Genomic DNA, 60,948 nt, shown 5'->3' with positions numbered 1-60,948 from the left:
GGGGCTGCACGGGAGCGAAGTGAAGCAAGGCAGCAGTGATTCAGCGGGACACGCAGCCGGCCCCGTGCCTGGGCGAGCCGGGGCAGGACGGGCACCGGCACGTCCCTCCCGGGGGCGGGCAGCCCCGGGGGCAGCTCCGAGCCGCCACGGCCGGGCGGGGGTCGCGCAGACCCCGGTCCCGGGCAGGCGTCGGCAGCGCCCGCGCAGCGCCGAGCACCGGGCGGCGGAGCGGCGGGGATAGGGATGGAGCAGGAGGAGGAGGAGGACGAAGGGCAGGAGGTGGGGCTGGAAGTGAAACCGATTGGGGGGGGCGGGGCGGGCTCGTCATGTGAACGGCCGCATGCTCGGGCAGAAGTGGGTCACGGCGCGGCGGAGGGGCAGGTGCCAGAGCCGCCCGGTGCCGCCCGGTGCTTCCCGGTGCCGCCCGGTGCCTCCCGGTGCCGCCGCTCCCCGCCGCGCCCCGCGCCGCTCCGGACCCCCGCGCCGCCCCATGCGCCCCCCGGCGCCCTGACCGCGGCGGACACGATGCGAGGTGGGTCCGGGGGGCTGGGGGCTGCGGGGGACAGCGGCAGAACTTGGTCCCGGTGGGGATCGGGGAGACCCGCACCAGCCTGGCGGAGGGGGACGGGGAGGACCCGACGCCAGCCCGGCCGGGGATACGGGGGAACCCCGCCGGTGGGGGACGGGGTGACTCGGTGTCAGCCCGGACAGTGACAAGGGGGAACCCGCATCAACTTTGCTGGAGGGGCGCGAGGGGAGCCGTATGAGCCCCGCGGAAGGGATGGGAAGGACCCCGCAGCAGCCCCACTGGGGACACGGGGGGACCCGCATCAGCCTCGCTGGAACGGGACAAGGGGGGACCCGCACAAGCCCCGCCGAGGGGGACAAGGGGGGAACCCGCACCAGCCCCGCCGGGGCCGCTCTGCCTCCTCCAGCTCCCCCTTCGTTAGGAATAAAATTCTTGTTTATTTTGCTTTGCTTTCCGACGCCGGCTTAGACGCACTCTTAAGCTTTTCCCCGCACTAAACCCCTTAATCTCCTCTTCAATATGTTGCTCCCACCAGGGCTGGATTTATTGTAGTTTTTCCCCCCTTTTTCCCCTCCCCACGGCGTGGGGGGCAGTTTGGGAGGCTTCTGCAGGAACGGGCAAGGGATCAGGTGCAATTTTGGGTGCCCCTTTTCCAGGGTAGGGGTGAGTTGTGCCAGCACCTGCCTGGTTTTACCCATTACCAAAGGCAATTCCTACTTTTCACCCCTCTGCTTTGCCTAGCAGGCGGTGGGGAGGAGGAGGATGGAGGGAGGAAGGCTCCAGCAGGACAATCCAGCGGGGCCTGGTGATGGTGACGCAGTGGTGGCCGGACTCAGCTCTGTTCCCAGCGTGCTGGGCTGGGATTTTCATCCTCCTTTAAATCATTTTTCCATCATGCCCTGCCTTCCCCGAGCCCTTTGCCCTGCCAGGACTCCCTCGTGCCCCTCCGTAGGTGTGTTTTGGGGGTGCAGGTCTTTAGGCTCATTTTGGGGTGTGGGTACCAGGACGTTCATCCCGAGCTCCTCAAATCCTGTTTCCTCCCCGCTCCGCGGGTGCTGCGGCTCTGCCCTCGCCGCACTCTTGTGTAACGGTGGGGCCGGGTGGGTGAGGAGGGCGAGGCGAGCCCCCCACATCCCCTTCCTGCCCCTCGACATCCTGGGTTTTCACCTTTATTAGGACGGAGGGAAGCATTAACGCCTGCCTAATTGCGATCACGCCTGGCTCTTACGTAGCACTTGCACAGCCAGCACCGGTTTAATTAGCAACTGGGCGAACTTTTCCTTTTTAAAAAATATTTTTCCTTTCCCCGCATGAATTGCTGGTGTTGACCCTAATTTGGGGCCGAGCCCTCCTGATATCCCACAGTTCCCCCCAGTCGGGCGTTTTTCCCGCAGTCCCGCGTCCTCATCCCTCTCGAAGCCCAAATGCCGCATGGCGACGCCAAATTGATTCAATCTCCATTTTCCTTCCCAAAACCGCCACCGCTCTGCCCCATTTCCCCGGGGGCCACAGCAGCTCCTCGCTCCTGTCCTTCCCTGCGCCGCGGCTGCGCCGGGGCCGGGGAAGAGGCTTTGCCTTGTATAATCCTATACGATTTCCAGCCCTCCTGCTCACTTGTTTTGCAAGCAGCGTGGCGAGGAGCGTGCGGTGGCTCGGCAGCCTTTGCGACTTGTCCTAGTGACCTAGATCTGTCATTGGAAAAATCAGAGAGGGCGGAGGAGGAGCTTCCCTGCCCGTTTCGGCGGCGTGCACACGCTGGCGCGGCCGAGGGCGGCCGGCACCCACCGGCCCTCCCGCACGACGGCCGCGCCCGGCCCCGGTACCGGAGCGCGGGGATGGCCGTGCCCGCCGCTCCCCAAAAAAACAGCCTGGAGGAGAAAGCTGTCCGCTGGCTTTATAGGGTCCTGAGAAGTCCAGACGGGATTTGGGATCCCCCACGCTGATAACCGCAGGGAGAGTCAGCACCAGGAGGGGAGAGCAGCGGTGGGGGCCGGCGGTCCCTGTCCCCAGCCCAGCGTCCCTGTCCCTGCTGCCTGTCACGTTTAACTTTGAACTCGCGGCGGCTATTTAAAGAGCTGCTAATGTCTAAATCAGCCCGGTTTATCGGATGTGGTGAGCAGAGCTGCTCTCCTGCCTTTTTTTAGCCCCAGGGAGATAATTCCCCCCGGTTTAGCAGCAGTGCCGGAGGGGTTCTCCCACCGCAGCCCGGTTTGTCCCCACCCCGGGCTGCAGGTCCCCCTCCCCGCTGCCTCACCTTTGCCACCCTTCTGCAGCAGGCAAAGTGCAAAGGGCTGCGTCCTGCGCCGGCGGGGCTGGCCTTGGCACGGTGCTGCGTGGCACGGGAGCTGCTGAACCGGAGCTGCTGAACCGGAGCGGCCCGGGCAGGAGCCCGGCGGCCCCGGGGGAGCCACATCGCCCACCCGGCGCTGCGACTTCCCCGTTGGGGGCACACACTGCACCACGGGACAGGGAAGAACAGCGCTTTGCTGGGGACTGGGGAGAATGCAAAACCTCAGTTCGCGTGCCTGCAAGGGAAGGTGGCCAGGGGTTGCCCCAGGGCAGGGTGAGAACAACTGAGCGCTGTTCTGGCCCAAAGTTTCCAGGAAATCTTTGCTAATCACTTAGGAAAGCAGTTCCCCCTCCAGAATCCCAGCCCGGCACGGGCCATGGTTGTGTCATCTAAATTTTCCCTACTGCCCACTTGGCCTCGGTGTCCCTGTGCCTGGAGCCGGGGCTGAGAACACCCAGCACGGGCCTGGCTTGTTTGGGGTTCCCCGGGGGCATGGATGGGGATGGGATTTTTTGGCAGCCACGGCTGAAGTGCCGGGGTGCTGGGAGAGCCCGAGGCACTGCAGCACTGGAGGCTGTTTAATAGCAAAGCCAAGAGCAGATATAAAGGGGTGATAACTCCCTTTATTTCCTTGTTTATTCCTGCCCCAACAGCAAAACTGTGGATGGTGGCTGTGGGGAAGCGCAGTCACTCCTGGGGCTGGAGGTTGCTGCAGGGGATAAAGGTGCAGAGCTGGGGTTTAGTGCAGGAATGGGAAATGGGATGATGTTTTGGGTCCCTGCGTGTCCCTGTGGGTCCCTGTGCAGCCTGGACTCATCCTCCTCTCCCTGCTCTGGCTGCACCGGGGGGATGCTGAGTCCCCCTGGCAGGGGAGAGGGGGTGGAGGTGAAGCACTGGAGCACCCCGGTGCCCTGGCTGGGGCTGGGGGATCCGGGGGGCTGCAGGGCTGCTGCCAATTACCAGGGGTGCCCATCCTGCAGCATCGGTGGAGCCTGGCAGAGCAATGGGGCACGGAGCTGCTCTCCCAGCAGGTTCACTGGCTAATGAGCCAGGGCACTGGGGAAGCACCGGGGGGTATTTGGGGCAGGGATGGCCCCAGAGGCACGGAGCCACCTCTGAAATACTCAGAGCTGGGGTGCTGCCCCACTACCTCCAGCAGAGACACCATGGCCTCATGTGGCCCCCAGGGGAGGAAGGGGTGGCCATATTCTGTCCCTGTGGGATGACAGCTGTGCAGGCTCACCCTGGGGGACTGGCAGGGATCTGCCAGTGCACCCCAAAACAAACCCCTCCCAGGAGTCCTCACGTCGCAGCCAGAGGCACCCAGTTATGCTGATGGGGAGGGGGAAGCAGCTCCAAAAATTCTCCATCAGCAGTGGGGTCACAACACACCCCAAGGTTAATGGGCTGCTGAGGGTTTTGGGGTGATTCCCTCAAAGCAGTGAGATCATACGGCCGAGGGGAGGGACAGGAGGAGGAGGAGGAGGATGGGGCCACCATCCTCCCTGCGCCGCAGAGGGAGGGTCCGGCCCCCTGTGGCTGTGTCCTGCCTTGTTTTGTTTTGGGGTGCAAGAGATGCCCGCCCTTGGGGCGGAGGCGATGGAGGGGAGGGTGTGCCGGCCGATTCCTGCTCCGGGGAGGGAGGTTCTGGCTCTGCCGAAACCACCGGAGCCTCCAGCACGGGCTGGGGTGAGCGGTGCTGGGCTGGAGGGGACACACACAGCCAGGTCTGGGGGGGGACAGGCGACCTGGGCGCTGTGCAGGGACACACCTGTATCCCTCACCTGGAGCTGCAGCTCAGGGTGACAAATGGGTGCCCCCAGCTGGACGTATCACCCCAAAATCGCCGCTCCCGGTGGCGGGAGGTCGGGGTGCCGCCCTGAGCGCCAGCCCGGCCCGGGAGCGGCCGCGGGGCCGGAAGGGTTAACGGCCGTGGTTACACAAGCGCGCGTGGCCACGGGCAGAAAGTGTGTCAGTGGGACAGGACGGCTCCGAGCGCGGGCAGCGCAGCCGCCGCTCCGGGGCCATCGCCCCGCCACGGCCGGGGCCCGTGGCCGCACCGGGCCACAGGGCCACTTACATAAGGGCCGGCCGGTGGCAGCGGGCCGGGAGTTGGGCAAGAAGTGTTTACAGTGGGAGGAGAGCAAATACCACCGCCGGGACATTTTAATTGCCGGCTGGAGATCATTATTACTTTTTTTTTTTTTAACCCTTTCGTTGTTTCTTTTATCCTGATCTCTGTTTTAGCCCCATCGGCCCCGGGGTGGAGGTTCCCTGCTGCCTCCCCCAGAGGGGAAGAGGTTCACCCCCTCCTAAATGTCCCCCTCTGTTTGCAGTGTGGCCGATGGTGGCACGGTTGGAGGAGATGCTCAATTCTCTGGTGGGGAAACTGAGGCACAGGGGTGGGTGGTTGTGGTGGAGGAATATCCGGGATTTGGGGTCTACTGACATGTTTTCCTTGATCACAGTGAGATTTGGGGGATGTCAGAGCTGCTGTAGCCACTGCACCCCCACCCACATTCCTTCCTGTACCCCAAATCGTGGGGATTTGCCCCAGGAGTGTGTGGGGGGGTCGCAGGGGAGATGGGGGGACGGTCGGGCCGCCTCGGGGGTCCATGGCTGCGGCACGAGGGGACACTGATGGAGCCGACTCGGTGATTCAGCCGGGTTTACAATCAGAGCAGCAATTAACCGTGCCGGGCTGTAATTGCCATCGCCAGGTTACGGCCGTATCTCCACGTCAGTTATTTGGGGCGAGCGTCTTCGAGCGGGTCAGGTGCCAGTGGCGGGCACGGCCGGCTAATTAGCAGGATGATAATTAGAGCCCCAAAAGGCGGCGGGCACACGGCGGGTGGTCAGGGCTTGTCCTTGGCCAGGACAGCACCGTCTCCATCACCCTCAGCTCCAGCCCGGGGGCTCTGGGGGGGCGGGATTTGGCCCCCGGCATTACACGAATCCTTTGGGATCGTTGGGGTTTTTGGGCTGGCGTCGCTGGGCTGTGCCGGGGGGTGCTGGCGGTCCCGGGCCGCGCTCAGCCCCGGTGTTTGCCGGTGCCGGTAATTCCGGGTACCGGAGTATCGGCCGCGGGCGTGAGGGCGCGGCGGGCGCGATGCATCACCCGCGCTGCCGGCGGCTGCAATTAACGTTGCATAACGAGCCGACGCCGCTTCCTGCCGGGGGTGGCACCCCTTCCCTGTGCCCCCCGCCATGCCACCACCTCGGTGCCATCCCGGGACGGGGTTCGGGGCAGGGTGGTGGGGAGGGGAGCGGTCCCTGCGGTCCGGCAGCCTGGGGGAAGAGGGCAGCGGGATCCAGGGAATTGGGGGTGTCTTGGTCATCGGAGCTGGGTGGTGATTTGGGGCCCTCCTGGTGCCTCCATGCCCCTGCGAAAGGGGTGGTGCTGGGGCTGCGGTGTTGGTGCAGCTGCGGGGGATGTGAGGATGCCCTGGACATCCCTGCCCTGCCCACCGCGGGGAAACCAGCTCTGCTCTCCCAGGCTCAGAACCACGGCAGAGGCGTAGGCAGAGGATGTGGGGAGGGGCAGGGATGGGATGCGACTCCCTCGAGTCGGGGGACAAGACACAGCCCTGGGAGAAGCCCAGCTCAGCAGTCTGGGGGAGGAGGGGTAAGCCCCAAAACCACCTGGTGCATGTGGGGCATTAGGTTAATCAGTGAGCCAAAGGATTCAGGAGGGATCTGTTCCTCCACTTACACCTGGATTGGGAGTGAGTCCTTCCCCAGGGCTGCCGAGAGCAAACCTGCCCCAGGGGATACTGTGGTGGCATCGCCGGGGGGGTACCAATAGCATCCCTGGGGGTACCAATAGCATCCCTGGGATATTGAGCATCCCTGGGTGTACCGATGGCTCCCCTGAGGGACAGAGAGCATCCCTAGGAGGGACCAAGGCCATCCTGGGGGACTGAGCATCCCTGGGGGACCAATGGCATCCCTGGGGGACCAATGGCACCTCAGCTGCCCCTCTGCCCAGTGAGGCTTCAGTGCCCCATCCCAGCCTCCCAGAGGCAGCAAGGGACGCCAGGACCTCACCAGGTGCTGGGACACAGGTGGCACTGGCCGAGCACTGGGATTGTCATTCACAGAGGTGGCCCTGCAGAACACATCTCTCCACCAGAGCCGCCGATGGCTCCCAGGGGAGAGGAGAGGCAGAAGGGAATTACCCGAGCGGGGATTTGCACAGGCCCAGGGGATTGGAAATAACCATAATCTGGCCGTGGGGGTTATTTTGGCGCGGCGGTGGCTGCCCAGCACCCTCGAGAGCGCCGCCAGGCTGAGCCCGGCCGGGGCTGCGGGGGCTGGGGCGGGGATTAGAGGGTGCAGAGATGCCGGGAGGCACGTACGAGCCCCGGGGGTGCCGTGCATCCCCCCCCCGCGCGGGTCGGGAGGGCAGAGCCAGCCCAGATCTGGGGCAGCTGGAAAATGAGGAGGACGAAGCCTATTAGCAGCTCAGTGCCAGCGAAGCAGAAGCGGGGAGGGAAGCGGATTTGTGGGGGGAAGGGGGCCGGGACCTTGAGCTGGGGATGGCTATATCGGTCCTGGGTTTCAAAGGAGCTGCTGGGGGGTGCGGGGGGGCCCAGACCCTCTGCTTGGGCCAGACATCCAGCAGCAGAACATCTGCAGCTGCAGGGATGGGGATGGTCCCTGGGCCGAGGCTGTCCCTGTCCTGGTGCACACATCAGTTGAAAAATAAGGGGAGTGATTCCAAAACAGGGTCCAGGACAGGCTGGGGCAGAAATGTTTCGTGCTCTCCCAGATCCAAGGGCTTTCCTACCCTGGCTCTTGCTGCCGGGGAAGGGGGATACCCCATGCCCTGTGTGAACCTTTTAGGGACCTCTCTGAGGTGCAAGAATCCTTGTGGCATCTGTGGGAAGGGCTGAGCTGTCGCTGGGTCCAGCTCTCGTGCCTCAGTTTCCCCAGGTGCTGAGCCAGCCCGCGGCTGTCGTGGCCGGGGGCCACCTCCCTCCTCCCTCTCAGCAGTGACCATCATTAACCCCCGCGGTTTCCCCTCTTTCCCCACCCACCGCAGCCCAAATCGAGGTGATCCCGTGCAAGATCTGCGGAGACAAATCCTCAGGGATCCACTACGGTGTCATCACCTGCGAAGGCTGCAAGGTGAGCACGGGGGGCCGGCTGCGGTCGGGGGGCGGCCCTGGCTTCCAGCCGGGCGCTTTCCCAACTCCTCCCGTCCCATCCCGGGCAGGGTTTCTTTCGGAGGAGCCAGCAGAACAATGCCAGCTACTCCTGCTCCCGGCAGAGGAACTGCCTGATCGACCGCACCAACCGCAACCGCTGCCAGCACTGCCGCCTGCAGAAATGCCTGGCACTGGGCATGTCCCGCGACGGTGAGTGGTGCCCGGGGTCCCCAGGGGCCACCTGCTCCTCCTCGGAGCGAGTCAGGCACTCAGGATGAAGCTGCTCCCCCCAGGGCCAGCGCGGTGCGAGGAGGGTTTGGGGAGCAAGAAATGCTTTTGTGTTTTCCGCGGGAAAATCGAAACTGGTTCTGTTTGGTTTGACCCAGGGTTGGTCTGGGACGGGGGAGGGGGGTGCATCCAGTGGGGTCCCAGCCCCGCTGGGGGCTCAGAGACCCCCAGACCAGGCTGTCCCCCGGGAGCCAGGGCGTTGGGCTGTCGTGGCTTTGCCCAGGGGGCGAAGCTGCCCTGACACCGCCTCTCCCCCGGGGCAGCGGTGAAGTTCGGCCGCATGTCCAAGAAGCAGCGGGACAGCCTGTACGCCGAGGTGCAGAAGCACCAGCAGAGCCAGGAGCAGAGCGGCGGCGCCAAGGACGAGCCCGAGCCCCTGAGCCGCGTCTACACCACGAGCGTCAGCAGTGGCCTCTCGGACCTGGACGACATCTCCACGCTGTCCGACGGGCTCCTCTTCGACTTCCCCCTGACCCCCGATGGCAGCAGCACCTACTACAACCTGGACCTGCTGGCCTCGGCGCAGCCCTCGCCCGACCAGTCCAGCCTGGACGTGGCTGATGCCACACTCATCAAGCAGGAGTCCATCTACGAGCTGATGCTGGAGCCGGCGCTGCTGGCACACGGGGCGCTGGAGGGGGCCCAGCTGCCCCCTGACATCTCTGTCCTGGAGATCGGTGAGCACCGGTGCAGTGCAGGGCAAGCGAGGGGGGTGTGTGGCCCCGAGGATGGTGCCTGAGGTCACCCCAGCACCTTGCAGGACACCCCCAGCCTCTGGGGACACACACTCAGTCTAGGGGAGGGTGTCTCTGCCCGTGGCAGGGGGTTGGAATGAGATTTAAGATGAATAAATGGATGGAATTTAACTTTCCAACCCAAACCATTCTGGGATTCTGGGACTCAAAGATAGTGAGGCCAGCCTCAGCTCTTGGAGCAGCCCCAAGGCTCCCTGATGGAGCTCAGCACACCCAAGGTCATGTGGCACATCCCTGCTTGCTTCAGGCTCAGCCCCTGCTGCCCCATCTGTCCTCACACCCCCGTGACACAGCGTGAGAGCCCCATCACCCCTCCAGCCCTCAGCCCCTGCAGCCCCAGAGGTGAGGACAGGGTTGGGGTCCCCAGGTCTCACCGACTGCTGTCCCCACCCTGCAGACCGGGTGGCCCAGAACGTGGTGAAGTCGCACCTGGAGACGTGCCAGTACACAACGGAGGAGCTCAAGCGCCTGGCGTGGAGCCTCTACTCCCCTGAGGAGGTCCGTGCCCTGCAGAGCAAGGTGAGTGCCACTGGCACAGCCCCCTGGCACAGCCAGTGTCCCCTGGCTATGCTGGGTGAGGAGGGTCTGTCAGTGCTTTGGGAGCTGCCCAGATTGGGAATTTGCTGTCAAAGCTCACACCCCAGGTGTCCTAATGCCACCATCCCCCATGGATGGCACAGCACTGGGGACTCATCCCTTCCCTGTGGGTCACAGAGCTGGGGTGCTGGAGTGCCAGCACAGCCTGAGTGTCCCCTGTGGATGGCACGGCACTGGGGGCTCATCCCTGCCCTGGGGGTGACAGAGCTGGGGTGCGGGAGGGCCAGCACAGCCTGAGTGTCCCCTGTGGATGGCACGGCACTGGGGGCTCATCCCTGCCCTGGGGGTGACAGAGCTGGGGTGCGGGAGGGCCAGCACAGCCTGAGTGTCCCCTGTGGATGGCACGGCACTGGGGGCTCATCCCTGCCCTGGGGGTGACAGAGCTGGGGTGCGGGAGGGCCAGCACAGCCTGAGTGTCCCCTGTGGATGGCACGGCACTGGGGGCTCATCCCTGCCCTGGGGGTGACAGAGCTGGGGTGCGGGAGGGCCAGCACAGCCTGAGTGTCCCCTGTGGATGGCACAGCACTGGGGACTCAGAATTGCCCTGGGGGGGTCACAGAACTGGGGTGCGGGAGTGCCAGCACAGCCAGAGTGTCCCCTTTGTCCCCTGTGGATGGCATGGCACTGGGTTCTCATCAATGCCCTGTGGGTCACAGAGCTGTGGTGCGGTAGTTCCTGCACAGCCTGAGTGTTCCCTGTGGATGGCACAGCCCTGGGGACTCAGAATTGCCCAGGGGGGGTCACAGAGCTGTGGTGCGGTAGTTCCTGCACAGCCTGAGTGTTCCCTGTGGATGGCACAGCCCTGGGGACTCAGAATTGCCCAGGGGGGGTCACAGAGCTGTGGTGCGGTAGTTCCTGCACAGCCTGAGTGTTCCCTGTGGATGGCACAGCCCTGGGGACTCAGAATTGCCCAGGGGGGGTCACAGAGCTGTGGTGCGGTAGTTCCTGCACAGCCTGAGTGTTCCCTGTGGATGGCACAGCCCTGGGGACTCAGAATTGCCCAGGGGGGGTCACAGAGCTGTGGTGCGGTAGTTCCTGCACAGCCTGAGTGTTCCCTGTGGATGGCACAGCCCTGGGGACTCAGAATTGCCCAGGGGGGGTCACAGAGCTGTGGTGCGGTAGTTCCTGCACAGCCTGAGTGTTCCCTGTGGATGGCACAGCCCTGGGGACTCAGAATTGCCCAGGGGGGGTCACAGAGCTGTGGTGCGGTAGTTCCTGCACAGCCTGAGTGTTCCCTGTGGATGGCACAGCCCTGGGGACTCAGAATTGCCCAGGGGGGGTCACAGAGCTGTGGTGCGGTAGTTCCTGCACAGCCTGAGTGTTCCCTGTGGATGGCACAGCCCTGGGGACTCAGAATTGCCCAGGGGGGGTCACAGAGCTGTGGTGCGGTAGTTCCTGCACAGCCTGAGTGTTCCCTGTGGATGGCACAGCCCTGGGGACTCAGAATTGCCCAGGGGGGGTCACAGAGCTGTGGGGCGGGAGTGCCAGCACAGCCTGAGGGTCCCCTGTGGATGGCATGGCACTAGGTTCTCATCAATGCCCTGTGGGTCACAGAGCTGGGGTGCTGGGGTGCCAGCACAGCCTGAGTGTCCCCGCTGTGGCACAGAGCTGCGAGGCCATGTGGCAGCAGTGCTCGCTGCAGATCTCCAACGCCATCCAGTACGTGGTGGAGTTCGCCAAGCGCATCGACGGCTTCATGGAGCTCTGCCAGAACGACCAGATCATCCTCCTGAAAGCCGGTAAGGGGGGGAGCCCCACCGCCCCCCTTGCGTCCCTGACACCCCCCTTCGCGTCCCCACTGTCCCCCTCCCACCCCCAACACCTCTCCTGAGCGGCAGCCGTGGGGCCAGAGGCAAATCCCATCTTTTCTCTTGGCTGGTGCTTTCCTTGTGGGGTCCCCTCCCGGCTGCCCCAGTTCTCCCAGTGCTGGGGGAGCAGGTGCTGGGCTGGAAGGAGCTGAAGGTCACGTCTAAGGGTGATGGTGAAGGGGGGGCACGTGGGGAGTGGCTGCCTTGGGTAGAGGCTTCATCCAAATGTCACCCAGAAACTGGGATGGAAACGAGAACAGAAGGTTTTCCTCTGGGAGAAGGGGTGCCAAACTCAAACAGGAGCAGGGAGGATTGAGAGAGAAGGATTGGCCTCTTCTCCCAGCAAGAGACTGGGAAGAGGAGGATGATGGCAGCACACACCCACGTCCCCCACCCTTCCATCTGCCCAAGCTGGCAATGCCGTGCCCAGGCCAGGGAGCTGAATGTGCAAAATCCCCAAAACACTGGGAATACCTCATAGTTTCTAATCTGTCAGAGCTGGGGAGCTGAGATTAGCACCCAGCCCTGGGGACACGTGCCAGCGTCCCAGCGGGATGCTGTACCCCAAAGCCAGAGCTGGCTGTGCCTGATGCGCTGGAGTTTAACTCATTCTTTCATTTCTTCCTTCCATTTTCTTTTTATTTATTTTGTTTTTACCCTTTCCTCTCTCTCGGTGCTCCACCACGACCTCGGTCTCTTTGTGCCTGGCTGCGAATGACTGGATAATATTTCCCTTTGGTGAAATATTGTGGTCACAATTGGACACCTAAAAAAACCCAACCAATCCCAAAAACCCAATCTGGATTTGTTGAAATACCCATTCTTCTCTTGGGAATGAACAATCTGGACCTCAAACGTGCACTGGGGGCTTTCCTCTTTCTTACATTTGGTCCTGGGGTGATGGAAACCCCCCTGACCTTCCCCACCCTGCCCTGCCCTGCCCTCGTCTGCGCTCTCTCTGCCTACATCAGGTTGCCTCGAGGTGCTCCTGATCCGCATGATCCGCGCCTTCAACCCCTTGAACAACACCATCCTCTTCGAGGGCAAGTTCGGTGGGATGCAGATGTTCAAATCTCTCGGTAAGGGCTCGAGCTGGCCCTCCCTTGGGGCTCTCCTCCCTTCTCCTCCCTTCTCCTCCCTTCTCCTCCCTTCTCCTCCCTTCTCCTCCCTTCTCCTCCCTTCTCCTCCTCCTCCTCCCCCTATCCTCTGTTTTCCCTCTCCCTCCCTGTCCCTGTCCCTGTCTGGAACCCAGTCAAGGCTGGAATTTGCCAGGTGAGTGTACAGGACCCCCCTCCATCCATCTCCTCTCCCAAAACCTTTCCAAGCCCCAGGTGCCACTGGGCTCTGCTGGTGGGTGGGCAGAGCGGTGACAGTGACAGTGACGTGTCCCTGCTGTCCCCTGCTCAGGCTGTGACGACCTCATCGGTGCCGTCTTCGAGCTGGGGAGGACCCTGTGCCGCCTGCAGCTGTCGGACGAGGAGCTCGCCCTCTTCACTGCTGCTGTCCTGCTCTCCCCAGGTACTGGGGGGCCCCACGTCTGGGGGTGTCCTGTGGGGAGAGCTGACCCCATAAAAACCTTCCTTGGTGGTTGATTTCAGTTATTCCTGGGAAAGGAACTTGGGGGAAAAATGCATCTAAAGGTGGACAAAATGCATCTGTCAAATTTCCTTGGCGAGAAGAGGAACAGTGTCACCCAGGGTGGGGTGGGGAGCAGAGAGAGGAGCCAAGTAACCCCAAAACCATCCTGGAGAGCAGGAAGGGTTAAAAAAGCCAGGGGCAACTCCCCTGTGCTTAGGAGAGACCCTGTGGTGGCTCTGCCCCTGTGGTGACTGGTCCTGCGGTTGTGGGAACTGGATTAGCCTCTAATAGTGACAGCATTCTAATAGTTATCTTCTAATTGTGATAGAATTATAACATATATATTGTCTCACCCTTACATAGGACTAAAAATAAAATAAAAGTTCTTAAAGCCCTCTCTGTTGCCCCATCTGTAAGTCAGAAAAGAACCTAATCCAGCAAGGGGTGACTCTGTCCTTCCTCTCCCGCAGACCGCCCATGGCTGACCGAGTCCAAGAAGGTGCAAAAGCTCCAGGACAAGATCTACGTGGCCCTGCAGCACGAGATCCAGAAGAAACACTCCGCTGAGGACAAGCTCTCGAAGGTAGTGGCACAGGAAACCCGGGCAGGGCTGCAGGTTGTGTCTGAGCTGCAGGTTGTGTCTGAGCTGGGGGACAGGGCTGTGCCAGAACTCACGAACCACACGGGCATTTTGCAGAGAGAGACCCCAAACCTGTCAGAGAAGGAGAGGAATTTTTACTTCCAAGGGCTGTGAATCCCCACTGTGGTGCAGGCAGAGGCAGCACTGTGCTGCTGAACCTGGCAGTACATCAGGAAGTGGGTTTTTTTAGGTAAAAGGAGCCATTTTGGGAATGCTTTGACCTGTACAGAGCTGGGGTTAGGAGGAGACCCCCGTGGAAAGAGGTGGGTTTGGGGATGAGGCCAGGTTGCTGCCAGGCTGGTGGCAGTCTGGGCACTCTGCTGATGTCCCAGTGATCCCCAAACCCACCCCCTGTGCCCAGGGAAGGGGGAACAGCAGTGCACGGGACACCAGGTGATCCCCAGACCCCCCTGCTTGTCCCCAGGAGAAGGGGAACAGCAGCATCAGGGCCACCACAGCCAGCATCCCCGTGGTCACCAGCTCCTTCTCTCCCTGCAGATGGTTTCCAAGCTGCCCTTGATGAAGACCATTTGCAACCTGCACTTGGACAAGCTGGAATTTTTCCGTCTCCTGCACCCGGAGACTGCCATGAACTTCCCCCCCCTCTATAAGGAGGTTTTCAACTCGGAGCTTCAGTACAGCGACCCCCGGGAGAGCTAAGGCCAGGAGCCGGCGGCCCCCTTCGAGTTCCCCAAACTTTGGAGACAAACTGCACTTCAGAGGTTTGGGGCAATTTATTTAAATCAAATAATCAAAGGCAAGAGAACCCCGGGGGGGCTGCAGCGCCTCCCTGGCCCCGTCTCCTCGCTGTGGATTGCAATAGCTCTTGAATGTAAAGCACCTTGAAGGAAAAAGCAAATGGACTTTGCCATACCAGTGAAATGAATGTGAAATCTCTGCTTGGGAGAGGAGATGCTCCTGGCAGTGGTGAGGGACCGGCTGCTCCCGGTGACACGGGAGGAGGGAGTGCCCTTCCCACTGTCCCGGCTGCACTCTCCGCCTCCCATTTTTATTGCTTTGTTTTTTAATTATTATTTTTATTTTATTGTGGTTTTTTAACCCGAACATCAGGCATGGGATAAAGAAGGGGCGATACTGACTCGGCTGGGTCGGGTTGGGGCTGCAGCTGAGGAGAGGGAAGGGACAGAGCCTTTGCTTTATTTCGTCTCCCACGGGTGCAGCGGAACCCCGGGAGCTTGGCCAAGAAAGGCCTGCCTGTGGCTGGTGGGAGATTCAGCACAGGATTTTCCTGTGGGGGAAGCTGGTTTGAGGGAAAAGATGCCCAGTGTAGCAGGGCAAAAATTGTGCAGGGTCTCCATGCCCTGCATCACAGCATTTTCCCAAATTCCCAGCCAGTTCCTTGTCCAGCTGGATGACCACCTGGCTTAGTGGAGCTGGTTCAGCAGGTTCGCCTTTCTCGTGCCACCTCTGTGCATCCCAAAAGCTTTTGCAGGCCTGTGGGACTTCAGCCAGAGCCCAAATCCTGGCCATCCCACCCCAGAGGCACCCGTGGCCACTGGAGGGGCCCAGGGCTGTCCCTGTCCCCGTGGTGGCCACAGCAGTGGTGGCTCTCTGGGTGCTGCTGCTGTGTGTAGTTCTCTTATCAATCCCATTCAAACTGCCCCATGGTTCAGCACCCAGAGCAGGGTTTGTGACCTTTTCTCCACCCAGCCCACAGCTGGTCCCATTCCCAGGTTCCCCTTTCCCACACCACACACAGGAACCCAGATGTGGCTGCAGGTTGAGTTGGACCCAGGCTTTCCCCTCAATGAGCTCCATAGAACTATTTTGGGAGTTGCTCTTGAGTTAGCAGGATTTAGGAGCTTTTTATGGGGAGAAACTGCCTGTTGGAGCCAAGGCGAAGTGAAAGGTCCTTATTCCCTTAAGGAGTAAGGCTGGTTGGAAGGAATGTGGTGTTAGGGACCTGCTGCTCCTCTTGGGAGGCTCAAAGGGCGATGAAGGAAGGATTGGTGGGATGATGCTGTTCCAGGCCACGGCAGCAGGGGATGCTTGAGAGACTCTGTGGCTCTGCAGATGGATTTTTCCATCCCTGCTCCTGCTCCCATTGCAGCAAATGCCAAAAACCTACAAGGGAAAAACCTGCTACGAGGCAGCCCCAGTTTCTGCTGACAAAGGGCTAAAATCCCAAACCCCTTTCCTGCTTTGTGCTGATTCCTCGTGCACCCAACCCCATCCTCGGGCAGCTCGGACCATCCCCGAGCAGGAGCCAAAACCTTTGGATCCATAACTGCACCCTTCAAACTAAACAAGCAGCTTTCCTAGCAACATGAAGGATATTCCTGCTTTTGTTAAAAGACCTCCTAGGGAAGACCATGGACCAACCTTGATGAGGGAAGACTCCCCAGGAAGCTGATGGGATTTCTGCTCCGCTCCAAGGCAGAGGGAATTTGGGACCGCATTCCTCCCCGGCAGCTGCCATGCGCAGCCCTGAGCTCCCTGGCTTTGCTGACCACATCCCAACTGCTTCTGGGAGTAGATTGGAGCCTGCCAGCCTCGGTCCCCTCTCTGCTGGAGCCAGGTCTCTGGGAAAAGGCTGCCGGCCCTCCCACGGCCCCACGCCACGTCCAGTGCCAATGCGTCGCTGTCCAGCGCAGCGTCCACGGCGTGGGGATGTGCCCGGCTCCTCTCCTGCCCTCTCCAAAGCTTGGACAGAAGAGAGAAGTCAGTGCTGCCTTTTACGTCCAGAGGGTTGTGCCTTTTTTTTTTTTTTTTGGAAGCATCATTTCCGACAGCACCGTTCGCTTCCCGGGAAAAGCGGCCCCAGAAGGTGACTGCGCTCGGAGGGAACAGCCCGTGGGGGTTTGGGAACGTTTGGGGAAAAACAGAAATTAAAAAAAAAAAAAAAAGCACACACCCTTCTTTTTGCCCTCAGTATTTGTCAGCCAACCCAACACACACCAATGGTCAACGCCACCGACTTCATTTCATCCGGCAAAGAACCCAGGAAAGCACCTTAATTTGGGAACATCACAGCGTCCAGCCCGTGGGGAGATTCTGGATTATTCTGAGCAATAAGAGCCCCCCCGTGGGAACCTAGGGAAGACTGGAAGTATTAAACACGTGTAACTCGACCTGCCAAACTGCAGGAACCTGCACTTTTCAGTTCTCTTTAGAGGAACCGACTTGATTCGATGATTTTTTGGGAGGGGATAAAGTGATTGGGTGTCGATTCAGTGATTCCTGGCCTGGGACGGGTGCCACGCATGGAAAGGGATGGCAAGGGGTGGAAAGGGATGGCAAGGGATGGCAGCCCCTGCTCGGGGCTCGCCAGGGCTGTGCCAAGGTTCCTCACCCCTGCTGGGCCACCCAGAGCTCGCAGGGAAAGGGCGAACGACAAAGCCTGGGCAGAAATGCCCGAAAAAGGGAGATTTCCCTCTCCCCTGTGGCCAGTGGGGAGGGGGCCCGGGAGCCCCGAGCCCCCCGTGGCTCTGGTGCTCTGGAGACGTTCCCATCCCAGCACGGGATGTTCCTTTCCAACAGCCCTGGGCAGCCATGGCTCCTTTCCAGACCAGATTAATTTAGTGTTTGTTTGTCTGCTCTGGCAGTTTAGCTGAGTGTCCATTTCCACCCACAGAACCCTCACACTGTGTATAAAGATGGATCAAAAATATATATAATATATATTCTTGTGAATGTTGGTGGAAAAGAGAAAAATATATAAAGTTTCAGTCGGCTTTATGTTATTTTTTATCTCTATGAATGAAAGGAAGAAATGGAAAACCTTTTATTTCCATTGACCACCCCTCCACACACACCTACCTGTAGATACCAACAGGTTTTATGGAAATGTTTTACTTTTTAGATTTAGGAAAATGCTTCTGTTCTCATTGAATGTTCTGTCTTGTAAGATTGTAATTTCTATTTTTTTAAAGAAAAGAAAATAACTAAATAAAATTTCCTCTTTCAGACCAGTCAGCTTAGGAAGGGAGGGCAGGGGAGGGAGAAACGTTTATTTAAGGACAAAAACTGTTGTTGGAATTTTTCATAACATTAAATAAAAAGTAATATAATGTATGGATGACAACCTTTTTACTGAGGTGTGTTCTGTGGGTACATAGATGTATATTGCACAAAATTTACAGGAACAAAAATAAATTATGTTTCACAAGGTAAAAAAAAAAAAAATATATATATATATATATAATGTTGGAAATAGTGATTTTAAATTTTAGCAAAGAATGAGAGTGGAAGTGAATCCCTCAAAGTGATGGAAAAAAGCTTTAATTTCTTCCATGGGTTAAAGACTGAGCTGTACCAGAATCCCAGAATTATTTGGGTTGGAAGGGACCCCAAAGCCCACCCAGTGCCACCCCTGCCATGGAAGGGACACTTCCCACTGTCCCAGATCACTCCAAGCCCTGTCCAGCCTGGCCTTGGGCACTGCCAGGGATCCAGGGGCAGCCACAGCTGCTCTGGGCACCCTGTGCCAGGGCCTGCCCACCCTCACAGGGAACAATTCCTGCCCAGCATCCCATCCATCCTGTTCAGGATTTGGACATAAGGGCAGATTTCAGGCACGGGGAGGTGTTCCTGCTTCTCTTAGTGCACAGCACGGTAAGCCAGGAGGAGGCTGGATCCGTGCCCTGTGGGTGTGTTTGCTCTGGAGCCCCTGGCAGCTCCTCCCAGCCCCTGTGCACCCTCCAGCCTGGGCACTCCAAGGAGGAGCAGAGGTCTGGGGAGGTTCTTCCTCAGGGAACGCTGCTCAAGCAGCCCTCGAGCTGAGGGACAGGGACTGCACCTGGCAGTACCGGGGACACATTTTGGGACAGGAGAGAGGAGACAGGTCTGGAGGGATGGTGCATCTGTGGGGAGGACTCAGGGACAGCCAAGGAGCATTTGGGAGTCATTTTCAAACAGTTCCCAGACCTAGAAAGGAAAGAACACAGCAGATATACCAGGGCATTATATATACATGGATGTTCTTGGATGTCCTGGATTTAACAAGGATGCCAGGCACTAATCTCTGCTCTGGGACAGGGACGGGAGGCCAGGAAGGGCTGGAGCTGTGCCAGGGCTTGGCATGGAGCTCAGGGAAAGGTTCTTGCCCCCGAGGGTGCTGGCACTGCCCAGGCTGCCCAGGGAATGGTCCCGGCCCCAAGGCTGCCAGAGCTGCAGGAGCGTTTGGGCAGTGCTGCCAGGGGTGCTCAGGGTGGGGATATTGGGGTGTTTGTGCGGGGACAGGGGCTGGGCTGAGCATCCCTGAGGGTCCCTCCCAGCTCAGGATATTCCAGGACTCTTTGAATCTCTGCTCTGGGTGCACACAGGTCAAAGGGATCACTGGGTGTGAAGCCACATCCTCGCTTCCTTCTGCTTCCCCTGTGAGCCTCACCTGGGTGGCCATTCCCAGGTCAGGGCTGTGTCCCCCTGCACACAGCTGGGCTGCCCAGGAGCTGTGGGGCACAGGGAAACAACAAAAAGGGATCCTTGGAGCAGCAGGGTCAGGCAATGCCAGCTCCCACTGCTGCCCTCGGCCATCCCAGGGGACAACACAGCTCCTCCTCCTCCTCCTCCTTCCCACCCATCTGGGGTTCAGATATTGCGGGATAGACCCTGGGCAAAGCAGGGCACAGCTTGTGGAGATGTTGGGAAAGGCCATCACCCACTTTGGGGTTCCTGGGGTGTCCAGGGAACCGCTGTGTTCCATGTGGGAGCTCCAGACCCTTGGCTTGCTGCACACTGACATTTTGGCTTTCATTAAAAAAAAAATATTTGTTTTTATATTATTTTAAAATTATTTTATTATGTTTTTTGTTATATTTAAAAATTCCCCCCCCCCCCCAAAAAAAAAAAAAAAAAAAAAAAAAAAAAAAAAAAAGTTCAGGGAAAATGGCTGCAGGGGAGAAGCTGGGAATTCTGCAGCCCGGGCTCAGGAGGGACAGGATCCCACGGAACAGGGACAGGAGTTTGGGGTGGCCGGGCGCTGTCCCCAGTAGCGCTCCCTGTTTCACTGGTCCTGCAGCACTGGATTTACTGGGGCCGAGTGACCTCTGCTGGTTCACACCCAAAATCTGCCCTGCGTGGCGAGGATCCGGAGGGATTCCAGGGCAGCTCGGCGTGCTTTGGAGAGAGTTTCGGGCAGGTTTTCACAGAGGTCTCAGCATTTCTCAGCAAGGAGGGATGAGCCTGACACTGCTGGAGCTGGCAGGGACAGAAAGCACGGCCCCAGCGCTTGGAAATGGCTTTGAAAGGCCAGCTGGGGTTTTATACACCCGAATTAATAGGATTTGCAGAGCTGAGACCTTGCAGAGGGATCCCTGCTATATTAAGGAGTCTAATGTGGTGAAAATAAGGACTTAAGGAGCTCTAGAAGTGCTCAGGCTGGAAAGGACCAGAAAAAAAAAATTAAAGAAACAAAATAAAATTCCTCTTTTAGACCAGGCAGCTTAGGAAGGGAGGGCAGGGGGAGGAAGAAATACTAATTTAAGGACAAAACTGTTGTTGGAAATTTTCATTACATTAAATATAAAGTAACGTAATGTATGGGTGACAACCTTTTTACTGAGGTGTGTTCTGTGGGTACATAGATGTATATTGCACAAAATACACAGGAACAAAAATAAAGTCTGTTTTATGAAGTAAAAAAAGTTAAAAAAAAAAAGTAAAGTAAAAAATCCCCACAAACAACTAATAATGTTGGAAAGAGTGATTTTAAATTTTAGCAGAGTGAGACTGAAAATGAATCCATCAAGATTTTGAATTGGAAAAACTTTAATTTCTTCTGTGCTCTCAGGACCGAGCTGTACCAGAATCACAGAGCGGTTCGGGTGGGAAGGGACCCCAAAGCCCATCCAGTGCCACCCCTGCCAGGGCAGGGACACCTCCCACTGTCCCAGGCTGCTCCAAGCCCTGTCCAGCCTGGCCTTGGGCACTGCCAGGGATCCAGGGGCAGCCACAGCTGCTCTGGGCACCCTGTGCCAGGGCCTGCCCACCCTGCCAGGGAACAATTCCTGCCCAAGATCCCATCCAGCCCTGCCCTCTGGCAGTGGCAGCCATTCCCTGTGTCCTGTCCCTCCCGGCCATGTCCCGGCACCCTCCAGGGAACAATTCCTGCCCAAGATCCCATCCAGCCCTGCCCTCTGGCAGTGGCAGCCATTCCCTGTGTCCTGTCCCTGCAGGCCTTGTCCCCAGTCCCTCTGCAGCTCTCCTGGAGCCCCTTCAGGCCCTGCAAGGGACTCTGAGCTCCCCTGCAGCCCTCTCTCTGCCCGGTGAACGTTCCCGCTCTCCCGGCCATGTCCCGGCACCCCCAGCAGCTCCCCCCGGCGGGCGCGGTCCCGGTACCTCAGACAATTCTGTCCCTCCCGCCTGCCGTCCCGCGCCACCGCCCCTCCCCTCCGCCCAGTCCCTCACATGATAGCGGTGGGTGCGCGCCGCGAGGCACTCTGGGAATTGTAGTTCACGGCGCGGGGCGCGCAGCGGCGGCCGTGACTGGCGGGACTCTGTTTCCCGGCGCGCCCCGCGGCGACCCCGGGGGGAGCGGGACCGGGCGCTCGCTGAGGTGGGCGCGGGGGGATCGGGCCGGCCAGTCTGAGCAGGTGACAAGGGGTGGAACAGGCTGGTGTCCTAAGCACGGGTGTTTCTGTGCTTTCTGCCTTCTTGAGCCATCTGAGCTTCTGTTCCTGAGCAGACACGCTTCACTTCTGGACGTGGTTGTACCAAAATCAATATTTGTCTGCTGTGGGTTTTGCATAGGCAAATTAAAGCTCCTGCCCACCTGCTGAGGCAGCACAGGGCTGTGTAAACAGGCTGGGGGAGCCCTGAGGGGAATTGCTCCCACATCTGCTGTGTCCCTACCTCCAGGATGGGGGGGACATGGGGCAGCAGAAGCCCCTGTATAGCCAGAAGTCCCCATGAGCCTCCTGGAATAATGTGGGAGGGGGATAACCCTTGTAACTTCACTGTCCCCTGCTCCTTTTCTCAGGGCACTGCTGCCATACTGGTTGTGGGTGGCTTTTGGTGTTATTTTTTGGCTGGTTGTGTCACTGCAGGGACAGTGTCCCACCCGTGAGGGCTGGTGGTGCATCAGGGGGAGGAAGCACTGCCAAAGCCAGGCTGTGTCAGCTCTGGGTTTGTAGTGCTGAGCTGATTGTTTTGGAGTGGCTGCTGCTGCCTTGGGCTCTCTGGGAAGTTCCTGGTAAGAGCTGGGCATCTGGAAGAGGCTCAAACCCAGCCTTTTGTCTTGAAACCAGTGCAGAGCCACCACTTTCTCTTTAAATTCAGCTGGAGAGATCATGAGAAGGATGTTTGCCTGTGTTGGGAGCAGCAGAGGCTGAGATGATTCTCTGCTTAGCTGGGTGATTTCAAACCCAGATCTCTGGGATCCCTGCAGGGGTCTCATTCCTTTTAGGCTCTTCTGAAAGGTCTGGGGTCTGCTGGCTCAGGGTGGGTTCTGAAAGCCTGGTAGGCTGATGGTCCTCCCCAGAGGCTCAGCTTGAACTGCTGTCAGGATTGTGTGTTGTGCCCAGGTTCCTCATTCCTCTTGTGTTCCCGTCATTAAATCCCCGTTGATGAGGGAGTGCGGACAGTTCTGCTCTGTGCTGGGATCCTGCCCCTCTGTTTGCTCTTGGCAGAGTGCTCTGGGTGAAACCCTGGAGTACAGGATTGTGTGGAAGCTTGCCTTGCTGCATCACAGAGTCAGAGTCCTTACAGCTGGAAAATACCTCCAAGGTCATTGAGTCCATCCTGTGCCCCATCCCCACCTTGTCCCCAGCCCAGAGCTCTGAGTGCCACATCCAGCCCTTCCTTGGGCACCTCCAGGGATGGGGGCTCCAAACCTCCCTGGGCAGCCCCTGCTACAGCCTGACCACCCTTTCCATGGAGAAATTCCTCCTGATGTCCAACCCGAACCTCCCCTGGCACAACTTGAGGCCATTTCCTCTTGTCCTGTCACGTGTTCCCTGGGAGCAGAGTCATCAAATCAGAATGAAAATACAGAGGCAGTACAGGAAATATCCTAAAGCAAGGACTCAGAAACTGGGGGATCTGTTGGATGGAAAGCTTGGGTTATTGGGCTCTTCTGAGATTGGCTGGGACATCTGCAGGGCACGAGAGGAGCCAGTGTCCTGTGAATCTGGTCTTGGGGACGTGCTCCAGGTCACTTGGTGGTTTTATGGCAAAGCAGGAATGAATTCAGCTCTCCCACCTCCCTGTCAATGCTCGTCTTCTGGCCTGGCCTTTGCTTGTTCTCTGCCACCTTTCTGTGATAGTGGAGAAAACAGCAGGGAGAAATAAACTTTTAAAATTACTTGATATGGACAGAATAAAGCAGGGGACTGAGGAGTAGTGTTGCAGTAGCAGGAATGCAGGGGATACTCAGTAAGTTTGCTGGGGATACTAAATTGGAAGGAGCTGCTGACCCCCTGGAAGGCAGAGAGGCCCCACAGAGAGTCCCTCACAAATGGGGGCTGAGCAACACCCAACCATGTGACAAGTGACAAGGGCAAGTGTCAGATGCTGCCCAGGGATGGGGCAGCCCTGGATGCAGGGACAGACTGGGAGTGAGGCTGGAGAGCAGCGCCGTGGGAAGGGCCCTGGGGGTCCTGGTCAGTGGCAAGTTGGATCTGAGTCACCGCTGTGTCCTGGCAGCCCAAAGGGCCACCCTGTCCTGGGGGGCACCAGGCCAGGGAGGGACTGTCCCACTCTGCTCTGCACTGGGGCAGCCTCACCTCCAGGGCTGGGGGCACTTTGGGCACCACGAGCTCAGAAGGATCCAGAGCTGTTGGAGAGTGCCCAAAGGAGGGACACGGAGCTGGGGAAGGCTCTGAGGAGCGGCTGAGGGCACTTGGCTCGTTCAGCTGGAGCACAGGAGACTGAGGGGAGGCTCCTCGGGGGCTGCAGCTCCTCCCCAGGGGAGGCAGAGGGGCAGGGGCTGAGCTCTGCTCTGGGACAGGGACAGGAGGCCAGCAAGGGCTGGAGCTGTGCCAGGGCTTGGCATGGAGCTCAGGGAAAGGTTCCTGCCCCCGAGGGTGCTGGCACTGCCCAGGCTGCCCAGGGAATGGTCCCGGCCCCAAGGCTGCCAGAGCTGCAGGAGCGTTTGGACAGCGCTGCCAGGGGTGCTCAGGGTGGGCTTGTTGGGGTGGCTGGGCAGGGACAGGGGCTGGATTTCATCCCTGAGGGTCCCTTCCAGCTCAGGATCTTCCAGGATTCTATGATACTCAAAATGTGCCTCAAAGCAGATTCCTACAGGAATTCCTTCACAACATTTTCCCTAGTCTGAGGTGGTGCAGTGTTTCACACTGCAGTCACATTCAAAGGAATCATGCTGTTGTCTGCCTGGAAAAACAGCACTGTTTGTGTTTGTGTCTTGGTTTGAGAGGGAAGTGGTGTCCCTGGAAGTGACACAGGGCATTTTGTCTGCGAGATCCTGGTAAAGAAAAGCTCCAAGTGTCTCCAGTGGACTCCTGAGTCATGTGCATTGGACTGTGAACTTCGGAGTTATTCATTGACCATGGATGAGCACGGTGGAAAAAGGAAGTTCACTTCACACCGGAGTTTCCTTAGCATGTGTGGGATTTTCCTCCCTCCACAAGTAGTGGATTATAGATTAAGAAAGTATTTGCAGTGGGTGCAGGGTGTTGGGTTTCACCTATTCCCAATTAAACTGAAAATATCCATGTGAACAGAGATCTGATTTACGTGTTGGAGAGGGACTGTTTGTAAGAGGGTGTAGTGAAGGGACAGGGGGGAATGGCTTCAAACTGACAGAGGGCAGGGTTAGATTGGATATTGGGAAGAAATTATTAGGAAGAAGCTCCCTATCCTTTTACCAGGATCTGGGAAGGTCAGCACATCTCAGGAAGTGATTACTCAGTGTAAAACATGGCCATGTGTGCTTATCCTTGCTGAAAGAATTGTTCTTAATGCTGCTTTGTGGATCCAAACCACATCTTTCTATGGAAGGGGGTGCATCACCAGAATGCTGCTTTATCTGGGGGTTTTATTTATTTATTTGAGTTAAAACCTCTCCACAGCACCACAGGCTGCCTTGAGAGGAGGACACAGGAAAACCATTGTTTGGCCATTGCAGGAAATCCATTGTCTGGCTCTGTCAAGCCAGGAGTGTCCCCCTCAGTCTTTTCTTCTGATCCTTTTTCCAGTGGACAAACACCTCTCTGCAGCTGTAGGACACCAACACTGAAGTGCAGTAGCTAAGTAATCCTCTGAAGAAGAAGAAGAGGTTTATTTGCAGGCTCATTCTTCAGTAAAGGATTTCTCTCTCTTAGTGCTTTAGTGTAGCTGGTGTTCATGGGCCATTTGTTCTCCCCCTGAAATTCCCAGATCTCAACTGAGAGCAGCTGCAGAAGGGTGGGGTGAAGTTTTAATGGTGTTCTTAACCGTCTTCATCCTTTGTTTTCTATTCACACATTTGAAAAATGCAAAGCAAAAGGCTCCCATTTCCAAACCATCAGTTACAAAATGGTGTGGGGCAGTGTTGGTGTTGAGGGACAGCCCTGAGGCCTCAGCTGTGGCAGGGATGGGGACAGAGCCTCCTGTCCACATGCTGGGGCTTGCTGGAGACTGGTCCAGGAAAATAATATGGTTTCCTCTGTGCAAACATATTTAAGCTTGTACATCTCTGCAGAGGAAGAGCAGGCTGCTGGTACAGTCCCAGGTGCTGCTGTCTCCACAGGCTAGGTTAGAGCAGCTCAAATGAAAAGAAAAGGAAAAGCAACCCAAGAAAACAGCTGTGCCAGTGCAAAACTCTGCAGCCTCCAGACCTTACCTGAGGACAGCACCAAGGTGCAGCAGAACCAGCTGCTGTAAATCCTGAGGGATTTGGGTACAGTGTGGCTGTTCTGACCCTGCTGCTGAGGCTGCTGGTGTTTTTAGTGGCATATTTTAGTCTAGACTGCTTTCTTTTCTGTCATAATCCAGTGCTGGTTTGCAGGGTTGGTTTGTGTGTTCTGTGTTTCCATTCTGGGATTTGCAGGTAGGGACACATGGTGTTTTTGTCCTTAAGGAAGAAGGGGTGGAATTAAAACTCAGCAAAGACCTCTCTGTGTATTTCATCTGTGGGATCAGCTCTGCCAAAATCAGCAACACGGCTGATGCTGGGTAAACTTCCCAGGATTTGCTTCTGCCAGAGCTACAGCCACACTCAGTGGTGGTAACAGGAAGAATGAATCTGCATTTGTGCAGAATTTCTAAAATAACAAGGGGTGTTTGGTTCGGTTCCAGCTGATTATTTTTTGTTAAGCAGGAGTTTAGTGCCCAGCTAACAGAGATTATCTGTTTGTTCCAGGAGCTGGGAAGCACCACAGAGAGCCAGGAGCCAACAAATCATCTCAACACCTCAATGAGGCATTAAGTCTGGTGAGCTCTACACATTTCTCTTCCAAAGTATGAGCTCTGCTGGGTCCCACCCTGACCTGTGTGGCTGCCCCTGGGAGCTGCAGGTGTTCTGGCAGGGGCTCCCTGAGCATCCTCAGCCTTTGCCAGGGGCACTTTTGTTTGCTGCTGGATGATGCAAACCTTCTAAGTGGCTGAATGAGGGGCTGCCAGAGCTTCCTCTGCACAAGGAGAAATCAGGATCCTGCTTGGGGGGCTCCAGCCTTCTTCCTTTGGGTGATGGATATGAGTAGTTTGTACTGGATACCCTGGGCTAGTGTTTGTCACACACTGGGAACATTCCCAGTTCCAGGAGGTTTTCTGGATTCTGCTTAGTGGCATGTGCTGACCTGATTTTCTTTCTCCCATAGATCTATTGCTCTGTCTGAAACCTCACCAGGGAACACAAGTATTAGAAATGGCAGGTAAGAGCACCTCGGGTACAGCCAGTAGGGAGAGTGGTTTCAGGGAGTTGTTCATGATGCTGTAACATGTCAGGAATGTGACCTGTGTCCCTCTCCAAGACCTTGGTGATCCCTAAAGCTCTTCAGCTACTTCTCGTGGCTTGGTCACATTCACTTTCCTGCTGTGTCCTGATCTGTCACCTGAAACAATGTACATGAGAATAATTCCTTCTTTCCAGAGGCTTTCCACAGTGTTCCTAGCTGTACTATTGACATTAATCCATCTGAATTATACTTGTAGTGAAACTAGTAACAAAATTTCAACCTTTTTTAAAGTAAGAGGAAGTCTGGAATTTGCCTCACGCTGCTGCTCATGGGTGATGCAGTTTGGTTTTTGAAAGCATGGGGTGCATTTGCTGATCAGATGTGTTGATGAGAGAACTGTAGCACTCCAAGCTCTGCAGTCAGACATAAAAGGGGATATTTTCATGTAATTTATTTTGTCTAATCTCAGAAGTAACCCAGAACAGCTGGCAACTGCAGGGTCTCTGGGTGGGAGGAGGTGGGGAGCAGCTGGGCAGCAGCAGAGAAGAGGTGTAATCCCCAGCTTTGTGTACCTAGCAAACAATCCTGGGGATGTTTGGACCATTTTATGAGCTTGAAAAATTACAAACTGCAGTGGCTGCTTGGTTTTGGCCCCACCACATGGGAGCTCTGCACTGGGAGCTGGCAGCAGCTCTGTCCATGACAGAAAATGGGAGAGAGCAGAACCAAAGGAACAATCTGCAGCTTCAGCTGTTGAAGAGGGACAGAACAAATTTTCCTCATCCCTCAGAAAAAAAACAAAAAATTGTTAGAGAATCAGCTTTTACTGTGATTGATTAATCTTGGTCTTCCTGGCTTCCCTAGAGACCTGTCCTTTCAGCTTTAAAAGCTGTGTCCCCTCCCCTTCCCTTGATCCAGCATTGTTAAATCCCTTTCTAGGCTGCAGGGACACACTGTGCAGGAGAAATCCCATTAGGTGTTTACAGCAAACAAAAAATTAATGCAGAGGAGTCCAAATTCCTGTGGACTTTGAAAGCATCCGTGGGCCATCAGCTCTCCACGGGATGGAGTCAGCAGTGGTGTTAACCAGTAACTCAAACCAGCTTGGAGAGCATCTGAATGAATGTAAAGTGGGTTTAAGGGAGAGGGGTGAGGAGGGGCTTGATGTTTGTTTTTATCAGGAGAAGTCAAATTGGGCTGGTGACTTCAGACATTTTTCCATAGCTCCTTCTGATGTATTCCCAGTGGGCGTTCTCACCATATTTTCTGTGTGAAAATATGCATGAGGGAAAGCCTTTTTCCTTCCTCAAGCCTGGCTGCAGCTCCAGGCTCTTCCCTGCCAACCTTCAAACGGAGCTGAGGAGCTGCTCCTGCAAAATGTCTCCTCAGCCGGAGATAATGGGAAGGGAAGGGGAACTCTTGTGCTGACAGTTCTTGTTCAGACATTTCCTCTTGTCTCCTGTGCCATTTGGAGGTTTTCCCAGGACATTCTTCATCTCTTCCTCTGGTTGTTTTTAATTCTGTTTACTGGGGCTGAAGGAGGCTAGAGACAATTAGTCACAATGCCCTGGAATCAAACTTTAATCAGCTCTGGAAGGCAAGAGCAAACATTCCCAAACATGTAGGAGCACACATCCAGGCACACGGACAAATCTGGGAGCTGACAGCAGCTGAGGATTTAGGCATTTAATTACTTGATTTTAAAACAAAAATTCTTCCCAAGGTAGAGTTTTCTTCACCATATAGCTTTTGGCAGCATTTGCTGATTTATTGTCTCTGAATGCAAAGCTTTTTTTTTTTTTCTTTGCCTTTTTTTTTTTTTTCCCTATGCCTTAACCTTGCAGGAAAAACTTGAATGTACCATTTTTCCATTAAAAATCTTGTATGTTTTCAAAACAAGATCATCCCTGACACAGAATCGTGGAATCACAAAATGGTTTGGGTTGGAGGGGACCTCAAAGCCCATCCAGTGCCACCCCTGCCATGGCAGGGACACCTCCCACTGTCCCAGGCTGCTCCAAGCCCTGTCCAGCCTGGCCTTGGGCACTGCCAGGGATCCAGGGGCAGCCACAGCTGCTCTGGGCACCCTGTGCCAGGGACAGGAATTCCTTCCCAATTCTGACTTATTCCATGAACTGTATGATACCTGGGTACACAATTCCTTATTGTCCCAGGCTACAACAGATCCTGAGGCCTGACCCATGGCCAGAACATGCTCTTGCCTACCCAGAGCTGGTGGCTGAAGGTAAATCTGCTTGTCTGGACACTCCCCAGCCTTTCTTTCCTCTTGCTGTGGATTTTTGAAGGGTTGTAATTGAACACCTCTGTGCAGCTGTTTCCCCCAGATGTTGCTGACACTTTCCCCTTCCTGAGGCAGCTCATCATGGAGCTTTAAAGTGGTTTCTTTCCTTGCAACACCTTTCACACAACTTCACACTGATGTGTAAAGGTGTTAAATCCACGTGATGTTTATTAGCTTGTTCCTGTTCCCCTCTCTCAGCCTTGTGTGTAGTAGAACAAATGTCCTGTCCACTGCTGAGGAAGAAAACCAATATATTTGTGGTCTGGGGGGAGGATGAACATGCAGCACTGCTAGGAAGGTGTGGAGGATACTAGACATTTCTGCTCCCAGCTGAAATGTGTGTTCTGTGTTCCAGAAAAGGTGAATAACTTCCCGCCGCTCCCCAAGTTCATCCCTCTGAAACCATGTTTCTACCAGAATTTTGCTGATGAAATCCCCATCGATTACCAGTTCCTGGTGAAGAGAATCTATCATGTGTGGATCTGTAAGTTCAGTAAAAAACACCTGTGCTGGAAAAAGGTATTTGTGTAGTAAAACTCCATAGATCTCAATGATTAATGTGCTTTAAAGTTTTGATGAGGAGCAACGATCCCCCTTAGAACACTCTAATATAACTTTATACCTGAATTTTAAGCTGCCGTGCCTTGAATCCTTGAGGGATCTTGAAGAAAGGAGGTTATCAGTGCTGGAAAAGTCTGATAGTAAATCTGAGGGAGAAAGCAGACCATGTTTGATACCTTTATTAATGTCAAATGGTCATAGAATTCCAGACTGGTTTGGGTGGGAAGGGACCTTAAAGCCCATCCAGTCTCACCTCTGCCATGGGCAGGAACACCTTCACTATCCCAGGCTGCTCCAAACCCCATCCAGCCTGGCCTTGGACTGTGCCAGGGCCTGCCCACCCTGCCAGGGAACAATTCCTGCCCAAGATCCCATCCAGCCCTGCCCTCTGGCAGTGGGAGCCATTCCCCCGTGTCCTGTCCCTCCAGGCCTTGTCCCAAATCCCTCTCCAGCCTTTTTTAAACCCTATTTAACTCCCCAAAAAAGCTACCTTAAGGAAATTCCCCATTCCCCTAAAGGAAGAGGAATAGGAGAATTTCAGACAAAATAAATGTGGCCCATTTGCTGCTACCTGGCTCCCCACATTGTTCTAGAAAGGCCAAAACTCCCTCTTATTCCCACATTTCCCTTCCCAATGGATGCACTATCTTCTAGCTGCATGCTGGCTCTTCTTTAACTCTCCAGAGCCCCCCAAACATCCTGCTGGAGTTGGGAACTGATGCTGTGACAGCTGGTGATGTGCTGATACTCTGTGTGAACAGAGCTCCTGGCCCTGGGCTCCTGTTGTTTGCCTCAGCCATTGAGGACCCAGGAATGAAAATTGACCATTCTCCTGCAAGGAATGAAATCGGTGTGGCAGGCCTAGGAAACCACAGGGAATGCTTTGCAAGATTAAGAATCTTTTTGCCTTGCTTATCTTTTTTTTCCCCCAAATGCTTGTCATCCTCTTTACCCTTCTCACTGAAGGAAAGCTTGTTTTCTGCCAGCTCTGCATTTGGTGGCGTGGCTTTTATTCCAGATGCACGGGATGTGTGTAGGAGAGAGATTTGTGTGCATAAATAATGGCATAATCCATGGCTCCATTGTTCTTTGGTTATGTGGAGCTGCTGCAATGAGCTCTGTAATTTTCTTGCCTGAAGAAGCTGCCTGTCCCTCCAGACTCACTGGTGCGATGTAGAAGCTGTAAAGCCGCCTTTGTCCTCCCCTCTCCCAAAACAAAGAGTCCCTCAGTCGAGTTAATGGCAGGCTGGAGGAGAGCCAGGGATTTGGGCATGGCCAGGAGAGCTGCCATCTGCACCAGGAGTTTCACATTTCCATCTCCTGCACTCAGGAGTTTCACATTTCCATCTGCAGTGCACTTCCTTTGGGGGTCTCCCTGATTTTTTGCCGTGGGTTGGAGAGAGATGTGTAAAGGGAAGAAGGTAAACAAGGAAAGGGCAGTTTTGAAAAGTAGAAACACACAAGTCGTTGCTGGAAGGGTGATTGCTCATTACTTTAATTGGATGTGAGCACTAGATTAAGGTGGAGGGAGGTTTGGGGAAGGTTGTACCAGAGCTCCCACTGCTGGAGAGCAAACTCCAGCCTGAGGCACAGGGAGAGCCAAAAGTTCCTTAGAACTCTGCAGATGCCCCTGGCTTGGTGTTGTTTTGTTGGGTATTTAAAAATAAGTAACTTTTGGAGAATAAATAGCTTCGGAAAATGAATATTTGGAGAAGTACAGCTAATTGGTGTGTAAATGAAATATCACAGATTCATGGAATCCCTGAATGGTTTGGGTTGGAATTACCTTAAAGCCCATCCAGTGCCACCCCCTGCCTTGGGCAGGGACACCTTCCACTATCCCAGGCTGTTCCAAGCCCTGTCCAGCCTGGCCTGGGACACTTCCAGGGATGGGGAATCTACAAACTGTTAGTTTAAATACATAGAATTAATTAATTTAAAGAACTAATATTCTTCCCCCCAGCATTAACACATCCAAACCATTGTGTACAAAGCTTTGTTGGCTACTCAGAATACATGTTTTTTGCAGTAAAACAATGTTTTATTTTACTCTCAGGCCACGTGTAAGCCAGAAGTAGCAGCTGGGTATAGGTTTTGTTCCCCTGACTGTGTTGTCAGTATGATTTTGTGACCATAAAACCTTGCAGTTGTTTAGGACCCCCAAGCTGTGTGAAGGCAGGTGGGTCAGTGCCCAGGAGGACCAAGGCAGTGATGAGTAGATGAGCTGCAGAGCCATGGCAGGGAGTGGAGTGGGGCATGGGCAGGGTTCCCTTGGCACAGGTAAAGAGAAATTCAGGGTTTAATTTTGCCTGAATAACTGAGGCCAAGGTCCAGGGTGTCACCATGAGTTTATCACCAGGCTGTGCTGGAGGGCCTTTGGTGTTTGGACCTTCCACCTTCTCCTTTCTCTGTGCTTGTTGATACAGGTTACCACAAAGGGTTTGAAGAGTCACCAGCAGTTTTCCAAAACAGGAGCTTGTAAATTGGCCTCTTTGAGCCTGGCAGTGCCTGGGTGGATGCAGGGACAGCTGTGGGGAGCCCCTGGCTTGGGGCTGAACCCCCTTTCCAGGGGTGTGGGCTCCAGGAAAATGGGGAGCAGCAGCCCTTCATATAGTACTACTTAGTGCAGCACTGCTGTGCCCTGGGGGCCTTTGTCAACTGTTCCTTTTTATCCAAGTGACAGGAACAGGGATGTGAAAAGGCCTCTAAGCCACCCCTGTGGTCCCATATTCTCAGCTTGATTGGAGTTTGTTTATCCCCTTGCTCAAGGCAGCACTGCCAAGGCCCCAGGCTGATATCCAGGCTTCCTCAGAGGCCCAGGGAAGCAGAGAGAGAGCCTGCAAGGCACTGAGCTGGCACAGAGATGGCTCCTGAGGCAGCCCCAGACAGCACAGTCAGTCGGAGGCAGGGGCAGGGCTAGGGTCACCCCCTCTCCTCTCACAATGGGGTTTTACTATAAATGGAAATTAGACCTTGCTCATAATTCATAATAACACTGGCCTGAGTCTTCTATTGGTCACATCAGTTGCTACCTAAGCTCTCCATGCTTTGACAGGTCATAAAAGAGTTCCCTCATCCCTGTGCTGCAGGATCCCTCTGGAGCTGGATGTTCCTGTGCTCCCAGCTCCAGGTCACACAGGAGCCTGTGCCTCACTCAGAGCAGCTGCACTGCTGCCCCAGGGGCCCTTCCCACTGTAACCCTGGGGGCTTCACAGAGTCCTGAGGTGTCCTGAGTTAGCAGGGATCCACAGGGACCATCAGTCCAGCTCCTGGTATTAACCAGGAGACCCCAACAAGCCCACCCTGAGCACCCCTGGCAGCGCTGTCCAAACGCTCCTGCAGCTCTGGCAGCCTTGGGGCCGGGACCATTCCCTGGGCAGCCTGGGCAGTGCCAGCACCCTCGGGGGCAAGAACCTTTCCCTGAGCTCCATCCCAACCCTCTCACACAGCCCCAGCCATTACCTTTTGTTTCCTTTTCTCCCGAAGTCCTGGAAGTGCCCCACCCCACGTTCTCTCCTGTGCCCTCTCCCCAGTTTACTGCATCACGCTGGCCGTGAACCTCATCGCCTGCCTGGCCTGGTGGATCGGGGGAGGCTACGGGGCCAACTTCGGCCTGGCCATCCTCTGGCTGATCCTCTTCAGCCCCTGTGGCTACGTCTGCTGGTTCCGACCTGCCTACAAAGCCTTTCGGTGAGTGCCAGCCCAGGAGGTGCTTCTGGTGCAGTTCCCTTGGAAGTTTCCTCAGTTGTTGCTGGGGAGTGCTGCTGGGGGAGGTCTCTCTGGCTGGGATGAAGTACACAATGTCTTGTTTACTTTCAAAATGAAGAAGAATGTGGCTACTTCTAAATGCTAGATATAGGACTGACGGTCACATAAGATTGGAGGTGAGCAGTTTGACACTTCTGAGAGAGTTAAATTCGTATTTTACTTAAATATCTCAAACTTAGCAACACCCTCATCTCAGTGCAGCATTAAAATAGGTACTAATTTGGTAAAGCTTCATTGAGGCTTATTTTAATGGAAGACTATTATTAGTTTTTGAGAACTCTTCTGATTCCTGTCTCCAGCTACATGAGAGCTTGTCTGCTTAGCTTTTTAGATAAAAGCAGTTCCCTGGAGTCAGGCCTTCTGAAACTCCACAAATATTTAAAGCCATCCTACATTTTTCCTTTAATTAATAATCATTTGCATTTGCTGTGGACCATGAGGCATCACTCAAACATTAATGTATAAAGCCTGGCAGAGCTAGGAGGGTCCTGAGCAGTTCCCAGCCTGACACAGGGAAAGGAGGGGCCTGCCCAGTGCCACCATCACACCCCACACACCAGTCAGGGGTTTGCCCTCTGGAGGTGAAGCTGTTCCTGGTAGGATACTCTGGATTTTGATTATTCACCAGACTCTGTGATGAGCTGGTTTGGACAACAGCAAAAGCAGCTGATGGAAATGGGAGGTGACAGGTGGGTCCTGTCTAACCCATGATAAATTAATTGTTTAAATGCGCTTCTGAGCTGATGCTTTGTGTGCCCACAGCACTGGGCACTGGATGCTGTTAAATCACCAGTGGCATCATGGAGTACAGGGGAGGGTCATTTCTGCTGAAAAGGGAAGGGTTGGATTTGTCTCAAAGTTCCAAATGATGTGAAAATCCCAGCTCTGAACTCTTGCCCTGTGGGGCTGGAGTTTGTCCCCATCCTGAGCTCAGAAGCCCCAGGGCCTCCAAGTCCTGGAGCTCTGTTCAAAGAGGAATTTCCATTCTACAGTCTGGGAAAAATTACTCCTCCCTGCTGACCTCCCCCGGGCTCCACAAGGGCCGTTTCTCATTATTCCTTGAACGTTGTTTGGATGTGTTTATGCAATGAATGCTGAGAGGTCCCTGAGGTTACTCTGTGCAGGGACTTGCAGTTAAAAAAAGACTCAACCCCAGGGACAGAGTGGGGAGCACAGGGATCATCCCCTGGGACAGCAGTTGGGCTGCAAATCACTGTGGAGGGGCAGCACTGTTGGGATAACAAGTGGTGATTGCAGAGGCAAAATCAGCCCTGCTTGTCCTGGAGGAGGCCACCCTTCAGTGCTGGCACCCTGTCCTGTGACACGGTGACATCCTGTGAGGATGCTTCTCTAAAACCTTTGTCATCCCACTGTATCCCAAATTAAATTAGCTGCAGAGCTTTGGTGCTAGGGCAAAGCTGTAGCAAATCTGCACCAGAAAGCTGGATGAGAAATCACCTTTTCTCTGTATCCCCACTAATTCCTGCAGATCCTTTCAAATGAAGACTCCTTCAGCCCCTTCAGGTTGGAGTTGCAAGAGTCTGTTTGAAGGCTCAGCCTCGAGCCTAATCCTTGTTAATTGGATTCTGACAGGCACCACTGTCAGCAGGCCTTGCCTAAAGTATTTCTTTCTCAATGCTGTACTCTGAGGTGGTACTTGAAGGGTGGGATTGTGAGGATACTCAAGGATAATAAATCTTCAAGAGCCACCATCTGTGACAGACACCCAGACCAACACAGGCAGCGCTGAGGAGCGTGGGTGTGACTGGAGGCTTCTCAACGTGCCTCACCTTCTTCATCTCCTCCCAAGGCATCAGGGGCTAGAATTATAAAATTAACAACCATCAGCATAATAAAAATAATTAAAATAATAAGCATTTAAATACTTTCAGGGTTTAAGCAGGAGCTGGCAGTGATTGGAGCTCTTTTAACTCCCCTTTGCACCAAACTGCCTCACAAGCATCTTTTTTGTAGGTCTGTAGAGAAATCATTGGCCCTTTGAGTTCCTTAGAGTTATGGGAATCATTTGTATCATTAAAAATGATAGTTTGAGGAACTTAAGATGTGGCTGGTTTGATGGGATGAAGATGTGTTATGACAGAGCCCAGACTTGGGCAGGGCAGTGCTGGGCCCCCAGTGCACCCATGACAGAGACTGTGAATGTGTCTGGTCAACATCTTGCTTGGGGTCATTTTCATGCTAATTATGAATTATGAATAATTATTGTACCTGTGTAAACTCAAGGACCTCACCTGTACATCCTGATGATGGGGAGCCTGCAGAGATGGGAAGTGTGCCTCTGCTTTCAGGGTACCACCCACCTCTCTCATGGCTGTTTTCCCTGCTGTGATGTCCCAGTTGTCCCAGTGCTGGATTATTTACCATGGGTGTGGGAACATGATGACAAGCAGACACTGAAACATTCCCAGCTGGAATTCTTGTGCTCAGTGATCCTTTCTAGTGTATAGACAAGCTCTGCCTGCCAGCATCAGGCCCTTGTGTGCCTCCTTGCCAGAGCAGAGCTGGGCAGGTGTCAGGCTGGGCTGATATTCGGTCAGAGAATGACTCAGACTCTCTGTGTAGGAGACTTGTGTCCCTCAGCCTCTCCTTGTGTGTCATCATAGGTGCAATTCCTCAGGGAGGGCAACTGCAAGAGCCAGGTTATTGGGAGACAATCTGTGCTGCTGAGTCATGGAGCTGTGTGCTCTCACTGCCAGGGAAGGGGGAGAAGCCTCCCAGCACACAGCCATGGAGGGAACCCTCTGGAGTCACCACTGTAGAGGGTTTGAATGTGATGGTGGGGTCAGACATGGGTGTGGAGCAGCACAAGGTGCCAATGCCCCCCTGACCTCCTTTCTTCCTCCGCAGGTCGGACAGTTCCTTTAATTTCATGGCCTTTTTCTTCATCTTTGGGGCGCAGTTCCTCCTCACGGTGCTGCAGGCGATCGGCATCTCCGGGTGGGGAGCGTGGTAAGTGGGAATGTCCCAGCAGGCCCAGGAGCTCTGGGCTGTGGCTGCTTCCATGGGCTTGGAGAGACTGATGGGAGCCTGTACCAGGTGCAGAGGAGGAAGCTTTCTGATTTCCCCAGTGGCATAGCTGTATCTGCTCTTGGGGTGCGCAGTTCGGGTTTCATTGCTGTGTTGGGCAGAAATCAAGGCCAAGTTGGATGGGACTTAGAGCAGCTTGGTCTAGTGGAAGGTGTCCCTGCCCATGTGGTCTGGCTGGGTTTTAAGGTCCCTTCCAACCCAGATAATTCTGTGATCTTCACCTGGTTGCTCTTTGTAGCCTCTTCCCTCAGTCCATTTCTTTTACGGTGTAGCAGCCCGTGTCAGGCTCAGCATTGCCCTCAGTGCTGGCAGCACACGGTGAGCTGAGTGTGGTGACTCATTGCTGGCCTATGAGAAGTACTGTGAGAGTTCTAAAATAAATGGGAGCTTGTTAGTGTCTGTCCCTGGTTGTGTTATAATTGTTTGGCATTTTAACTTCCTGTCTATAGAGACTTGAGAGCAATTCCTGCTGAAACTACAAGTAATGGAAAGTCTTAGCACTCCATTTAATGCTCTGGTTTCAGAATTGCTGATGCCTCACCTGGTTTTTGCCAGAAAAGGAATGGAGATGGAGTGTAAAAGACAGGACTCTGGTGTTCCCTGATCCCAGTTCTGGTCTCTAGATGCACAACAAAAGCACCTTGAGAATATGTCTTCTACTCCCAAAATCCATGCAGCTGGCTGTCCCTTAAAGCTCTCAGACTGGATTAGTGAGGGATGCTGACAAGTGAGAGTTGAGATCTTGGGGAAATACCTGCATTGAATTCTGTCAATTGTTTTCATTGTTCCTTTCATTTTCAAGAGCTTAAAAGCTGCCTTGTAATTTCTGGGTTACGAATCACAGAAACAGAATGCTTTGGGTTGAAAAGGACCTTAAATCCCATCCCATTCCACCCCTGCCATGGCAGGGACACCTTCCACTGTCCCAGGGTGCTCCAAGCCCCGTCCAGCCTGACCTTGGACACTTCCAGAGATCCAGGGGCAGCCACAGCTGCTCTGGGCAACCCCTGTCAGGGCCTTATAAGCACATAAACAGTTTGTCTGATAACATGGACACTTTGAAAAGCAGATTATAATGCTATTGTGTCTCTTTTTCTGTTTCTTCCAGTGGATGGTTGGCAGCCATCACCTTCTTCAGCACCAGCGTGGCAGCTGCTGTGTTCATGCTGTTCCCTGCCATCATGTTCACGATGTCAGCAGTTGCAATGCTCATCTGCATCATAAGGGTAGGTTCTGCTAGTGGAAGATGTCCCTGCCCATGGCAGGGGAGCACAATGAGATGGGTTTTAAGGTTCCTTCCAGCCCAAGCCATTCTGAGATTTTGGGATTCTTCAGATCTCTCTGTGCCTTGGAGAATCCCTGCTGTGTATCACAGTAATGTGAAGAGGCAGCTCAGCAGCCACCACAAGCCATCACTGCTTTGAAAGGTTGCACAGTGCAGTCAGTTGATGTCTCTCAGAGTTTCTGGAGGACAAATCTAGACAGCACAAGACAGCTCAGGCTGGAAATTGTCACGGTGTCATGTGGTGATGTTGCTTTGTGTCATGCAAAGCAAGCTTCATGTGGAGGAACCTGAGGCTCTGTGAAGGGGAGAGGTTTGGATTGGATATTAGGAAACATTTATTTTCACAGAAAGGATTGTAAAATGTTGGAAGGCTGCCCAGGGTGGTGGTGGAATCATCATCCCTGGGAGTGTTCAGAAAATGTGTGGATGTAGCCCCTGGGGACATGGGTTAGTGGTGACCATGGTGGTGGAGCTGGGCTGATGGTTGGACTTGGTGGTCTTGGAGGTCTTTTCCAGCCTCAGCAATCCTGTGATTCCATGATTTGTTGCTCCTTGGGATGGTCAGTGGTGAAGCATCTGCAGTGGGGACCAGGTGGCAGGGTGGGAACTGGGTCTCTGCAGGAGCAAGGATTTGTAGTAGGACTCTCTGGAAAGCTTTGGCAGGCAGGGAAAATGTCAGAACCCAAGACGTCCCTCTGGATGCCCTGGATAGCTCAAAATCCTGGCAGGGGCTCAGAGATCCTGGCAGGAAGCCAGAGACACTTGGGAATTTGATCTCAACCCATGGAGCAAATTACCAACGTTATATGATGAATTACAAGTCACAAAAGTTTAAGTAACATAACAGTAGTTGTCACAGGGTGAAAGGTGAAATTTTGAAGAATTTGACTATGGGGGTCTAAGGGACAAAATGGAAGAATTTAGGCGTTGTCCTCTCCTTCTTCCTTGTTCTTCCTGGCCTCCATCTTCTTGGTGATGGTGGCACTTTGGGACTGGTGTAGAGTAAAAAGTCACTGTCTAACATAAGTGATAAGTATTAGAACATAACTGTAAATATCAAATACAAAGTTTATAGTATAAAAGACAACACCAGCCCCGTGGGAGGGCAGTGTGCCTCAGACTGACCTGCAAAACAGACCTCAGCAAGCCAGACAGAAAATGTGTTAGATAAGAAATAATAAACAACCTCGAGAACAACAGCTGAAGACTTCTGACTTCTTCTTCGACAGCTGGGTTGGGGAAAAGAGACTTTTTAACACTCCTTGGGATCACCTTGACCAAAGGGGATCCCGAGAGGAAAACAGAAGCTCTGTGGCAGCAGTGGTGTTGGACTCTGTGTTGGAGAGGTTTCAACCCCCTGGCCTGGGCTGGCTGCCTTGCTGTGGGATCCCCCACCTGAATGGTGGGAATGTGTTCAAGTTTTGGGTTGATTTTCTCTGTCTGCACCTCTGTTCCCTGCATTACTTTATTTCTTGTGCTTTGTTCCTCAAAAATGCAGCTCTTCATAGAGACAGGAACAAATCCTGTTGCCAAGTGGCTCTGCAGGGGCTCAGCTCTGGGCTCCTGGTGCTGACACTCCTCTTGTCCTCCCTTTTATCCCTTAGGTACATAAAATCTACCGAGGGGCTGGTGGAAGCTTCCAGAAGGCTCAAGATGAGTGGAACAGCGGCGCATGGAGGAACCCTCCCAGCAGGGAGGCCCAGTACAGCAATTTTTCTGGGAACAGCCTGCCAGAGTATCCCACAGTGCCCAACTACCCCTCTGCAAACCAATGGCCTTAAGCAGCAACAGCTGCAAACTGCCTGGAGTCTCTCCTTTTTGGTCTTTTTATTCTTGTTCTTGGAAAAGATCATTTGCATTCCCTCCCAAGCACCCCACTCATCTCGAGGACCTTTCTGGTTCTTGTCTCCTGATCCCTGAGGAATATCCGTGCTCTCAGCCCTTCCCACCTCCACTGCACTGCACGGCCATGGCAGAAAGCTTTTTGTTTGCCTTGAGTCACCAGTATTTGCCTCGTTGCAGACTAAGAACAAACCCTTCGCTGCCCTTGCTTGAGGGAATCCTCTCCTGACCATCCCTGGAAAAGGCTCAGCTTCCCCACGATGGCAGCACTCCCACAGCTGCTCCTGCCCCTGCTCCTGCTCAGCTTCCATGGAATGCCCAGCACAGCATCACGCCATCTGTAGCAAAAGCAATCAGAGCATTAGTAGCAACTGGTGTTTACTCTCCTGGATGAATAATGTGGAATTTTTCACTCTAAGGGAAATGCAGCACTTAAATTATTTGGTACTAGTGACACTGAAGTGTTTTGTGAAAGCTCCACCCTCCGTGGGAGGATCCCTGCAGGTAACAGAGGTGCCCTGGGTGAGTCCTCGGATGGGAAGTCCCCACAATCCTCCTTTGCCTGCTCAGACTGTTGTGATGCTACAGCTCTTGCTTTCCCTGCTGCCAAAACCTCTTGCTGGATCTGTGTGTTCCAAAGGTACAGATTCATCTCCTTAGGTTCATGATTTCTCTGTAAAGCCTGAATCAAAACCCAGTGGAAACCAGTGCAGAGCTGACACTGGGCCTTGGTGATGTTCACCCTGGTACAGGGACTCAGCACGAGATTTCCCCACCATGTAACTTCCAGCCAGGTTTTGTGCTGGATGCAAGATAATGATTGATCTCACTGCTGGAGCCCCAGTGTGGTTTGGAAATGCTTCTGTTACAATGAATAGTTTAATTCTGCCTTCTGGTGTAGCTGAACTCCAGATGTTACAGTGGGATCTGGGAGATCAAGGGAAGTTTGTTGGTCCTCATGGCTGCTGTTGGCTCTGTAGTTGGCAGGACTTCCATGGGAGAGAGATTCCTGCCTTTCTCCAATGATCAGCTGAAGGGAGGATGAAGCTGTTGGGAGGGATTGTTTTCCCTGAAATTATCCTCCACCTTGTCATTCATCTCCATTCTGTGCCTGAGCCATCCAATTCCCTGTGTCCTACAGCGATCCAGGCAGCAAAAGCTGCGGTTTCCTCTTCCCCCTCAGCCTGCTGTGAATTTTTTAAAACCTGTCCAAACTGGGAGGTCAGTTCCCAATTTTTTTATAGGGAGTGAGTGTTTCAAGTCTGTGGCTTTCAAAGTTTTGGCCAATGATCCAGAGTGCTCCATTTGGGAGATCTAGGAGGGGTTGGGCACCCTGGGGATCAGACCTGGAGCCTGCTGCCTTGGCAGGCTGTTGATGGGGTTATTCCAAATTCCTAAATTCACACTGAGCAACTGGAAAACACAACTGGCTCCTAGAAAGGGACAGGGACATGGTCCTAGCTAGGTGGAATTGATTTGCAAGTGGTCTTTTGAAATTTTTTCTCTACATGTGCCTTATCTAATGAAATCATAGTACACAGAGGAGAGCTCCCGCTTCCCCCTCACCCCTGCAGAATTCCCTGTTTCCCTGTTAACTCGTCCTGTGTCACACTGTAAATAATGAGGGAAGCACAGTCTGGAATCTGCAAGACCCCTGTGTTACCAGGGCCAAAGCAAAAGCAACCCCAGATTTCCCCAAATTTCCGTTTACAGCCACACTGACCCCTGCTGCAGGAGCAGCCCTCCACTGGCTCTGGGATGTGGAATGTGCTCCCAGCACCAGGGGTTTTTCCTGGAGAGTGTGCAATGTGCTTGGGAGGACGAGCTCTTGGAGCCTTCTTAACAGAACATGACCTGATGGCATTGTGAAGCTTTTAGGTGCCTTTGTCTAGTGTCAAATGTAATTTTAAATGTTCTTTGTCGCTTGCCATCGGAGTGATGAAAGAACTGCCTGGCGTTGACTCCCTGGAAATACGATGGATGCACCACAGGGTGAGGGCTGAAGGTGGGATTGGCCACACCTGGGAGCCAGGACATGGTGCACCTGTGTCCCTCAGTCCTGCCCCTTGCCATCCTCTTGCCAAAATTCTTCAAAACCATTTGATACCTGCCCGATTTCAGTGTGTCAAGTTGGAGGTTTTGAAGGAACCAAGAGGAGAAGCGTTGCTGGGGGCTCCACATCCTACTTCTCTTTGGGATTTTCCCCTTGGAGAATCTGGGGGCTGTGTTGAAGCACCCACCCTCAGTCACACTGGAAATGTTTGATGCAAGGAGAGGGGGTGCCTGGGAGCCTGCCCACCGGAATGGTTGGAGCTGGACACCGAAATCAGACCCTGTTAGCCTGCACTGCCTGAGATCCCTGTGGAGATCAATGCACCTCCAGGTGGGAGCTCCATCCCATCCCCTCCCTCCTCTTCAATGCCAGAAACCGTAATTCCAGAAAGTCCAACACGCTGCCTGAACAAATGGCTTAATTTTTTTCTTTTTTTTTTTTGGACTCCTCTAGATGTTTTTAAATGTTTACATTAGATTTCTAAAAGTTCTTAACACCATTAACCCAGCCCTGGCTCCTGGTGTGGTTGGGCGTCACGTGGCGTGTCTGTGTGTGATGTTTCGTGTCACCTGTGGAGCTCTGGGTTTTGTTTGTGTTTTTCTCCTGATCACAAGACAATAAATGCTCATCCTGTGCTTGATGAGGAGAACTGGCCGCATCAGAGAAGTGTCTGTTCCTAGGTAACCGGAGTTATCTGGCAGAGGGAAATGGCAAAATCTCTACGTTCCTCCAAAGTCTCCCACTGCATGTTGTTTTCTCTGTGAAAGAACAGCACATTGATGGATGAGGCTCATCCTCTGTGCTGGGGACTGGTGTGAGTGGCTTGTGGTTTGTGCTCTCAGAGATGCAGCTTTGACCAAAGGTGCTGCCATTGTTCCCATCTGCTAACAATGGGACTGGGAGAGCAGAGGTGTGGAGAAAGTCCCATCTCCCAAGCACTGGGGTCATTTTTGTGGCCTTTCCATAGTGCAGAGAGCCCCTGGCAGTGCTGGTGTCTGCTTTCCCCAGTTATTGCCTGAAAGGATACTCTTACCCCTGGAGTAAATAGGCTTGGACAGCAAAGGTGACTTGAATCCCTTTAGCACAGCTGAATTTATTGCCCAAAATGTTCTTCAAAAACTATCACAGAATCCCAGAATATTTGAGTTGGAAGGGACCTCAAAGCCCACCCAGTGCCACCCCTGCCATGGCAGGGACACTTTCCACTGTGCCAGGCTGCTCCCAGCCCTGTCCAGCCTGGCCTTGGGCACTGCCAGGGATCCAGGGGCAGCCACAGCTGCTCTGGGCACCCTGTGCCAGGGCCTGCCCACCCTGCCAGGGAACAATTCCTGCCCAAGATCCCATCCAGCCCTGCCCTCTGGCAGTGGCAGCCATTCCCTGTGTCCTGTCCCTCCAGGCCTTGTCCCCAGTCCCTCTGCAGCTCTCCTGGAGCCCCTTCAGGCCCTGCAAGGGGCTCTGAGCTCTCCCTGGAGCCTTCTCTTGTCCAGGTGAGCACCCCCAGCTCTGCCAGCCTGGCTCCAGAGCAGAGGGGCTCCAGCCCTGACAGCATCTCCGTGGCCTCCTCTGGACTCATTCCCACACCCCCAGCTCTGCCAGCCTGGCTCCAGAGCAGAGGGGCTCCAGCCCTGGCAGCATCTCCATGGCCTCCTCTGGACTCATTCCCTCAGGTCCATGCCCTTCCTGTGTGGGGGCTCTAGAGCTGGACACAACACTCCAGGTGGGAGTATGGAAATCACCATATTGTGGTTTCATACCCCAGTTCCACTCCATGGCAGATATTTAATCCTAGAAGAGCCATTTCCCTCACAGCTGTTGATGTGACATCTGCTGATCCCAGTGTCTTCCCTGTCTCCAAAGCCCTGTGCCAGGCTCCCCCTGCCTGGCCCTCACCATCCTTCTCTCTCTGACAGTGGTTCCCTACAGCTGCTGCTGATGTGTTGAGCATGAGGATGAATTGGATTTCCCTCAAATTCTTGCTCCAGGGCCTCAAAATCTGAGCATGAGGCACATTTTAAGCTCCTGCTCTAGCTGTTGCTCGAGCAGGACCTTGGCACTTGGAATGAGGGGATTTTTGCCTCTACTGCAGGAGGGCTGGGCAGGGTTTGTCAGGAATGGGGGTGCTTGTACAGCCAAGCTCAGCCCACCACCCTGAGGAGCTCCCAAAAAAGCTCCGGATTGCTGGCATCAGGGTGTGAGGGGCACTGTGAGTGCCTGGCTTTTCCTTTCTCTGGTTTTTGCTGTGTTTCTGTCACTGCAGTTCCAGCTGGGAAGGTGCTGCCACCCACCCTGGAGCAGCTCATTCCTCGTTCCTCATGCAGTCACAGTGGTCCCTTTGTGTTGTCTGCTTGTGAATGAGCCCAAACTGTCTGGTGCCCACAGGAGAGGGCCAGGGCTCCTGGCTGGATGATTCCCAACAGAAATTCCCTGGATTTTCTTGCTCCCCGTGCTGGTTCCGTGGCATGAGCTGCTCGTGTCTCTGCAGGCCTTTGGCACACCGTGTGCTCACTGCTGGAGATCTGCCTTGAAATAAAATCCAAACTCCTTTCTTCCCCACTCTCCTGCTCCAGAGGGTGGTTCAATTCTCCAGCCAAACGCCTGAACAACTTGTTAGTTCTCAAAGCGTATGAAATCACCACAGAATTGCAGAGTTGGGGGGTGGGATGGGGCAGACAGGAAAGGGAGGGTTCCAGGGGGATTTTATCCTCTCCAGGAGTGATTTTATCTTCCTCAGGGGTGATTTTATCCTCTCAAGGGGTGATTTTATTCTCCCAGGGGGGTGATTTTATCCTCTCCAGGGGCAGGACATTTCCAGGGGGATTTTATCCTCTCCAGGAGTGATTTTATCTTCCTCAGGGGTGATTTTATCCTCTCAAGGGGTGATTTTATCCTCTTAAGGGGTGATTTTGTCCTCTCCAGGGGCAGGACGTGTCACAGCACCTCAGCACCTTCCTGAGCCAGGCCACAACACAGGAACAGGATGGGAACAGCTGGAATTCACACGTTCAGAATTTTCCTGATGCTCTAAAATCAGCTTTTTTTGGAGGAGCAAACACCCACAGGGAAAAGTCCTCCAGCCAAACGTTGTGGGGAGAGCTTTTCCCTGGAACATTTCTGTGACAGGAGAAGAACCAACTCAAGCAGTTGGAAATGCTGAAATGGGTACTTGGGCTGATGCTGATTGTCCCCCAAACCCACACAAATTCACAGTATTGCCTGAAAATACTTTTGGGGTGTATCTGCTCCATGCTGTGGTGAAGATGTGACCAGCAGGGTTGTGCAGGGGTGTCCCCTCCCTCCAGCCTTACCCTGACAGCCTCAAACTTGGTGAGAAGGAAATGATCCTCTGGCTGTGCCCTCCGCTGAGGGGGTTCTGGGATGGAGTGTTGTCCCCAGGTGAGCCATCAGGAGAAAATGAAAGGCTTCAGGAGGTGGCAGTGGGGTCTGTGTCCCTGCTCAGCACACCTCACAGCAGGTGATGTCAAAAAAAAAAATCTCGAAATTAAGCAAATCTCCAATTAGCAAACCAAAACCACAAAAAATTAGTATTTCTGCCCCGTAAAAACTAAAACCTCCACACTGTCCCAGCAGATCCCACAGTCCTGGAGCTCTGTTCCCTGCAAGGCAGTGCCTCTGTTTCCCTCAGAGTGGCTTTGCTCGGGGATGATGTCCCCAAAAAGGTGACAATGCCTGCAAAATCCCACCCTGGCCTCCCTCTGTCCCCACTGGTGGGGTGCCACAGCTGTGCCCCCTCTGCAGCCCCCAGTCCCTGTCCCGAGGCTGCCCCAGAGGGCCTGGAGTGTGGATGGATGTGGGGATGAGGGAACTGTCCCCAAAGAGGGGCTGTACCCAAACACGGGGGCTGCACCCCAAAACAGGGCTGTGCCCCAAAACAGGGCTGTGCCTCAAAAGAGGAACTGTACCCCAAAACAAGGCTGTGCCCCAAAACAGGGCTGTACCCCAAAACAGGGCTGTGCCCCAAAACAAGGCTGTACCCCGGTGCGGGGCTCACTCACACATTAGGGCCTGTCCCCTATAACTGGGTCCATACCCCCCATGCCGTTCCCTGCAACAGGCCCGTGCCCCACCCGGAGGCCGGTGGCATCCATATCGCGACAGCAGCGCGATAACCCACACCGGAGCCACATCCATCAGTGGGGTCGGACCCTACAGCACGCCCTAGAGCGCGGTGTGCTCCCTGTGTGCGAGCCGCTCCCTCCAGCCCGCAGGGCGCTGAGGCAGCGCGGGCCCTGTCGCGATAGCGGCGCCTGTCCCGACAGCGGCGCCAGGCAGCGCGGGGTTAACCGGAGCTGCCGTAAAGCGCGCGGCGCTGCCGCAAAGCCGCGCCGCCGCCTGCCGGCCGCTATTCCCGAACGCGCCCTACGCCAGCGCCGCTGCGCCGCCACCTCGCGCCCGCTGCGCTTGCGCCGCGCTCCGCCCCGCGGCCCGTATTCACGAACCGCGGTTGCGCCGCTGGCGCGCGGGCGCGCGGCGCCGCGGGCGGGGGCGGCGGGGCCGGGGCGGTGGCGGGGGGGGTTGAGCGCCGGGAGGGGCCCGGAGAGAGGAAGGGGCTGTGAGGGTCGCGGGGGTGCCGGGAGAGGCCCCCGCTTGGTCTGGGGAGGTCGCCGGGTGGTGGGGCTGAGGGGGTTCGGTCTGGGCCGGGGGAGAGTGGGGGGCTGTGGGGGTCACGCTGGGATTGGGGCCTGGGGGCGGCTTTGGGGTCGCGCTGGGGTCAGGCCGGGCCGGGGTGTGAGGGCCCAGGGCCGCCTCGCCCCGTCCCCTCCCGGCCGTGCCTGTTTTGTGGCCCCGGGGAAGGGGTGCGAGCCCCCCGGTGCCCCGAGGCCGGGCGGGCGGTGGGGATGGGGTCGGATGGTCCCCGCCGTGTCCCTCGGCCCGCACCCTGCCCGCCCTGCCCCAGCCTCGCAGGATGTTGGCTCCTTTGTATGTGGCTTTCCTCCCTCCAGAGGGGTTGGGAAGTGTTTATTTGGGGAAAGGACCGTGCTGAACCTGGTATTTAAAACGGCTTTTTTTCCTTCAGCGAAGCGGGTGAGGATGAATGTGAGAAAAGGGAAAAGTGCCCTCCCCCTCCTGCCCCCAGCAGACAGGAGCCGACTTGAGCTGTTCTGAGGTTTGCAAATGAGGAGCGGCTCTGCCGGGGAGGCCCGTGGCTCCTGTCGCTGGCTGGCAGGAGGGAGCTGGGTCTGCATCTCAGGGAGCAAACAACGGGAAGTTGTGGGGATCGTCAGGAAGGTGCCTTTCCTTTTGTGTGCCGGGCAACACGAAGACTTGCCGTGTTTGATGTATTTTAAAGTTAAAAAGCAAAGTTTCACAAACGCCTTTTGAGTTACCATGATATCAGTCTGTTCCAAACAGTTCAAGTTAGCCTGGACCTGGGTTGAAAGGTTTGTAAAACCTTTGGAAGTTAAGTTGCCTCCTTAACTGATCTATTTGTTTTCCTTCCACACAACAAGTGGTTGGAGGTGTGGAAGTGCATTCTGAGGGGTTGTGAGTTCACCTGCCAGCCAGGCTGCCCTGTCAGGCTGCCACACACAGTGTGCCCCCATCTCCCCACGGCCAGCACACAGGTTTAAAAATTGGGCCTTATGTAACAGATTGGAGCAAACGTTTGGTGTTTGCCAGTGGTCTGACAAAGAATTGCTGCAAATTAGGGCAGGAGGCCTCCATGGGGAGCCTTTGCCGGGGCAGGATAGGCTCAGCTGCTGTGAGGAACTTGCCAAAGATTTGTTGGTTTTGTTTTAATTTGGTACGTTGCAGATAGGGACGTTGTTTGGTCAGTGTTTTATCACTCCTGAGCAGCTTTGGGGTTCTGGGAGGGTTGTGGTGCTGACTGCTCAGGTCTGTGGGAACATGAGATCTGGGGGGGCTCAGATCCCTCAGCCTGGAGAGGTGGCTGCTCTCTTGTGCCTTAGGATTTGATCTCCTCCTCGTTAGCTGACAGCTCTGTGAGGCGGTCTGTGGGAACATGAGATCTGGGGGGGCTCAGATCCCTCAGCCTGGAGAGGTGGCTGCTCTCTTCTTGTGCCTTAGGATTTGATCTCCTCGTTAGCTGACAGCTCTGTGTCTTATAAATCACTTAAAAATCACTTGTGTCGCTCCTTTGCCAGAGCAGCAGCTGCTCTGCTTTGCCCCTGCATCCACGGGGTGCAGCTGGTTTGCAGGGCAGAGCTGGTGTCCAGCAGCTTCCCCGGGCACACTGGATGGAGCTGTGTGCTGTGCCCTTGCAGCGTGGTGTGTGTGCTGCTCTGGTGCAGCTCCTGAGCGCAGGGAGCGGGCCCTGGCAGCTCAGCAGGTTCCTGGTGCCGCTCTCGGGAGCAGCTTCGCAGTGCCCCTCGTTTTGTATTCCGTGTCAGAGCTCCTGTGCAGCCCGGCTGTTGTCAAAACTGTTAATACGGGAGTGACTCAGCGGATCAATGGGAATGACAGGAGGGTTGTGCTCTGGACAATCAGTGTTTCCTCCCCCCCTCCAGCCCCACTGGGCTGGAAGACACAACGTCTGAGAGCAGCTGCCAATAACCGTCTCTGCTGGACTTGGGCCTGGCTGTGCTCTGGAGCTGTCTCCCCCTGCCCACCCCCCTCCCCGTTGTTTTCCTAGCTAGGAGGAGCTGGGATGAGCTGTGCTGGAGCAGCACTCCTGTGCTTGGCTGGTGCCTCCAGGTGTGTGCCTGGCCCTTGATCTGGCACTGCTGCAAGGCCAGGGTGGGTAGGAAGCTGTTTATCTCTGCCTTCAGACAGGAACTGCAGCTCCACGGGCACTAAAGGCTTGGTGGGAGGGGTGAGAGCAGCCTTGGGTGAGCAGCAACCCCTGATGTGCTGTTGTGGGGTGAGCAGGAAAGCTGCAGCCCCTGGGCTGGGGAGGAGACCCTCCCCTCATTCTGCAGGGCCAGGCACTGTGGGGTTTGGTACCAGAGGGCAGTGGCCTGGTTTGCCCTGTGCTGCTCCTGTGATGTCCCACTGCAGTTTGAGGAGTCAGACCCTCTTCCCTTGTAGTGCTGCTGAGCAGGGACAGGCTTGGGTGCCATCACAGGAGCTTCCTTTGTGTGTTTGCCATGGCTTTTTGCTGAGAGCCTCTGCCACAGCCCTGTAATTGGGCTCAGACTGGGCAGACGTGGCTCATTGTGGGTGCAGTGAGAAGCTGTGAACCTCAGTCTCCTTCCTTGGCCAGACATGGTGTGACCTGGAGTGTGCTTCTGTCCAGCTGTACCTGTGAGCTGGGAGGGAGAGCAGGTCCCAGCAGCTCTGGGGTTCTGCAGGAGAACAAGTCATCTTCCTGTTAGAAAAGCTGTGTGAATAGTTTTGGGGTTTCGTGAGAGGCTGTTTCTGCTTCCTGCTGGCAGTTGCTGTCTCTGGTAGATTCGTCGCTGTAGAGAAGCAACAGCTTTGGTCGTGAGGAGGTAAAAAGGTGATTTTCTGCTGGGGTGGCTGAGTGTAGAACATCAGGGTCCTGTGTCAGACTCTCTGATTCACACCAGCTGCCCTCCTCCTCCTGAAGAATTCTAAACTCCTGCCCAGGCTGTAGCCCTGTAGCCCTTCCTGTGGGCAGCCCCTCCCTTGTGTGTTACATTGATGCATTATTTCTAATAACTGGCTTGGAAAAAGCAGCCTGTGCATCAGGAACTGGCGTGACAGGACAAGGAGGAATGGCTTCCCCCTGACTGAGGGCAGGGTTAGATGGATGCTGGGAAGAAATTCCTGGTTGTGGCAGTGGTGAGACCCTGGCACAGGTTGCCCAGAGCAGCTGTGGCTGCCCTGACCCTGGAAGTTGCAAGGCCAGGTTGGATCAAAGGAGCACCCTGGACTAGTGCAAAGCATCCCTGCCCATGTCAGGGGGTGGAACTGGATGAGCTCTAGGCTCCCTTCCAACCCAAACCATTCTGTGATTCCATTCCAAGGTGTTCCAGCACACCCCTGCCTTGTCTGTCCTACCCTGTCACATTCCTGGGTGACACCTGTGGTACTCAGAGCTGTGACCCCCCACTCACAGGTCCCCCAGCCCAGTGGGGGCAGGAGGGAGGGTGGTGCAGTGGCTGTAAAACCACAGGATGTCTCTCTGCCTTCCGCTCGCTGCATTCAGAGTGTGCAGCAGCACATCAGCACCCACCAGGAGCCCTGTGTGGTGTAGGAAATGGCTCTTCAGGTAAGCTGAAACTTCTAGGTAAGGCTTTGCAGGGTGTTTCAAAATGCTACATGGAGCAGGAAGTCTCTGGTTTCATCCGCCGCCCACAGTAAGGAGAGTTTGCTCCTGCAGTAGAGGAATTCAATTAGTTCTGTAAAGACTTTAAATAGGCTTCTTTGGCTCCAGTGAGATGGTGGATAGAAGTTCACTGTGTCTCCAGGAGGATCTCCCAGTGCTGTGGAGTCTGTGTTCTGCTGGGAGGTTGGTGGCAGTGGCCTTTCCAAGCACTGCCCTGCTGTCACCTGCCTTCCCACTGCATCAGGCCCCTGGCACTTGAAGTGTCACAGCAGAATCATCCTGGCTCATAGGAAACACAGCTCTTGAGACCTTGTGGTGACAGTGAAACCAGGTGCTCTCACAGTCCTGTCTGTGAAAGGCTTGCACTGAGATGGTGACACGGGGGAAGCTCCAAGTCCTGCCCAGTGAGGTCCAGCTCAGCTGACCTCAGGCTGGGGAAGGGTCCCTGTGCCACAGGCAGCAGAAACACATCCATTGGTGCCTGGGGACGATGCTCTGAACAAGAGCTGGGCAGTGCTGTGTGCTGTTTAGTGTCTTTAGGGCAGGGGTGGCAGTAAGTTGGATGTGAGAACAGGATTTGGGATGAGGCAAGACACTGTTGCCTTGGAAATAAGGTGCTCACTGGCCTCCCAGGGTGCTGGAGTCTGCAGGAAAGGAGCGTTAATTTTTGAGTCATTCATTTTTACATGTCCACCAAGCAAAGAATGTCCTGTAGCCCTTTGTTACTTAATGTTATGTAATGCTTTTTAATGAGGCAGGCCTGGCCTTTGCTTTCCCAGTGGTGAATGAGACAGTTGGCAGGTGATGCACGGGCTTTGTCACCCTGAGAGGGATGTTCTTAAGTTAATAAACAGGGGTTAAGGTTGAGCTTGAACTTGGATTTTGTGCAGCTTTCCTCTGGAAGAGCTTTGCAGCCCTGCAGCTGAGCAGTTTGTGCAGCAGGAGCAGTGCTGGGAGGGGTGTGGGGGTTCCCTGGGAGCACAGCCAAGTCTCTGGGGGTTTATTCCTCTTCCCAGGCTGGGGGCTGCAGAGTCTTGCTAAGAGGGGCTGCTTGGCTGTGGGTGGCTGAACGATGGGCTCAAAAAGGTCAGTGGAAATCTAATTTAAAGCTGAACAGAGCTGTGTTTGTGCTATAAAAACTCCATTCTTGCAGACTGTATCCTTGCCCAATGTTTTCAGGTAAAAAAATCTTTCTGCTTTTGAGGTAGCACTGAGGTACAAACAACAAAGCAAAAAACCCTTTTCTCTTATCCTTTTTTTAGCAGGGACTGTTGGCAGTGATGAAGTTTATACTCTGCTTGGTTTCCCTGGTTTGATGTGGGGAGAGGATGGTGCTTTCCAGCAACTTCTGTGCTGTGTGTGTGGGCGAGGGGCAAGCTGAGGCTTTTCTGGAATCCCCTCGCTCCCAGCTCTGCCGATTCCTCTCATCCCAAAGGCGATGCTGGTTTCAGTCAGTCTGGCTTTGGTGTTGCCAAGTACAGGGAATATTAAGGAAGGGCTCAGGTGCTGGCAGCAGAGGTGGGGTCCCTGTGCTGGAAGGGGCTGCTCAGAGCCAGGAGCTGAAGAGCTGCAGTTGGCTCTAGAAGTGCAGGGTCAGTGTGCTGTGGGATGAGGAGGTGTTGGTGCTGACAGGTACAGGCTGGTCTCTGCCTTGAGCCTTGGGAATTCCTGCTCAAACTTGCTGGAGCTCGTCCCTCCATGGGCTTCGGTGGCTGGGGAGGGAATAGGAAGTGCTCAGAGCTTTAGCATTTCCTCCAGGGTGACTCGCAGCTGGTTTTAAACCCACACTGTTTTCATAGGGGTGTCTGCCTCGTCAGGGGATCTCCCATAGAGGTTGTCAGAGCCTCCAGCAGATTCCCCAGCTTGAAGTGCCATCATAAGGGTCTTGGGAAGGAATTGGAGAGGAATTCCAGCATAGCAGACCAGCAGAGCTCTCCATCTCCCACAAGCACGGGGGATGTTGCCAGGGTGCAGCTCTCCACTGCTCAGTCCCTCTCCTGTCTGCCAGGCCTGCTCAGAGCAGGTAGAGCTGAGCAAGGTGGTCCTGGGCTTACAGAGTCCACAGGAGAGGGAAAGGGAAGCTCATTTAACACACCCCATGCTGAATTTAGCAGGATGTAGAACAAACCCTGTGAGTGTGAGTTGTTGTGTACCACATCTGTGCCATGTAACCTTTCCCAGGGTAACTGTTGAGGTGTTTTCTGGAGAAGCAGTGGGCAGAGCCCTGGTGTTGGAGCAGCTGACTCTGGTTTGGGGTGGTTTTGGCAGGAGCTCTTTGGGACCTGCCTGCAGTGGGGGTGATGGAGCAGCCTTTCTGCTTGGGCTTGGATCATCAGCAGCATCTGGACATTATTGAGCTGTCTGGGGTGCAACAAACCTGGCATTGCAGGGCTCTGGCTGCAGAATCAGGACAGTAGCTCTGCTCCCCTAATCCATGTGGAACGTGCCCATGACATCCCAGGACCTAAGTGCTGCCAGCCTTCAGGTGTACTGACCTCAGTGCAAGTTTCTTTTTCCTCCTCACCCTTCCATCTCCCATTTACTGTGCTGCCATCTCTGTGACTGCTCTCCTGCCTTGCTGGGATGTTTTCTTACAAGAGCCAGCATGTCTGTTGGGGGCTGGGCTGCCTGCAGAGCGGGAACAGCCTGGAGCATCCTCTGCACTGAGGAGCTGGGCATGGCTGGATGGAGAGGTGGGCACCTTTGGGAATGCTGGTGGTGCATTCAGAGGCAGGGAGCACAAGGTGTGCAAATGCCCTGGATGGCACCCATGGTTCCCAGCAGGTCTTCTCCAGTGTCTCTCTGAGGATATATAATCACAGATCTGGTAATGAGACTCAGACTGGTCCTGTGCCCGGTGCAGAGGATGCACTGCAGCAGCCTTGGCTGGGTGACAGCAGACACCCGAGGTGTGAGAAAGCACGAGCAGGGACAGTTCCCACTGCTGGTTGTGGTCCTGGCAGGGGACTTGCAGAGCCTGAAATCTGACTTCTCCCAGGAGAAGAGTGTAACGCTCAGTGCTTTGCTCCTATTTTTGTTCAGAGCCAGAAATCAAAGTCCAGAGCAGTGCTTCTCCAGCCAGAATCATTGAAAGGCACTTGTTGTTGTTTTAGGGCCAATATTTAACTTGTGCCTTCCATGAGGAATGCCTGTTAGACTCCAAATATTTGCCTTAAGGAAGAAGTTTGAGGGAAGAATGTCCATTGCTGGTGGGGAAGCAGGAGGGATTCAGGAAATGAGTTTAAGTCTGTGCATGTCCAGGTGTGTGTGGCGCAGCCTGTGTTCCCTCTGGCACGGCCCTGGCAGGTAGGAGCAGCTCTGGCTGAGCCGCGGTGTGGAATGGCTGGGAGGAAATGTTTGTGTGCTCCAGCGCTGGAGCACAGGGCGTGTCTGCTCCCTCAGCCCCAGTCCTGCGCTGCCAAGGGGATTTAAAGGCATAGGCTGGGAGCTGCTCTCCAGCTGGGGCTGGTGTGGGCAGCCAGGCTGAACTTCCTGATAAAAGCAGCTTATCAGAAAAGAAATACCCTGCTGCTTTTGCTTTCGCTGTGGTCTGTGGTGGGAAGGGTTCATTAGCTGTGAAATCCTATGCAGTGGATCCTGCTAATGGCAGGATTTCCCATTCCCTGGGCTGGCTTGATGAGGTGCTCATGGCTTCTCCTCACCTTTCAGTGTGAGCCTTCACCTTTCAGTGTGATCCTTCTCACAGGGTGCCTCAAACAATCAGTTAAAGCCTGCTGCTGGTTCAGTGCTGAGCTTGTCCCACGTTTCTGGGAGAGCAGCTGAACGGGGCTGTGTGCTGGTGGATGTCAGAATTCGGGTCAGGGTTTGGTGGCATCTCAGACTACACAGACTGGTTGTAGTGTGTGAGGACACAGTGATTGAGAGGAACGTGATCCTCTTCCCAGTCCCTCTCTGCACACAGGGCAGGTGAGGAATTCTGGGTCTGCCTGGGAAGTCTGGGCTTCCTTAGCTCCATGGTAACCCTCTGCCCTGACTTGTCATGCTCTGTGCTGTTGATTGTATGGTTTTGGCTGGGCTTGACTGTTTTACGCCTGGATACCGAGAAAACATGTTTCCTCTTGAAGCAAAACCAAAGGCATGCGAGGCTGTTTGCAAGGGGAAGGCTTTGCCTGGACTCCTGTAGCCAGAGCTCAGCACAGCTCTGAAAGGTTGGGAACTTCTTCATGCCAGTGTGGCAAAGGACTTGCAAGCAGCCCTTGGGCCCAGCCTGAAGCTGTGACAAAGAGAGCTAAGCCCAGCCAGAGCATGGCTCTGGGTCTTAGTCACAGCTTTAGTGCTGGGGAGGCAAAGAGGAGTGAGAGCCCCATCCAGCTTGGAGGATAGTGGGATGCTGGGCAGCTGTGGGAAGTTTTGGTCTCTTTCCATAATGAGAGTTGATGGGTTTAGGGCCACAAATTGGCTGCTTAATGAATGAGAGAGCCAGGGAAGCTGTATCCTGTCTGCAGGGGTTGAAAGAGGTGATGTAGGCGAGAAACATGAGTAATTAACTCAAAAAAAAAAAAAAAAAAGGAGAATTTGGGGTTTTGGATGGAAGTGTGTACTAGAGAAGGGTGAACGTGTGTTGGCTGGGATTTCTGGGACAAACCAGAGAAGTGAGAGCCCAGAAACGAGGGAGAAAGGACAGTCTGTTCGTGCAAATAATGTTCCAGGTATTAATAGCAGCAAGATGAAATGGGTCCTCCTGGGGGTGTATCCTACATGTTTCTTCATTGGAATGATCCCTCTGATTTTATAAATTAAGCCCTTTGTGTAGGGTTGAAAGAAGCAGGTAAGGGGAAGGGAGGAACCAGCAAGGTTGCACTGGATGTAGCTGTTTGAGAGAGTCTTTGGGATGAACCCCTTGAAAGATTCCTTTCCCAGAGCACAGCACCACCTCTTCAGCTGTAGTCAGTCCTGTGCTCTTCCTGTTTCAGTCCTGGCCTTCTCATCCCCTGCAAAATACACAGGTGGGAGACAAGGGAAGATGAGAAAAAAGCCTTTGGAATGTGCCTTTCTGATGTGGAGGTTGGTACAAACCAGACCAAATCCTTAATCCACAAAGCTGTCCCAGTGCTTAATAAAGGGTTGTGAGGTTGATCCTCTGTGTGAGGGATGGAGGAGTGAAAAGATCCTGCACAGCTTGTGGTGTGACCAGCAATGGGATGTAGGTCTCTGGTCCCTCTGTTTTGAAACTTATCCCTCCCTGCAAGGCAGCAGACTGGGGTGCTTGCTGGGCCTTAGGAATTTGTCCCAGTTAGTCTCCAGTTAGTTGGGAATCTCTGTTCTCTATCCTCTTTTTTTCTCTGAGATCACAGATGCTTCCATGCCCATCTGTGAAATAAGCAGGTCACTTCCATACCTTTGAGAGGTTGCAAGGAAAGCTGTAATGGATTGAGTTGCTGATGGTCCTGTAGTAGAGGGAACAGGAAGATGAACACCTCATGGATCACTCACTGCTTCTCTCAAGGTGCTGCTGGCTCTTGCAGGGAAGCTGATGGATGTTGTCATGTCACAGAGCATCCCTCTGCCCCAGTTATTCCTCAGGAAACAGTAATTGCATGGTGCTACTCTTTCCTCCTCGTGGTCTGGGCTGTGGGTCCTGCCTGTGGCCCTGGAATGCTGTCCTTGCTGGGTGGCTGTCCCTGCTGGGGAGGAGAGCTGGGAGCCAGGGCAGCAGCAAGTCAGCTCCTGCTCCTGTGCAGCAGGGAAGTGCTTTTGGTGTCTCAACACACAGAATTTGGCAGTTCTTTGGGGAGGGGTTTCCCAGTTAGCCCCACTGGATGCTTACCCTTCCCTCCCCTCTTGTCCCCCCCAAATCTGTATGGTTTGGCAGTCATTTGAGGGGAAATGTGTGGGGCTTGGAGCAACCTCAGGAAGAAAGCAGAGGGGAAAAATGTGGGACAGCTCAGCTTGGCAGAGCTGCAGCTCTGCCACCCAGAAATGGAAACAGCCCTTGTCACCAGTGGGAATGACATCCCTCCCGCCCACCCTGCTCTGGGACTCTCCAGGACAAGGGACCTGCTCTGGAGCAAAGGGACTGGGCTGGGACAGAGCTGAGCTGGTGGTGCTCCCCCTTTCCCTGTGTGACCTCAGGAGAGGTGGGGAAGTATGATTAACTGTAGTTTGGTGATTGAAGAGATAACGGGATCCAGGCACCCCTTTTTTCCCTGCCTTGCTTTGCAAAAGGCCACCCCAGATCTGCCAGTGCAGCTGCTTCCTAACCTGGTTCTGTCAAGAGGATATGGGTTAAGGGAAAAAAAAACCCAAACCCTACAATTAAAAGTGTTTCTGCCAACCCAGATCCTGCTGACAGAAAAGGGGTTGGGAGTGCTACACATGACAGGAGGCCAAGCAGATCTGTGCAGAGTGACAGTCCCCAGATGGCTGAGGAACAGGGAACCCTGCTGGCACACACAGCTCAGGCCTTTGGCAGCCAGGCTGGAATTGTTCAGAATCCGCTGAGTTGGACTCTTTGTGGGTCTGTTTCCCCCTTTAAACTGTAGCTGGTGTGTGTATGGCTCATTAAAAACAGCTTCCAGAATACTCAGCTCGCCCCTTGCCCCCATTCTTTGTGGGATGAGTAGCTATCCCACATCTTGGAGGTGGGAGATGAAACTGTGGTTTTCATTCCTCCAGTGCTGCGTGTTGTCTCTGCCTCTTCCTCCCCTGCTCCCAGGCAGGGCTGGGAAGGCGCCCTGCTGCTTCAGGTACTGGGCAAATCTGTGTCACAGCTCTTGCCCATGGGAAGTGATCGCAGAATCCCAAAATTTGAGCTGGAAAAGACCCCCAAGATACCTGTGACCAATCCCCACATTGTCACTCAGCCCAGAGCACTGAGTGCCATGCCAATCTTTCCTCAGACACCTTCAGGGATGGTAACTTCACCATCTCCCTGACAGCCCCTTGCAATGTTTAACAACCCTTTTTAAGAAGAAATTCCTCCTGATATCCAGCTTGTGTTGATGAAGGTGACAGGTTCTCTGGTTTCTCAAAGCTGTCTGGTTTCTCAAAGCCACCCAGAGCTTTGGCTCTCCTGTCAGGAGCTGGTTGCTTTGTCACACAGAATTCCCAGCCCCTCACTGGGGCTGCTTGGAGCTGCTGGACTGATGGTCCCACACCTCTATGGTGACAGCCCTGGAGTGGCAGAGCTGCGTGGTGTCCACCTATCCCCTGGCAGGAGGGCAGCCGCTCTTAAGAGGTTGCCTGGGGTGGCTCAGGTCAGGAGGAGGAGGAGGGAATTGCTGGCTGCAGGCATTTGCTTCATCCACCTCCTGGAAATGTGAACCAGGAAACAAATCTGAAACCAATCTGGCAATCTCCAGGTCAGGCCTCTGACCCACTCCTGGGGCTGTGCCCTGTGCCAGGTTACTGCTGTGTGCCAGGTTGCTGCCCTGCCTGGAGAGGACACCTGTGGTCAGGGCCACGGTCCCTGCAGGTGACCTTAGAGGGCACAGCAGCCTTTGGGGACTGGGCTTTTCTGCCTCTTCTGCTGCTGCTCTCTGTGTGACATGTGGCAGTGTTGTGCCTGAGTTCCCTCTCCTGTAATGACACTTCCTTGGTGACCTACTCTGAGCCAGCTGCTACAAGGAGCAGTGTGAGAGCAGGGGGAGCATTGGTCTGGAAAGCCCCTGGAGCCTGTGATGAGGGCCCTTGGGAAGATAAGATGGCTAATGCTGCTGCTTGGATTGTTTCCCAGCCTGCTGGGAGAGAAGGAGGTGTGTGTCCAACCCTGGGAGCCATATGGTGTGGATGCCAAAACAGGAGAGCAAATGGGGTTTCTTCTGGGGTGTCCCACCTTGTGTGTCATGTAAAGAATTTGCAAGGGCAGCATCCACCCCTGACATCATCTGCTCTCCCTGGTGGCCTGGACTCTCCAGGAGCAGAGGGGGTTTTCTCATGCATGGCTGCTTGGAAAGCTGTGGTTCAGATTAGACAAGGCAGTCTGCTGTGGCCATGCAGCAGCTGGGGCAGTGGGGATGTCCTGCCCTCCAGAGATGGTGGTTTCCAGAAGAGTGAACGTCACCTGTGTCCCTGGCACAGAAATTGTGAGGCTGGTGCAATGTGCTGATGGCATCCCCTCAGATTCCTTGTTGGGATTTCCCTCCTCCCTGTGCCTTGCACACGAGGATGCCATGCAGACAGAGTGGAGGGAGTGGTTTTGCTCATTCTGTGCTCATTAGAGGCTGCAGGGAAGGGAAATGAAACCACTTCTAGCTCTGCTAAATTTTGATCTCGCACTCCCTGGAAGTTGGGAGCGAGCTGGGATGTCCTGGGTTGTTCAGTGGTGTTCAGCCATTTGTGCTGTGGGGAGGCCTGTGGTGTGAGTCAGGGCAGCAGTGTGTTCCCTTGTCCTGCTCCTGAGGTTATTTAGGAGCTGGTCCAAAGGCTGTGGGGGGAACAAGTCCTGAGTGTGTCAGTGTGGTGTTCCACTCCGTGGGGAGGAGAGTGCCGGGCTTGCCTGTGCTGATTTTCAGTCAAGTTCCTCTGTGGGGAGGAAATCTCTTCCAGGTGGATGAAAGGTTTTCAGACCCAGCTTGGGCTTGGTGGACGAAGAGAAGGGAGACACATGCATCCAGAAATTTGCTTTTGTTATGGGAGAGGTGCTGTGAAATGTCTCTTATACTTTGTAGAGCAAATGTTGATCCCATTGCCTTGCCTTCCACTGATCCTTCACAATGCCAGAAGGAGCACATATGGATTTGAGGCTGTGGGATCTCTTGAGGACATCCTTGAATGGGTCATGTTCTTCCTCTGCTCTTGCACGTCTCCCACCAGTTGACAGCACTCTCTGTGAGACAGTGCTTGGATGGCCCCATCACCCCGTGTCCTCCCTGCTGCTGCTCCTGGCCCGTGGGATGCTGGAATGGTTCCTGCTCTGGAAGCAGAGCTGTCCCACGAGGAGCTCTCCCACAGCATGTGGGGGTATATCCCACCCCACCATGTGCTCAGACCCTGACTCATGCACACCAAAATGGCTCTGGAGGCTCCTCTGGAGGCTCATCCTGCTGTGACAAGGTTGGATTATCCCGTGGGTGGTGTCCCCCTCCAGAGATGCCATGACACCAGCGGGGTGGCTCCCAGAGGAGAGGGGGTGGGTGGGAGGCAGAGCTGGCTGGGGAGAGCAATGCTTCCTCCAGAGAGTCCCATGGGACAGAGAAGGCCATACCTCAGGGTGTTGGAGGCTGCAGGGGATCCCCTTCCTCGCTGTCTGAGAGCTGCTCTCAGCTTTCCCATGCGTGGGAATTGATAAAGGAGCTGATAAAGCTGTGTCAGCAGGGAGCTGTTGTGTCATGCACTGATGGCTGAGGGTCCAGGGCTGTCTGCTACAGGTGGGGACTCACTCTGTAGCTTGTGGCAAGAGGTGACAGTGGCACTGCAGCCCTTCCTGGGGCATTCTCCCCGGTGAGAATGGCTGCTGTCATGTCCTGCTTCAGTTTCTGTCCTCAGGGGACTGTGGTTGCATAAAGGATGAGGCTTTTGCTGTAGGGCCTTCTCAGTGGGTTGTAGTGGAGAGTGTAGACCCTGCTCTGCTTTCAGTGCACTGGAGAGAAGCATTGGTACCATACACAGCATTGTGTGTGTGATGAGGCTTTGTGGTGACTGGCCTTGTGGTGGTGGTGTTTGAGCTGTCCCAGGGCAGGGAGAGCAGGATGCCTTCCCATCCCTCTGCTTTGGTGGGAAGAACTCATTTCATGGACTGGGATTCAGAGATCTCTGGTTGTTCACTGTTTCAACCATCTGACTTGGTACTCATGTTTAAATACATGTGTGTACTCTCTTGTATTACTGAAAATTCAACAGAGGGAGGGAAGAGCCTGAAGTTTTGCAAACAAGCAGTGCAGAATGGCCTGGATACCAGGCTGGGAAATAAGCCCATCCCAGTGTGTTGGGAAGTAGATGTCCCCTTGCTAAGACAGCTGTCTCTCCTGCCCTGGTGAGGTGTGTCAGCAGTGCCAGCCCTGCGCTGTTCTCCCAGTGTTCCTGTGCCCACTAGCCCCAGGAGATGCTGAGCAGGTGGGCTCAGGATCAGCTCTTGGACGGGCACATTGTGACCTCCCAGCTGCTGCAGCGTTGTCCTCTCTGCTTTGCTGGGCCGTTCAGAGCCAGAGGCATGTTCCTCTGATGTTTCCTGCTGCTGCTGCCTGTGTTTGTACCTGCTGTTCCTCTGGGCATGCTGTCAGATCCTCCTGCAGCAGGTTGTCCCTAAGCCTTGTCCTTCAGCTGGGCATGTCCTGGAGCTCTCCAGAGCCAGGGCAGCTCTCAGCTTCATGGCTGTGGCTGCAAAGGAAAGGTGCAGCACACCTCTGGCTGCAGTGGAGGTGGGGAGAGAGCTTTCCCCTGTTCTCCCTGGGAAACCGATGGCAGCTCTTCTTGCACATCCATTCCCGGGCGTGCTGCCGGAAGTGCATTAAGATCCCTTATCAAGGGAAAGGCGAGCAGCACTTCATCTTGCTTTTATGAACAGTGTTGGCTTTTGAGGGCGTGGGAGTATTCAGGGACAGGGCTGGTGAAGCAGCGTGCTGGTAGAGATGGTCTTAACCTTATTTCAGGCTACAGCAGCGCAGGAGGAGGTGTTCCAGCCTCAGATGGAAATGGAAGCTGTTGTTCCCAGCTGCTGGGTGAAAATTATCTATTTGTCTAGAAGCCTGTTTTTTCCCACTGCCTGGTGACTATGAAGCAGGCTGCAAGCTCTGGGGAGGGGAGGAGGTAGAAGGAGAACTTGCCTGCTCAGAAACCTGACATCTGAATGCAGAGCTTTCTTGCCTGGTTCTTGTGGCCCAGCAGAGCGACTGTCATGGCCAGACTGGCAGTGTGGTGGTGATGAATTTGTGTGGCACACATAGGATCATCCCTTTCACAGAAAGGCTTTGCAGGGGAGTCTTAGAGCTGCCACTTGAATCCAAAGCTAAATCTGCTCTGGAAGCTTCTGTGGAGCTGGGGATGGAGAGGGCTTGGTGATGCCTGTTCCAGTTGTGTTTGTGCAACTCTCATTCCTCATCAGCCAGCTGCCCTTGGGCTGCATCCCCATGGTCCTGCAGGACAGGCAGGCACTTCGATCTGTCCTTGTTCAACCTCCCAGGGAAATAAAAGGGTACCTTTCATGAGCTGTCAAGACTTGGGGTATTTTTCCCACAGCATCCAGTGGCAGAGGTACAGGGTAGGGCTGCCTGCCCTGAAGGTGCTGTGAGCTCTGTAGTCTCTGCTCAGCAGCTCTTCTTGGGCTCCTATGTTTCCCAGGGTGAACACACACAGATGTGACTCAGTGATTCGGGATACAGACAGTGCTTTGGACACCTGCTTGCAGGCAAAGCCTCTTTTGCAGAGAGTTACCAAGCTCAGGTTTTGCAGGAGGTGAGCACTGGGGGCCTGCCCTTTCCCAGTGTGTCAGTCAGATCTGCCTGGGTTGTTCTGCTCTGAATCTTCTCAGATTTGGTGTCGGTGGAGCAGCTG

At 54.7% G+C, this 60,948-nt stretch overlaps 2 protein-coding genes across 2 annotated transcripts; both read left to right on the top strand.

Moving 5' to 3' along the window:
• The first annotated feature begins 359 nt into the window (after positions 1-359).
• On the top strand, positions 360-15,570 carry LOC121345918 (nuclear receptor ROR-beta-like). The gene is made up of 10 exons (XM_041423224.1): positions 360-532; positions 7,864-7,949; positions 8,038-8,179; positions 8,521-8,934; positions 9,410-9,531; positions 11,216-11,348; positions 12,389-12,496; positions 12,825-12,935; positions 13,466-13,578; positions 14,134-15,570. The coding sequence occupies exons 1-10, from the start codon at positions 526-528 to the stop codon at positions 14,293-14,295; spliced, it is 1,398 nt and encodes a 465-aa protein (XP_041279158.1). The 5' UTR covers positions 360-525; the 3' UTR covers positions 14,296-15,570.
• Positions 15,571-21,037: 5,467 nt separating this feature from the next.
• On the top strand, positions 21,038-41,942 carry SCAMP4 (secretory carrier membrane protein 4). The gene is made up of 8 exons (XM_041423409.1): positions 21,038-21,151; positions 25,895-25,965; positions 26,352-26,405; positions 29,087-29,215; positions 32,826-32,982; positions 35,929-36,030; positions 37,217-37,334; positions 38,998-41,942. Exons 3-8 carry the CDS (start codon positions 26,399-26,401, stop codon positions 39,172-39,174), a joined length of 690 nt encoding a protein of 229 aa, XP_041279343.1. The 5' UTR covers positions 21,038-21,151; positions 25,895-25,965; positions 26,352-26,398; the 3' UTR covers positions 39,175-41,942.
• Positions 41,943-60,948: the final 19,006 nt, after the last annotated feature.

Source organism: Onychostruthus taczanowskii, unplaced genomic scaffold (assembly GCF_017590055.1).
Source record: "Onychostruthus taczanowskii isolate IOZ18803 unplaced genomic scaffold, ASM1759005v1 scaffold110, whole genome shotgun sequence".
In the NCBI taxonomy this organism is placed as follows: Eukaryota; Metazoa; Chordata; class Aves; order Passeriformes; family Passeridae; genus Onychostruthus; species Onychostruthus taczanowskii.
Note: the sequence above shows the minus strand (reverse complement) of the source record. Positions and strands in the feature narration are given on the sequence as shown.

Bases quoted from the DNA above. Each gene is read 5' to 3' on its own strand.
- LOC121345918 (XM_041423224.1), top strand. The intron at 7,950-8,037 runs GTGAGCACGGGG...CATCCCGGGCAG, and splicing joins TCACCTGCGAAGGCTGCAAG to GGTTTCTTTCGGAGGAGCCA. The intron at 8,180-8,520 runs GTGAGTGGTGCC...CCCCCGGGGCAG, and splicing joins ACTGGGCATGTCCCGCGACG to CGGTGAAGTTCGGCCGCATG.
- SCAMP4 (XM_041423409.1), top strand. The intron at 36,031-37,216 runs GTAAGTGGGAAT...TGTTTCTTCCAG, and splicing joins ATCTCCGGGTGGGGAGCGTG to TGGATGGTTGGCAGCCATCA. The intron at 37,335-38,997 runs GTAGGTTCTGCT...TTTATCCCTTAG, and splicing joins TGCTCATCTGCATCATAAGG to GTACATAAAATCTACCGAGG.